The 57,873-nt window shown below is 34.1% G+C and overlaps 1 protein-coding gene across 3 annotated transcripts; it reads left to right on the top strand.

Moving 5' to 3' along the window:
* The first annotated feature begins 4,612 nt into the window (after nt 1-4,612).
* Nucleotides 4,613-57,066, top strand: LOC126969267 (retinaldehyde-binding protein 1). 3 transcript variants are annotated; one of them, XM_050814648.1, is made up of 6 exons: nt 4,613-4,733; nt 5,839-6,080; nt 30,559-30,715; nt 34,129-34,271; nt 51,018-51,179; nt 52,660-57,066. In XM_050814648.1, the coding sequence occupies exons 2-6, from the start codon at nt 5,853-5,855 to the stop codon at nt 52,843-52,845; spliced, it is 876 nt and encodes a 291-aa protein (XP_050670605.1). In that variant the 5' UTR covers nt 4,613-4,733; nt 5,839-5,852; the 3' UTR covers nt 52,846-57,066. The 3 variants fall into 3 exon arrangements, with proteins under 3 accessions (XP_050670605.1, XP_050670604.1, XP_050670606.1); XM_050814647.1 differs by having other exon boundaries at nt 4,643-4,848; XM_050814649.1 differs by having other exon boundaries at nt 4,643-4,838.
* The last annotated feature ends 807 nt before the right edge of the window (nt 57,067-57,873 follow it).

Consider the following 57,873-nt stretch of genomic DNA (forward strand, 5'->3'; position numbering starts at 1 on the left):
ATATATCGAGTGTAAAAAAATCTAAGATCAACAATTTACCTTTATACGCCTTCTAAAAATTCTGGCGACCTCATCAGTCAGATGATTAATTTATAATTTAATTTTAACAGACTATCACAATGATATTAGGTCTACCACTAACTCCTCAGGGGTTCGCGAATCGCGACCCACAGATTGAAAAACACTGGCTTTAGACAAAGAAAAGGTGGAGAGATTCTTACTTCTGTAATCGATTTTGATTTATCATCATCATCAGCCGGAAGACGTCCACTGTTGGACAAAGGTCTCAGCCAAAGATCTCCACGACGACAGTCCTGCGCTGGCCTCATCCGCACTATTATTAACCATTTATTTTTATGAAAATACGGGACTAGACGAGCACGACGTTCAGCTGATGGTAATTGATACGCCCTGCCCATTACAATGCAGTGCCGCTCAGGATTCTTGGAAAACCCAAAAATTCTGAGCGGCACTATAATTGCGCTCGTCACCTTGAGACATAAGATGTTAAGTCTCATTTGCCCAGTAATTTCACTAGCTATGGCGCCCTTTAGACCGAAACACAGTAAAGCTTACACATTACTGCTTCACCGTAGAAATAGGCGCCGGTGTAGTACCCATAATCTAGCCGGCATCCAGTGCAAAGGAGTCTGACCACTGGACTTCCAGTACAATTTTGATTGGCACGTCGTAAACAGCCAGCAGCCACGCTTGGCATTAGCTTCTTAGTATTTTGAATATTAAGCCAATAGCTAACACACACATTGACAAATTGAAATTGGTAACGCATTGTCAGGCTGTCGGGTCGTTTATACGATAGTTATTCGAAGTCTATGGGTCAAAAAGTTCTTAGAACACTCCCCATGATAAATGCGATACAGTGGAGCGACGCTTACGTGGATAACAATGGATCGAGCAGTTCACAGAGTAAGTTGGTACAACACGTGCTAAAATAGGTTCGAGTTGATACAAGTTTGTTCGAGACCAGCTCGATGAAAGCAATAGATGGGCGGACCCTATAGAGACAGTATATGGAGCAGGGTGAAGTGATGTCACGCCTAATTGATAGGTGATGGCGGTAGGGCATCACCCGAGATTCGAGACTAACTATACTGATAAATGCCTGACTCTTCTGCAGGTTAAATTAGAGTAATTTTACTTTTAACAATCGCGCTCCCTTAGTCCAGCCACGGCAGCAATGGAGAGGCTATGGAAATGGTATCCGTAGGACGACTAATGTTACCGACATAGGTAGCCCAAATGATTGCGACACTGAAGTGGCAGTGGGCAGGGCACATAGTTTGACGGACAGATGGCCGTTGGGGTTGTAAAGTCCTCGAATGGAGACCACGTAGCGGAAGACGCAGTGTTGGTAGGCCCCCCACAAGATGGACCGACGATCTGGTCAAGATCGCCGGCATACGTTGGATAAGGGCAGCGCAGGACAGATCACCATGAAGCCTCTGTCCAGCAGTGGACGTCTCCCGGCTGGTATGATAGTCCAGGGAAGGAGATGTTACCCGTGTGTGCGTTATAAACTAGAACTACAGAAGTACCAACACGGGACAATCGTCGATGTTCGTTGTTATAGGAGAATGTTAATATAGGAAATGTTATTTCGATTGAATTTCAACCACAAAAATAATGTTCAAAATGAGATGTTCGAGTTATTTGTATAAAATGTTGAACAAACAAATAGACACAGTAGGTACATGCATTAGTATTAATGTAATGTCTACATATTGACCTCAATGACTGGGTTGTTGTCAGAGCTACATCCGACCCTTATACTGGTCTGAAGCATCTCTTGTTTTGTATCCCTTTAGTTAGTTAAGTACCAGTGCCCATCAATTACAAATGTTATTGGATTGAATACTTGTATAGGCATTGTGGTTTGACCGCTTATCGTTGTCAGATTTGAAGCTATACTAGCAATACTAGGCTTCTATTTCAGGCTAAGCAATAAAGTTACTAGACTAGTGTAGGTATTTGCAGGAACAAAAGTATCAAAAAATGTAATTTCCATAATTTATCAAATAAATGATTTAGAACTTATTGAATGAAACTTAACTACCAAGCTCATCTTAGAGGATTACCTTGTTGTGGGGTAGATACTAGATAATATATTCAGTTTCTGATACGGACGATGAAGGAAATTTAACTCCTCTTGGAATATCTTGAAGTTGTTCCTCACTCAATCCTAAATAATAAAAGACAATAACAGATGTACTAATATTGTGCCTATAACAGAATGTACTCTCTAGTAGGTACAAATCGTATTTAATCATTATGACCGAAACTACTTTGAAAAGATCAAAACTATAGCAATGTTGTATGTGTATTTTTCGACATCAATAATTCAGGTTTGCTTTAAATAGCGCGCTTTTAAATGAAAATTAAAATGATGTCAAAATAATCAACAACAAATAAAAATGGATATTATAGCTGAATTCCACCCACAGAAGAAATTCGGTCAGTTCTGGAACACACATAATCCGGGCAAATCATATGCCGGGCCTCCCCATTAGCGTGACAGGAGTGCACGAGCCTAGCGAGATTGCCACAATTTCTCCCACCAGTTCAGGGTGCACTCTCCTCTGGGACCAGCGCGGCAGGATCCGGATGCTGAGGATGATAGTGAGCGTAGTTTTCATTTTACTGCGGAGGAAGTGTTTGCGGTGATCAGAGGCATAGTGAGGGGTAAATCCCCGGGTCACGACAGCCTTAGCATTGAGCACAAGCAGCACGCGGGTGTACACCTACCCAGAGTGTTTTCTATGTTCTTTACCCTGTGTTTAGGTCACTCCCATCTGCCTGGTAATCTGATGCGCACTATAGTTGTATCAATAATTAAAAATAAAACTGATGATGCATCAGATGTAAACAACTATAGACCGATCTATCTGGCCACAGTGGTCGCTAAAGTGCTGGATAGTCTGCTCGGTAAGCATCTGGATAAATACATCTCGCTAAACGACGCGCAGTTCGGTTTCAGGCCCGGGCTTTCCTGCAGCCTGTGGGTCAACTGCGGACATACAGCGATCTCCGTGTTCAATACAATAACGCGTTCCGGGTGCTGATGGGACTGCCGCGCCACTGCAGCGCCTCCGCTATGTTCGCGGCAGCTCATACAGATGGCTTTGCGGCCATCATGCGCAAGCGGTGCGCTTCTACCATGCACTGCATGCACGACAGTCTCAACACCATACTGCGTACGCTGTCGGACCAGTGGGACTCCCCGATGCTGGCTCGTTGGATACGGCTGCACGCAGTCGTGTAGTAATTTACCGTCATCATCGGGAAGTCGACACGGACCAGCCTGTTATTTTATTTTATTTTTCTTAATATGTAAATTAAATAATAAAGTTATTACTAACACAATTTTGTAAGTTTGTACTAACAAATATGGATGTAATCTCATGTATGGAAATAATTGATTATTATTATTATTATTAAATGCATACATAAAAATCACAGCTATTCATAATATCAAATGTATAAGGTAGGAAAACATAAATTATAATGAAATAATACGAAAGAATAAGTAATTTAGATGTAGTTTGACGACGCTCCAATTTTTGCACCTTGCCAAATATTAAAACTAAATGTTTACATTAACAGCAACCATGAACTAGAATATATAATAATTATAATATTTTTATAATTTATTAAGTTTAAGCACGTGTAAGTAACAAGCTCACAGCGTGAGAAACAACTTCTTTTCTTCATTAGTTATCCAATGGTAAGGAGATTGGCCGTTGTTGAAAAGGGGTGCACTTAGGGGTAGATATCTATATTGGTTTTATGGTAAAAGTATTTATTTACTTAAGATACTAAATTAATCTATGACACTTGCTAAATAACTATAATTATTAGTTCTACTTGTGAGTACGCGGATCTCTACTATTAAATGGTTACTCGGACCAGTCCTGTAATGGTTATAGGCAAATGGTTAATGGTAACTAGGACCGGACCGATCAATGGTTACTCGCGTACTGCCTTACTAAAGGCAACGCATGGTTATAAGTAATTAATATTATCTACTAAGCAATATTTGTAATATAATGCTGTTCGATGGATTTACTTCGAACAGTTGTGGTTTGGCATGGTTTTGGTTTTCACATATACGTCAAAAATTGGCGTAAAACACAAATACAAAAAAAATTGTGTGAAAAGGTTAAAGGTATGATAGGACTTACGAGGATAAAAGTGAAATTATATTCTGAACGGTAGTATAAGAAGTTTAATAATTAATTATAAATATACTAGTCGCTATAAGCAGCCATAATACAATCACCTGCATCTACCGTTATAGGCAATAGTTGGCCTTCTCATATTAATGTTTGTGCAAAATTGGAAATAAAAATATTCAGTTCTTACTATTTACTTTTTTCCGGATACACGTACAGACAAGCAGAGAAAAATTCTAATTGTAATTGGTAATTGTTTGCAGTGTGCTGCAAACAATTACCAATTAACACAGTCTTTTACAAAATATCCAATTTACTTATGTATGTAAGTGTATCATATGTTGAGATGACTGCTTGACCCCCGACTGGTCGTGTTCACCCTCTGCGGCGGTCGGCGGGCGGCACACGTCGTTCGTTATCAGTGTGTATATAACCGCGCCGGTTCTGCGCGCGCGCACACTCGCTTCACTCTATCGCCCGCCGCTCGATCGATTTCCCGCCCTTTGTTTACGCCGGCGCGTGAATTTCCACTACGCGTGTGAGGTTAGTGCGTTTTTTCACAATAATTCGCGTTGGGACTGGAATAAAAAAAAAACTTGACCGAGTAGTGTTGTGTCTTGTTTGTTTATGTGCATTTACTAAAGACAGGTATATACAGGTACCTATTCTATATTTTTTTTTGTAATTTACACAAGTTGTAAGGTTTCTATTCTAAATTATTGTTTACGAATAGGGTCAATCTTTTTTTTTGTGGAGTAAGAAAAAGAAATCATTTTTAGATGATGTAATAAATTAACAAACAATAAAAGTATTATTAATAATTACACTTACATTTAACTTTATTAATATTACAAAATTTTTTTCAACATAATTTATGAAAATTGCGAACAATTTAATAATTCATTTAGTAATATTATGTTTAACCTTTACGAATGCAATAACTAGGTTGAAATTGGAATAGTTTATGTAAAGTGATCAATTGAAGTAATATTGTCGTGTCTTGGCACCGTACACCGTACACGGTGCAACACGAGGAGTGACTCGTGTGAAGTTGATTGAACTGAAATTATTTCGTTGATTGTATGATGTCACAGATGCAACAACGTGCACTTTGCTAATTATAATCAATAACTAGTTTGTGACCGTGGCTTTGTTATTCATAAATCATAAGTTCCAATAATGCTGGTAAACAAATAACTTATAAATAACATTGTTTTATATTACTAAACGAAACAATTATGCCAAAGTCTACCAAAGTTCTATCGTAATACCTTTAGTGAATTAAAGTGTTTCATATATACAGCATTTCTGTTTTCTTTTGAATTGCATTACACCAGGATTACATTTTTATGTATTATATTGTAAATTTTAACATAGTAAGATACAACAGATATAATTTTAAATATATTAGAACCTTCATAAGTTTAGGTTTAAGTACCTCATATATTTTACATACTATATATATTATTATGTTAGTTTTCCTATGTTGATATATATATTTATACATATATTATATTTATTTTAAGGCCCATCTCATTAATCACAAATGATAATCTTAATATTATAGACTTATTACTAATATACACAGATTGTATGTTTTATTATAATAAAAATGTTATTTTTTAGTATTTTAAAATATTTATTTAAGGTACGGAGAAAGATATGACGTCGAATGACTTTAGACTGGAGAGAAATGTGGAGCTATCGGCCGAAACGAGAGAGATAGCTGAGAGAGAACTGAGGGAAACCCCAGAGAGGGTGAGAGAGGCTTTAGAAAGACTGAGGGAACTGCTGAAGGAGAACAAAGACTTGTACTTTGGTGATGATGATGAAATCCTCACAATATTTCTACGCCCCTGCAAATGGTATCCAGAAAGCGCCTTGGCACTTGTGAGTACTCAATCGAATTTATTAATTTTGTTGTGGATAAATTCTACTAAATGCTTTTTCATCTTATAGCTACTTCTTTTGGCGCGTTAGGGAAAAAATATCAGAGAGAATTTTTATGATGCGCGCATCATACTTCAATTACCTACTAGGCTTCTTCTAACCCATATGTCTACTGAACCACAAACTTTATTTTTTGGTTCTGTTCGTCCATCTGGACAGTCAAAGGGGTCAAAAGCCCATACAGCCAAGTCTTATTTTTATTTTTCTATTCTTCAGTCTTCACTTTACACAGCTTGTTCAAAGTCAAGCTAAGTCTTTATATCATCTTCATCTTCAAACATAAATAGTACAATTTCACATAAAAGTAGTATTTCGTGTTCTTCATGTTTCATTTTTTTTATGTGAAATTATACTATTTATGTTTGAAGATGAAGATTATATCTGAAGATTATATCTGAACCATAATCAATGGACAGGGTTAATTTTTTTTTATAATATGTGCCTTGGGATGAACGACTGATAATGAAACTTACATAACACCAAATGTCAAGTAGGATGAATATCGTAACTTCAATCGTAGACAAGATAACTTGTTTGTTGATATTAAATGATTGTTCTTTACATATCGTAAGGATATTACCATTAAGTATTATAAGTACTATGTATTAAAATTGTAAATATTTATGATCAACTTGTTATATATAAAATATGTATCATTTTATTAATGCAGTGTCCTTCCTGGCTGGTTGTTATGTGTGTATAAGAACTGCGTTTTTTATTTTAAAACTTCTAATATAAAAAGGTTATCTTGTCGTAAATACCACGTACTACAAAGCTGTGGTATGAACTTCCTTGTGTGGTGTTTTCGGAACGATACGACATCACATGGGTACCTTCATAAAACCGCGTGGGTACCTCTTCTCCTGTGATTTTTCTGGTGTTGCAGTAGAATGTGGGCGGCGGTGATCATTTAACATTAGGTGTCCCTTACACTCGTTTGCCCTCCTCTTTCATAAAGGAATAATCAAACATTTACTTCAATCTCCAAACTAAACGCTTTTAGTCAAGTAGAGCCAGTGTCTATATTCAGTAATGTTATTCGATATTACTTTTTAATATGTGCTAAGCTTATCTTTATTCTTTTCCGCTCTAGTGCCTTTTGTTTTCCTCCTGCATATAACCTCCAAATGCATGAAGGAGATTCTTAATAAAAAAATATGTGTACAAAATATCTGTATATAATATGACTATTTCACATCGGTAATACTATGACTTAAATTTAAAATAATATATTTTTTCATTTATTCATACCTACTTGCTATTTATAACAGAAATATAAAAAATAACGTAATTAAAATTCATTTTAAATAACATTTAGATCAATTTGTAGATAAATAAAGTTGTCATTGCATTGGCCGAATGAATTGAAACCGTGGCCATACCACGTCCTTTATAAAAAAAAACTTACTCCCGTGAAGTAACTACATTTTCACGTCTCTATCACAAATATAAAATATAACATTAGAGATATTAAACAATAATAAGTTTATATAAATTCTTTTTAATCTTCCATTTTGTATTTTTATTATTATGTTACATTACTTACAATATGGCCAAACATATTTTAAAATTCTGTAGCCGTAGCATTTTTTAAATGATTGTGATTTAAGTGATTGTATAAGTTATCAAAATGCAGATTGACTTATTCGTAAAATACTAAATATGTTATCATCATATTGGTAAGGTTTAATATAACATATCGTTAAACATATTTGCACCAGTGATAATTGGCTGGAGGTTTGTTTATTAGAAAGCTTTAGACTCTGTATATTAAAGGGTACAAGAGAAACTGAACCGGACAGTTTCATCTGGAGTCTGTTATTTGCATGCAATATAAAATAACGCGTAACTTTCATTAAATCGCATTTCGACTCAAGGTTATTGACTACTCTGTTGTGTGACTTCTGACTGTCATTTCTCTATAGTAAGTTGTCAATGCTTAGTAACATGATAATAATTAATATTTGTTTGATAAGAGAACATCGTAAGTCTGATAAATGTATTCACAATATTATGTTGATCACTTTAATTAAAACTCTAAAACGTGTAACTTACTTAATAAAAATACTTTACACAACCACCTGGATTAAATTTATATTATGATTTAATTTTATTTAGTTACAACAACGATTTCGAAAAAATAACAAACAGATTACTTATATTTAAATATGTAAATAACGTAAGTTAGTAAATTGTAAATCTAACTATTGTAGATTCACAATACTTATTGTTATATTTACAATGAAAAAATATTGTAACAACAACTAATTACTTACGATAATTTTATAGTTTTTCTAAAGACTTATTTTAAAGCACACATTAGGGATAAACGATTAAATTCACAAAGATTTCGACTAAATATGTCGATTTAACAATTATTCCTGTTACCATTATTAACTCAAACCTTGTCCACATATAACCAACAACGACAAACAAATGATCTTCCTTCTCTTTCACTCGCCATCCGCCGCGCGACACATACTCTTTTTCTTCCGCATTATAGATTTTTTTCGCCGAGTTTGTTATATGTCATAGAGGACATAATCACCGCCGCACATATGTCAACACCAGAGGAATCACCACAGCGTTGCCAGCCCTATAAAAAAGTGTTCGCGCTGTTTTTGAAGGTGTATGTCATATCGTCTTGGAAACACCGCACAAGGAAGCTCATTCCACAGATTGGTCGAACGTGGAAGTGGTCATACGATGAAGCGGATTATTATGTGCTATATAGTTGATGTATATCTACATAATAATGTTGATAACGACGTTAAATTATATAATAAACATAAAAAAAAGTAAAAATTAAAGTAAATGATTAAAAAATTTCAAACAGCTCAGCTCCAGGGGGGGGGGGGCATGTAGGTGTCAGTGATCACTGGCTATTGTAGCGCACGGCTGTTTTTTGCTGATTTATGTTTTTTTTTAATTAATTTATTAATTCATGATTACGGTTAAGGTTATTTCTGTTAACAGTTAAATAAGCAAACCAAGCTATTGTTGCATTAATTAGTAATATTATGAAATCACACATTCGTTATCGATGACAATATACATATAGAATACATAACCAGTCAAAGGGCAGTACTCAAAAGATAATGTTATCTGCGCCCTTCGTGACACGCTGGATATACTAAATTGTAGACTCTGGACTTTCGGGAGCATTATGTCATCGTGTCCTGTTACTAGTGCTTGTTGATTGTATGTTTATCATTGATTCATTATCATGATTTATAATATAATTTGCTCGATAACAACCAATGGTCCATATAGTACTGATTGTAAATTAATTAATTCAACTCACTGTATTGATTTTGATAAAATAAATGACACTCACGTCAAAAGTTATATAGTATACCGGAAAAAGGTTGAGCTTAATGAGAAGAAGTTGGAATAAAGCGTCATCGTTTTACAAATTATTTAAATTATAAGCTATGTAAAGAAACATAAAAACGTCATCACACTAGTAAGTTAAAAATGAATGTAAATTTATAAAAAAAAACAAGAGATATTGAGTACAGTAGATGCATCAATCCACAAACACTGTAAATAAATAAAGGTATTATGCGAACTTATATCTTGCATATAATATCATGTTATTTAGTGTAACCCAGGCACAGTGTAAACGAGTTTGTTGATCAGTTAATGTTACCGTCATCGTCATCTTCACAGCACCATCGGATCCTATTTCACTCATTTCACCACCTTTAGGAAAATACCTAGACGTGCCAAGGTCCCAATCTGAAAATGTACCGCAACCTTATATATAATATACCTTATTATGTGAGTTATAGGTAATATTGTTTAAAATCTATGCTATGTTAAGAATAAACACAAATTTACTAACGAAAAACTTAAAGTGAAATATTTGTAGTATGATAATATCATGATCCACTAGCTTTTTGGAAATATGCAATGTTGTTTGTAGGAAGGTTAACAATCCGGTTTTGAGATTCAAGTTAATGATCCTGGGAGTGACTGGGACTGCTTCTGGTCATGGACCCATCTTCTTGGAAATTCATTATCATCATTATAATGTAGTGTGTTCGAAGTTTATTAAACTTTCTACTGAAAAAGTATCGCATCGTGGATACAATGTATAGAAGAGCCGACAGCCCGATAATTCAATTTGTGCGTTAGCTATATTAGTTTAATATTTTTATTAAAAAAAAGCCCGCTGAGTTTCTTGCGCCCATTCTTCTCAGGTCTGAGGCAGTCTCTTTTGAATGGGTGGTAGTTTTCGACGTTCAATAAGTGATTTTGAATCCTATTTTGAATAAAAATATTTGAATTTGAATTCAAACAAGTACCAAAGTGTCTGTCAGTTGTCAATCAAAATATATTACAGAAACAATCGATTCGCTTTCCTTTTCTATCTATAATTAAATATTCTGAACTAGATTCTTTCTAAGTCTTTTCTTTATTATTTAATGTTAGCTGCAAACAGAGGCTTATTTCATTTTTGGGCCCCACTGTTTATATTAATTGATGTGTTACTTAATAAATAATTTATTCACAAACGTAACAACGCCGGATTTTCTCATGTCTAAACTGATAATTTTTTTATTCTGTGCTTTAAATACAATGGTAAAGCCGAATCTGTTTAAAAGACGCAATTTGCAATTTAGGACTGTTATAAAATATTTTATTAGCCTTAAATCACAAGTCAGTTATAGTCGACCAATTTTATCGAAGTAAAAAAGGAAATTTCGTAAAAATATCAAATGACGTAAGACGCATTTGAATGTTTTATTTTATAGTTCAAATTCAAATTCAAATATTTTTATTCAAAATAGGATGTGAAATCACTTATTGAAAGTCAAAAAATCTACCACCGATTCCAATATGAATGCCTCAGGCCTGAGAAGAATGGGCGCAACAAACTCAGCGGGCTTTTTTTTCCATCAAAAATATGTTTTACAATTAAAGTAACATTTACAAAGTAACATAATTAAACTTATTATTTAATAGCCTGAGGGCGGTCGCTCCATTCCCAATCTGTGGTATCATTAAGAAAGTCATTTATGTTATAGTAACCTTTACCACACAAACGTTTTTTAACAATTCGTTTGAATAACGTAATACTTTTGTTTTGAACATTTTCTGGGATCTTGTTGTAAAAGCATCGCCCCACAAAAGACTTACTTACTCGACTTAGCCGAGTAGTAGGCATCATCAGTTTATGTCTGTTTCTGGTGTTAACATTATGGTTATGACAGTTTCTGGCAAATTCACTTATGTGCCTATGAACATACATTACATTATCAAGAATTATCAAGTTGTCAAGATATCAGAGTGGCGAGTAGTATTTGTAACAGTAGTATAGTCTGTAGTGGTACCAAGTGATCCACGATACTTGTTCATTATTATATAAACAACATCTTGTTAAGACGACGACATAGTGACATAATGAATATTGCACTCGTTCGTTTTAATATTGTTTACGTAACACTCGTATTACATTCACCTAAAATTATCAAATCTCTGTTCAAAGAGGCTTATGAGAAAGTGGGACTCGTAAAAAAAGGTCACTTTAGATTACGCCGTGACGCCGGTAATTGTAACGTTTTGTGTAACTTTAGAGACGGTCACTGACAGAGGCATGTTTGTGATGAGTGATCATAGACTTACAATATACTAGCGTATATACGACCTGTCAGCCCCCATAATACGTGACAGATTGTGATATGGCAATGTGTGCTTTAAGTTGTGGTTTAATATTCAAAATACTGAGAAGCTAACGCTGAGAGTGGCTGACTGCTTACGACCTGTCAATCAAAATACGGCTACAGCAAGAATACATTCGATTTACTTCTTTTCCTTGCTGTATTTCCGTTAGAGGTTTCACTCGCACGCTTCATTCGTCTATACGCTCGTATATTGTATGTCTATTTATTTACCACAACTATGTAAATTCTTTTGCAGTAAAACTTCTTTGTGTTCGTCTTGTTGGTAACTCATATTTGTACGGAAATAACATTCTATATTCTGTTGATGCAGTTTCCGCTATTTTATAAAAGATACTAACTATAATAATGTTGTGAGCATATAACATACAAATAAGTACCTTGTGAGAAAAACAAAAATAGCTGGTAAATAAAAAAATATAACTTGAGTCGCGTGTACATTAAACACACACAATTATTATTGTACTAGCTAACCCGACAGACGTTATTCTGTATATAATAAATAAATAATGTTTTTATATAAATTTGTCAATAATATATCATAACATCAACAATTACCTACTTCGTAAAATATGCACCCTGCTGTCGTAATGAAATTGTTTCACAGCAGAACTGTCAAACCGTGTGTAAAAAAATACTCTCTCATAGAAATTATGTATGGACACATCAAAGGAAAAACAAATTTGTTGTTTTTATTTAATTTAGCAGCATTTTCCTATTTATTCACCTTTTAAACCTTCCCTGGACTTCCACAAATAATTCAAGACCAAAATTAGCCAAATCGGTCGAGCCGTTCTCGAGTTTTAGCGAGACTAACGAACAGCAATTCATTTATATATATGTAGATAGATTAGATCACTTCTTATCCTGTAATGACAAGAGTTAGCAAGCATTAAATCATTTAAAATGTTTTATTTGCATTTTCGCTTTTCCATTCAAATACCGACTGTGTTAGAAACGTGTTAACAATCGGTGTACCTGCCGACTGTCTGGTGTCGGACCAATGGAAGGTGCTCCATCAGGCTGAGTGAGATGTCGCGCCCTCTCTAGCATCTCTCTCAATGCACGTCGCAATGTGTCACGAAATATTTAATAATGAAATACCTATTCCTTCATTGTTATTTTACTTTATATTTTTGTTAAGTTATTATTGATATCATCTTATGGCATGTATGTTATATTTAGTTTGTGAAATGAAAGGTTAAACAAACTGGTCAAGTGTGATACGCTCGTTGAGAAATGTTGATTATTTCATTTTTTTTAAAAATCATTGTTATGAGTTTGTTTTATTGTGTACTGCCTTTATTACGGTGAGTGTAATTATAATAAATCTATTATAATATTATCCTTAACATCTGGATGTATATCTTCGCATTATTACCCGGCAATCGGTACCGCAAAGGTACCGTCGGTACCGGCAATCCTTGCCGGTTTTTTGCTTGAGTACAGATTAACATTTGCTTTAGTATAGATTAACAATATCTTTATAGTACGTAGCGCACATGACTAAATTAAATGTTGAGTGCAACGAAAACCGTCAAAACGGCTCAAGGTCGGTCTCGAATTATAGAAATCTATTTAGTTCTCCACTTTGTTTTGTTCGATACTGCCTTGTTTAATTAATTGATGATAATTAACTGCATGATAAACATACAAGGTTCCTTCAGTTCCGCATATTGTGTCGAGATAACGTTATACCTACCGCCATCACCGCTACACGGCTACTCGGTAACTATTCATTTGAATTTTTCCGCACGTTACTGCTGAATATTTTTAAACTTCATTCTTAATAGTTTTCTAATCTTTTTAATACAAATATTCGGTATACTAAATGAAATACGCACTTTTGTTAAAGTACCTACGTATGAACTTCCGAATTCATTTAAGGAACATCAGTGCGAGTAGATATTTTCTTTGTGTAAAATTATATTATGAAATATATCTTTTTTACTATGAATATTATTTTTAATAGGTTAAAATATTTACTTATTAGTAAAATACTTGAATATACATACGTATACCTTAGATAATCTATACGTCTAGAATCTAGATAGAGCCTTTTGCTGTATTGCATGACATTGACATTGCATGACAACAGGCCATGCTTATTACTTAAGTGTAACTGTCGCAGCTACGTCGTATACTCGCGATACGTCAGTCACTTTGTTCTAGTGTGCGTGTGTCTAGAGGCTAACAGTTCTTCGCTATTTTCTTCGAAGTCTTCACAACTTTTAAGAAATATCTACTGAATAGGGATGGATCAGAAGTAATACTGTAATACTTGTAGCGCGTTCACTTGAGGTGTTCGTAGTTCGCATCTACCTGTATTTTGTTATATTATAAGCATGTAATTCAATACAGTGTTGACAAATTATCAATTTATTTTCTTTTACTAGATTAAAACAATTGACAAATTTCTACTTTGAGTAAATATGATAATTAAAACATTCGATGTCGAAAACGTGGCAGATTTTCCCTTAAATCTATCTAAATTTAAATCTATCGACGTTTTCTTATAAGCAGCCCATTTTTTTTATGTATTTTAATCGGTAGAGATTATATTTTGTAAAAATATTACGGCCTTACCTGGGAATAAACCAAGAATATGCAAAATTTTGACTATATCGATGACAAATGTCAGTATAATAAATAATAATTCTGAAGTTTCCGAACGCAAATAAACGCGTGAAACGTTATACGTCCGAATAAATTAATCATAAGATCAATGTCTATTTGTAAACATTTTGCCCTAGATAATTTTTACCTTTAGATTGAGTATCTTGCTGCTAAAACACCGATAAAAACAGGCCAGGAATTATAGTTTAGTGTGCGTGACAAGCTACGTCTTACACTCGCGATTTGTATTACACTTTGTTTTAGTGTGTGTGCATTGTTCATATTAGAGGTTAGTTCTAAACTGAATGTTTTTTGACGTTTTCTCAGCTGCCATAGTCTATCTAGACGTATAAATGATCTTAGATATATAGTATATCTCTGTACGTAATATGGTAGGCTCTGTAGGTACATATAATATATAATATTTGTATTCACTCATTAATAAACAATGCACGGTGTATATTAAAATATGTGTGGTTTCAAATGTCGTGGTTTATGAAATATAGTTAGGGTGACGACAGCCTTTGTTTTGATTGCTTGTGTTGTTACAGGGAGGTTATAAACTGAAGTGATTGACATCAGTTGAACTGTAAGGTGATCATTTAATATTCCATAAAACAACTTGCAAAACTATTTTAGTCGTAGTAGTATATTTTAGTGAAGAATAAGAATCTTAAGAATCTTCTTAAGAATAAGAAACCGTCCGGATTGAAATATCAATTGAGATAAATTTATACCACTAAAAATAGATTCATTCTTAAGAATAAGAAACCGTCCGGATTGAAATATCAATTGAGATAAATTTATACCACTAAAAATAGATTCATTCTTAAGAATAAGAAACCGTCCGGATTGAAATATCAATTGAGATAAATTTATACCACTAAAAATAGATTCATTCTTAAGAATAAGAAACCGTCCGGATTGAAATATCAATTGAGATAAATTTATACCACTAAAAATGGATTCATTCTTAAGAATAAGAAACCGTCCGGATTGAAATATCAATTGAGATAAATTTATACCACTAAAAATATACTACTACGACTAAAATAGTTTTGCAAGTTGTTTTATAGAATATTAAATGATCACCTTACAGTTCAACTGATGTCCTTAAGGACGCGTTTACGAATTCGATAAAAATGAGATATTTTTCGGTAGACTTTGTGATGAAATAAAACTAAATCTATCAAAACTAAGAATTTCCGCAAATAGATTACTTCTTTATCTCCAATTAGCGGGTAAATTTTGCATTGAAATTTTGATATTTTATGTCGTAAAAACGATTATCCGTTACCTCTTCACACAAAAGTGACGAACTGGGGCTTCATTCAGGATCATTTTGTCTGCTACTACTTACATAATTTTGTCTCTTAAAAATACGTAAGGAAAGCAAGTCTAAAATTCATATATTTTTCTCATAAGCATGAGCTTTAATGTGTGGTGAGTGAAGAAACCACGCAAGAAACTCTACGAGCATTCTTTTTTTTCGCTCTTTTTAATGAAATATACAATATTGTACTGTCATTGCTTTAAAATAATCATAATCTAGTCCGAGGCTATCGGATAACTTAAATATTCAGCTGTGAGTAGTAGGACTTATGACAGAGACATTTTTGTTAAAACATTTAAACTTATTTATAGATAATGCCTGAACAGTTGCTGGGATTTATTATAAAAGTGTATACATTTACCCTTAAAAATATTATGTATCTTATGAAGCCTACAAGAATTAGTTACATACGGGTATTTCTAGGTAAAAAAATGATAGGTTTCAGATAATTAATAATCAACAAACATATACACCTTCTCCGGAGCACGGTGCGGTGTATCTTATGTACAGCCGAAGGAAAAAAACAGCTCTCGATTTATTAAGGTTGGCTTACACCAATTACCTTTAGCATTAGCAAACATGATAAAAGTACCGGTTAAGTAAGAAATTAGTTGCACCATTTGACAATTTTAGATGACGTCATAACCTTAAATATTAACCGTAACCATCCAATCTCTGCCGGTTAAAGCTATTGTTAATATTCTGTCTGTGTCTTGATTTATATAATACTATGTATTCGCCTAAATAATTTATTGTTTACTTATCTTATCGTTCTGTTGTCATGTCTGTAAAATTGTATTCATTTGTGTTCTCAGTGAAACTATTCTAGGATATATCCAATATTGTAATTTGTATATTTATTTAACTTAATTTTGTGCTATAGTGATGTATCTATTTGTTTCCTTAATAAATAAATTATATAGCTAATTAGCGACCTGTCAAAAGTTTCAAATAAATATTCGATATTGACTTAATATTTCACTATTTAACTTTAACTTTGCCAAGGAAAAAGGAAAACGTTACTTGGGTAATACTTACATTACTTAACTCTACGGTACGCGTTACTGTTAACGTTAAATTTGACTAAAACTTTAACTATAACAGCTAATATGATGCAAACCAGCCTAAGTGTTACGGGAGAAATATAATATTATGTTTTGTAGCTAGTAATAATAATGTAATATACATTAAATTTCTTAATGAGTATTTTATTGTGGTAGTTGGTGCAGTCAACAAGATTAGAGAAGCTAATATTGACAAGTATGAGTTGTTATCTGTTATTGATAACAGTTGACCGAAGCGTCCGATAACCGACGGGATCCGGTATCGGGATCCGGACAAACAATAAAACAAAGGAAATACAATGAATGAAGCCCTCAATACATTTCAAATGACCAGATACTACCCGGTTACATTATCTGTGGATTTGACGTCGGCTTTGTTACGGTGTGCATAACAAGCATCACTAAAATATTATTATTAATAAATAAACAACGATTTATTTTTCAGTATTATAGATTGATGTAAAGGTTGTGTTGTGATGTTGATAAATCTTAAAAAAAACACTAAAAACTAATCTTAAAAAATATTCAGTCGCAATCAAAGTCAAATCTTATTATTTTTGTTTTCTATATTCAAGTTTTACAATGATACAGCTTACTTTTACCGTTAAGTTTTACTTACCTTTGCTGCGATTAACTTTTATTGTAAACTGTACGTGCACGCTTGCACCTAAGCAGATGGCGTTTTTATCTTTAACATCTATATTCTCAGTGAGACGTTCCAAGGAAACAATTATTATCTTTGTTTGTTATAATTTGTATTTAAACTTTATGCCGTATCTGAGAACTGACACATACATACATATCCACGCCAAATTAACTAACAAACAACTAACCTAAAGATAACTTATTAAAAGCCATTCTCCTCAGTCGTCTTAGGACATACACAAATCTATAAATTCTAGAGCATACCATATCAACGTGATCCGAGAAATTAAGATCCTTATCTAAGAAAACACCTAAAAATATCGTACTGTCATTTTTTTAAATATTTATTCCATTATAATTAATATTTATATCAGTTTGTTCGTTTTCAATTAAAAAAAGGAGATCGGCAAACTACAGGCCTATAGCTATTACCTCCCTGCTCTTCAAATCATGGAAATCATAATTAACCGCCGGCTCTATATATGTACTCTATGTATACCTAGAAGAACGACCCAAAGTACGGCTTTATAATGATCGGTCGGAAGGCGATCTTCTGGCATACCTAACACATAGATGGGTGGCGGTTATTGGAAGCAAAGAAGAAGGCCTGGCAGTTAGCCTGGATATAGTGAAGGCCATGGAACGTGTATGGCACAAGATGCTCCTCTCAAAACTTCCATCTATTGGGCATCCTGAGAGTTTATGCAAGTGGACCTCCACCATCCTCACTGGGCGCAGCATACAGATCGTTCTCGACGGTTATTGCTCGAACCCGAAGCCCGTGAATGCTGGAGTGCCCCAGGCTGTGTGATATCTCTTTCACTGTTTCTTTCTGCATATCAATGATATGTTGCTACCTCCAACATACTGGATGCAGATACTGCTATGCAGACAACAGCACGAATGATGCCGTATACACGGGCCATACAGGTCTCTGTCGGAAATCGTCTACGAGTGCCGAGAGAAACTTGTGTCTTCTATCGAGTCCTCTCTTGAGAGTCGCGGAATGGGGTAAATTGAAAATTGTCAAATTTAACCCGCAGAAGACATTTGTCGTATCACCGCTTTTTGACAACACTTCCGTTAAAGCCTCTGCTATTATAGGAATACTGGGTCTCAAAATCTCGAGCGATTGCCAAATCCGCGGTAATCTGGAGGGCTTTAGCTTTCTAAATTGGTTCAAAGAAGCTGGGCGTGATAAATAGAGCACGGCAGTTCTGCAGGTCAGCCCACATTCTAGCGCTCTACAAAGCGTATTGCTGTCATACCTGGTCTGGCGCACCGCAGTATCAGCTCAATCCATTTGACCGCTTGCTACGTAGAGCTGCTTGAATTATCGGGGACCCAGTGCTCTGTGAATGGATCACTTGGCGATGCATATAGACGTCGCTTCATTGTGTGTCTTCTACCGCATTTATCACGGGGAGTGTTCCGAAGAGCTGTTCTGCCGCTGAATTCCACCTTCGCACGACACGTCACATATTAGGATAACATCCCCACCATCTGGATTTGTGGTCTTTTCTCTTTTCCATAAAAATATGTTTTTATAAGTTAGCTCAATCACATTAATCTTGTAAGTAATATATATGTAAGTATATGTATATGTGAGATACATTTTCACACCAAAAAAGGGTAGAACAGGGTCAATATTACTTGGTAAACTATGTATCAAAGTCAATATAATAGGCTATTTATAATAAACGACGTTTAATCATCAAAACCATGACTATTTATTACCTGCTTATTACCTACTTATTAAGAACCTTGTGATGTTAAAATATATCTATTTTTTGAAACTTATTTTTTAATTAGTAACAATTCAATAGAAGATCACTCTTACTCTGACGATGGGAACAATAAATAAATACCATCTTTGTGCTGCAGAAGAGGGCTATTCGCGCGATTTATAACCTAGGTCCTAAAGAATCATTAATAGATTTTTTTTTAAGAAATAAACATTTTGACTGTTGCTTCTCAATACATTTTTGATAATGATCTGTATGTTCATAAGCACATTGAGCAGTTTTCTAGAAACTGTGACATTCATAATGTTAACACGAGGAACAAACATAAACTTGTTATGCCTACTACTCGGTTGGGTCGAGTTAGTAAGTCTTTTGTTGGACGATGTATATGCTTCTACAATATGATCCCAGAAAATGTACCAAAGAAATGTGTTACGAAATTTAAAAGAATTGTTAAAAAACGTTTGCGTAGGAAAGGTTACTATAGCATAAACGATTTTCTTCATGACACCACAGACTGGGAATGAAGCGAACACCCTCAGGCTCTTTAATTATAAATGTTTATTGTAGTAATCCATATTTTTGTATAAAAAAAAGGCCACTGATTTTCTTGCGCCCATTCTTCTCAGGTCTGAGGCAGTCTCTTTTGAATAGGTGGTACTTTATGACGTTCTTTTGAAATAAGTGATTTTGAATCCTACTTTGAATAAAAATATTTGAATTACGAAAAGAAAGTAGAACGAATGCTGGATTAAAGAATATATATCTTTAAGAAAAAACACACACACATATTATGAATGATGGTCATTTAGTATTATTTTATAGTCGCGTGTATCAAAACTGAAGTGCCCGCGAAGCGCGACGACGTTGCCCGCTGTTTGTTTGTGCGCGGGGGCCGATCTTCATACACAACCGCCCCGCGCCCCTCGCCCCTCGCCAGTGAGACCCGATATTTCTTTTTCTACGCGTACGCGGCCAGTACTTTTCACAGTTACATAACAATGATTACTCCGTTGATGTGTCATGGTCTATCTTGTATATATATATAACCTTTTCAATTAGCACTGCGTATTTATACGTTTAATTTGACATGCTTACTGTTTCATAATACTGGCACAAGAGTTATTGTTTAATTTTGATCACGTCGCAATACAAGCAGTTCTTTGAATGTGAAATCAACTTGAATTTACATTAAGTTCTATTATTTCTGTCTTATTCGCAAATTATAAGTTCGTGCGGCGCCACAGATTCAAATTTTTGAAGTGAAACTTCTTTAGAATCGCTGTGATTTGAAGCTCAACGAAACGAAAAAGCGAGACGATAAATGGTAAGAAAAAGCAAAGAAGTAACAATTGGTCGAAACAGGTAAATGTAGGTAAAATGTACCAGGCGCTCATAGTTGAAGAAGATATTGAATTATATAAGAAGCGAGTATACCTTAATATATTCTGTCGTTATAACGATACATAGACACCAGGAGAACACAAATATAGTAGCGGTGATAGTAATATCTTATATAGCGGTTGAAATCATGATTGTGTCATCCTAGTAACATGTACATCATATTATGCAGTTTATAGGCTTAATGTTAATTTTGCGATTTTCGATTGAGTTTGTGGACGCCAAATTAAAGAAAATGTGCAGGAGTCACACTGTATGAACAACAAGATCAAAAACAGTAATTGACGCAGTATTCCATATATAATATATGGACCATATTAAAACCAAAGTATTTATTTCATACTTTAGTTACCATAAGCCTCTTGTATCGTTCATCGAAAATGTAAGCTCTGAGTCTCAATAAGTCTGTGTATTATATAATATTACGTACACATTATCAGGCTATACTACAGTCGACATACCTATGTATACTGTGTACATACTACTGAGTATCGTTGGACAGTCCCGTTCTCGAGCAGAAACGCATTCATTCATTTAATTCAAATTCAAATATTTTTATTCAGAATAGGATTTTAAATCACTTTTTGAACGTCAAAAACAATCACCCATACGAAATAGTATGTGTCTGACCAGAGAAGAGCCGGCGCAAGAAACTCAGCGGGCATTTTTTTTTTCATAAAAATAGGGTTACAATATAATATCGTACAATAATGATATTAATAATAAGCCTGTGTTATGGGTTTCAAGACAATGATATATTTGATACAATATACTTACTTAAACATACATAAATTCATATAAACATACATAAATACATTTAAACATCCATGACTCGGAAACAAACATCCACATTCATCATATAAATGCTTCCTACCGGGATTCGAACCCGGGACATCTAGCTTAGTAGGTAGAATCTAACCACTCGGCTATACAGGTCGTCAATATACATTTATAATTATATAGCCTGCGGGTATTCGCTCCATTCGGAGTCTGTATCGTTGAGAAAATCATAGTTATAATAATCTTTCCCACACAAACGTTTTTTAACAATTCTTTTTCATTTCCTAACACATAATATGTTTTGTATATTATCTGGGATCATGCTGTAAAAGCATAGCAGACTTACTAACACGACTTAACCGAGTAGTAGGCATAACAAGTTAATGTTTATTCCTCGTGTTAACATTATGATTGTCGCAGTTTCTGGTACATTCGATATTGTGCTTATGAACATACATTTACAACATTATCAAGAATATATTGAGATGCAACAATCAAAATGTTATTTTTTTTTATTTTTTCTCTTAATGATTATTTAGGACCTAGGTTATAAATATGAGACAGTTGATTAACCAGCTTTATCAGTAGCGGTAGTTATAATCTATACTAATATATAAAGCTGCAGTGTTTGTTTGTTTGTTTGTTTGAACGCGCTAATCTCTGGTACTACTGGTCCGATTTGAATGATTATTTTAGTGTTGGGTAGTCCATTTATCGAGAAAGGCTATAGGCTATGTTTTTTTTTTCAAAATTAGGGATCCATAATAAAATTGCTATTTTGTAACACAAGGTGTAAAACCGAAAACCTATTTTTGCGTGCGCTGCAAAAACTATTGACAATAGAATAAAATGATGTACAGGTTATAATATAGGCAATATTTTATTACTTATAAAACTATCGCGTGAATTATACTTTATATGGCAAAACAACGTTTGCCGGGTCAGCTAGTTATATATAATAGTAGAGATTGGGCAACTCTCGTAACGGGTAACTAGACGCACGGGGCTCCGAAGCCAGCTATTAACACGAACCAGTTCCAGAAACCAGCACAGCTTGAGCAACACTAACTCATGCAGCCGACGACACAGACGTAACATAGTATCCATCAAGGACGATCTTAATATTGCATTCATCTACATATAAATTATTAGCTCCTTTTATTAATCGTTGCATCTACTGTTAGCAGAAGGCCTTCATTTAATACGTGAGGCATTTTTGAGAATTTTTCGACCTCCTAACTTATATGGTTATACTGGTAAATGAGGACAAAGTCACGGGTAACAGCTAGTAAGTAATAACAATAGCACTCGTAAATACACCTGTTACACGCACCCTGGTATTTATTTAAAACTTAGCAAAATACTTACTTAGTAAGTTTTTATTTGATGTTTGTGACTTTAACTAGGACTTTACTGTGTAAAATAAAGTTATGAAAGGCATTGTTTCCGTTCATTGTTGTTAAAACTAAGGTTACGTACCGTTACACTGTTAAGTCGTAATAATAAAGTTGTATCCAGGAGTTATAAAATCTCATTTTTGTCCACTCAAACATAATCTTTAGTATGCAGCTGATATTAAAAGGCATAAAAGGCATTTATTTTCTCAAAATTGATTCCTTTAGAATTCTTTTTGATGTCATTTCTTATACTACTAGACACTACTACCGCTTCGGAAACAAATGGCGCTCTGAGAGAGAAGAAGCGGCGCAAGAAACTCTCGCAGCATTCTTTTTTTTTGCGCTCTTTTCAATAAAAATATACAATATTGTACAGTCATTTCTACCGCTATAAAATAATCACAATCTAGTCCCAGGCTGTCCGATCATTTAGATATTTATCAGTGGAGTAATAGGATTTACGACAGAGCCATTTTTTTATAAAACATTTAAATTTATTTATGATAGATAATGCCTGAACAGTGGCTGGGACTTTATTGTAGAAGTGTATACATTTACCCTTAAAGCTATTATGTATCTTATGATATTAGTGGATTTGTCTGATATTTAAAATATTTAGTATCAAGAACAACTCGCAGAATTGTAAAATGATGAATTAGTAGGAACATTATTTAATATAAAAGGAGCGCTGGTGTGGCTTTGTAAAGAAACTGAAACCAAATACCCAAAACGGAACCAAATGTGCAAGATAACTTAATTACCGCTTCCATCTTCATATTTAGCTGAATGTGGATTTAGTGTTGTAAATGATTTACTTATAAAAAAAAAAAGAAATCAACTTGATGTAACACAACACGGAGAATTGAGATTAAAGCTATAAAATCTTCGTGCAGCATGCATCAAGTGCAAGAATCGCACTAAATGAATATAGAAAAGAAAATATATTAAAATTATTTTGAATTTCAGTTTTTCATTTATATCTTATATATAAAATTCTCGTGTCACAATGTTCGTTCCCGTACTCCTCCCAAACGGCTAGACCGATTCTCATGAAATTTTGTGAGCATATTGAGTAGGTCTGAGAATCGGCCAACATCTATTTTTCATACCCCTAAATGTTAAGGGTGGTACACACGAAATTTTTATTTTTTTATTTTTTTTGACATTTTTTTTTTAATTTGTTTGATTATGAGTCAACATTAAAAAATACATACAACTTCAAATTTTCACCCATCTACGATCAACAGTTACTTTTGTATCGCGATTTAATATCGGCAATACAACGTTTGCTGGGTCAGCTAGTAATATATAAATGTATTGAAGTTTTACTTACGATGTTTTGATAGCAAATTCATAGTGATTTCTTCCTAAAACTTATCACTTATATTTCTTAAGGGAGTAAAACAATTTTTAAAGGTTAAAAATTATATATGGGGGCCATAAAAATATTAGGAATTTTAAAGTATAGAATAAAAAAGGATGGGAAATACTGATATAAAGTTAAGATTTGAGTCGCTTTTTGTTTGAATGTTTTTATTTTTTTAAGTAAATAAGGGACGAGACGAGCAGGACGTTCAGCTGATGGCATTTGATACGCCCTGCTCATTACAATGCAGTGCCGCTCAGAATTATTGAAAATACCCAAAAATTTTGAGCGGCACTACAACTACGCTCGTCACCTAGAGACATAAGATGTTAAGTCTCATTTGCCCAGTAATTTCTCTAGCTACGGCGCCCTTCAGACCGAAACACAGTAATGTTTACATATTACTGCTTCACGGCAGAAATAGGCCTCCTTGTGGTACCCATAATCTATCCGGCTTCCTGTGCAGAGGACCCTCCCACTGGCATTAAACTGGCCCTATAACTACTGAACCGATTTAAACAATTCTTTCACTACGAAGCTACGCTATCGCGTAGGTGACAGGCTATATTGTATTTTTTTTAAAATGAACCCAATGTGCACAAAACTACCTAAAATATTATTTACATCGCGTGCGCTGCAAAATCGATTGATGATAGAATAAAATGTATTATGATTTTGCAGAACACATCGTTATTTACGAAAATAGTCGCGACAACATAATAATATGAAATAAGTGTTCTTTATTATAATGTTAATTAAAATGCGGCAGCTAAGTGCTCAGAGGTGTGTGTACATGGACGAAGTCGCGGGGTATCAGCTATCTTAAGTTACTCAACGGTAGTTTTGTTATTGTGTCGAAAGTAACAAGGCATCATTATGTTATACCATTGAAGTCTAAACCGTCTTGGTATTATGAAAACATGTTGCGTGCAGTTGATATACCACTCATCTGGATGTATTATAACATTATCAATGCTTACATTAACTCTACCTGAGCTAATGAGGTTGTATCAGAATCTGGTATGGCCTTAGATGCAAGGTGTACCTAATGTCAAGATCATTATGTTTTCTACTTACTTGCAGAATACGTAATAATAGTTCATAATAAATGGATTTCAAAAGTATTAATGCTCGTGTAATAACTGAATGTTTATTATTACCTAGGTAACACTGAAAATGTTTAGAAAATGAAAAACGACTTAATGTAGAAAATTGCCAATACTTTTATTGTTTTTCGAAGTAATCTCCGTTCCTCTCTACACATCGTCGCATTCCATGGAACCAATGAGAAAAGCAGTGGGCCCATTCCACCTTAGGGGTCTATTCTATGGAATTTTCGTACGCTTTCACCGCATCTTCAGGGCTCGTAAAGCGAATGCCTCCAATTTTATCTTTAGAAATAAATAAAAGTCGCAGGGCGCCAGGTCAGGACTGTATGGCGGATGACTCATTATCTCGACACCTGCCATAGTCAAATATTCAACAGTCCGTTTTGCGGAGTGCGCTGAAGCACTGTCGTGGTGAAGGCGGATCCTGCTTCGAGGGCGCTGCTGTCGAATTTTTTCCAAGACAACAGGAAAACAGCGAATGACATTTCAGCCTGCAGTAATTGTCAAAAGTAAAGTAAAGAATGGGGCAATCATCTTTTTTCCTTGACTTCTTCCTTTCTTTACCTTAGTTGGCCGATCGTCGGTTCGTAGCAATATGTCCAGCTTTCATCACCTGTGACGATGTCAAATACAGCATTTGAGACACCGCCGTTAATCTTATCTAACATCTGGCGCTACCAGTCCATGCGAAGGTGTTTCTGGTCGTCGGTGTAAGTATGAGGAATCCATCTGGTACAAATCTTCCTGACGCATAAATGTACGTGTAATATTTTTTGCACTTGACTCATACCAACTCCTAGGCTTGCCCGTATCCGCTGATAGGTTACTCTCTTCTCTTCCTCTATCATGCGTCGCACAGCACTGATGTCAGTAGTCTCTCTTAATGGACGTCCCTCAAGCGGATCATCATTGAGATTGCTACGTCCACGCTTAAACTCGTTAAACCAATTATAAATAGTGACACGAGATGGGGCTTCACTGAGAAATGCTAATCGCAGCCTAACATAGCTTTGTGGTTGAGTTAGCTCCCAACGAAACTCATAATAAATCATTGACCGAAAATTTTCTCGCGTTAGTTTCATTTTCACGTGTAACAAGAGTTTTAGATTTGCCGCCAATACACAAAAAAAAACAAATGACAAGTGAATGCAATATCCTACATTAGGTTACCAAAGAGTTCTAAGTTTGAAATTCAAAAAAGTTCTTATTAGCAATGTTTCTAACTGGGTAGTTCTAAACAGTTTCAGTGTTACCCACGTATTATGTCCTATGGTATAATGTTATGGGGCAGCTGCCGGTATTAATACCATATTTGTGCTGCAGAAGAGGACTATTCGCGCTATTTATAACCTAGGTCTTAAAGAACCATTGAGAGAAAAATTTATTGTAATAATAATAACGTTATACCTGAGAATAAACTAAGAATTTTCAAAATGTGGACTATGATATCACTGGCAGCACTGTCAATACAATGGTAATTCTGAATGACAAGTTAGCCTTGCAAATAAAACGTTATACGTTCGAATAAACCAATCATAATAAAAATGTCTATTTGTAAACATTTTGCATCATCAGCATCATCATCAGCTGAAAGACGGCCACTGCTGAATAAAAAGAATTTTGCATATTCTTGGTTTATTCTCAGGTGTAAGTTTATACAAAGTTTATTTGTTATATCCGTTTATGTCTACTGCGGGAAGTAATTAAAATAATCTAAAAGTATTGTTGCTCAATCGCTTGGACGTGGCATCGCGTTCTAATAAGTTACTACATAATGCAATGTTGCAAGCTTGGATGTTGCTTAAACTAACATTAATAATTATTATTATCTGTGTTCATAACATCTTACACCGAACATTACATACCAATAATACTCTACCTTTTCGTCTTTGTAATTTTAAAAGTACGTTTTGCATACGGTTCAATGTATCAATTTTTTATGACAATAAGGAACCAGGCGAGCAGGACGTTCATCTGATGGTAATTGATACGCCCTGCCCATTATAATGCAAAGCCGCTCAGGATTCTTGAAAAAACCAATAATCTAATCGGCATGCTGTGCAATGAAGCCCATTGGTAAATTATTTTAATGTGTTGTATTGGATATCAAAACATGACAAGAATATATTTGATGGATCTATCTACTAAAATTTTTGATTTTTGTTTGTAATCGGTCGACAACAAGAGTGCGCACCTTCGTTTGTCATCTTAAAGAAAGTAATCACCGCCGCCCATGATCTCTTGCTAAAGGAAGAAGTATTGCTGGGATTTGGAAGCTCCCTATGTAATATCGATCAAACGGGACGACAGATTCGACTAAGGGACCTTCAAAACTTGTAAATAGTTATTTGAAAACTGCAATGTGGAGGAATACCACACATCATGATAAATTGCATACAGCAAGATAGAGAAAGAAAGCGAATCTGTTTTATAGCGGTTAAGTACTGTAACCGAGTTTGGTTGACAAGTGGTAAACAGTCAGCAACGCTTGTTATTAGCTCCTTAGTATTGTGAATATTAAACTATCAAACCCACACATTTTATATTGTGGAGTGTATATTGTAATACATCGGTACGTACCAAGTCCTTCGTTCTCGAACTCAGTTTTCGAAGGTTCCTCTTCTACCAGTTGGGTCATGGGTGGACTGCCATAATTCAACATACTTTTTATCGGATTAATTATCAGCATGCAATGAATGTGATTATAAGAAATTTTTGAAGATATACTTCTTTAGACGCGTTATGAAAAGATGATGAGAGTGAAATATTAAGATGCGCGCGCATCCCTGTAACACTAAAATTTTTTGACGTTTGCGTCATTCGTTTCTTTTTTGGTTTCTTCGTCCATTATTAGGACAGCCAAAGGGTTCAAGCCCATACAGCCGTATTCATTATATAATAATTAATTGTCAAAGCCATCTTTGCAAGATTTTTACAAAATTGTCCATTCTAAAAACGTAGAATTGTACGGGGACTAATTCATTTTAATGATTTTTGCTTCATTAGGCCAAAGAAGTATAACTTCTTGCGTGCATACCACCACCATCACCACGTTGTTTTAACCAGATTATGCCATGAGACCAGATGCGATATGTCCTATGTTGGCTCTTAAGCATTTGTCTTATTCATCCACCAAGGAATTAGGATTTAATAGCTTATTTGATTATTGTAAAAAACCTCTGAATTCCAAAACCATAGCCCAACGGTCCAATCTGTAATCGAAAACCATGCACACGGTTAACATTACTCATCGCGTCGTTATACGTATGTATATTAAAAAATAACTTTATTTTAATATCGTTCGCAATAGGCACTGCACTTGGGTTTGAGTCGCGAAAATTGATACACTTACAGCTTGAAATAATTTTAAAAAGAATGTTTATACAAATAAGCAGGTTTGATAAGTGTGTGTTAATCCAACACGACCGAAAACGAAACAATTACAAAATGTGTTTTGTAACTTGGAACATTGATCTTCACAATTCTGATTATTGTACTGATGAAATTTTTATTTATTTATAAATTTTAATTTATAAAGAAATAAAAAAAATTCACTCTCCTCGTCCTTCTTGCTTCTATTCTATTGTTTGTAAATAAAATAAGCACTCTTTAGATAAAGCAACAATACTTGTAGTGTTAATATTGAGGGTATTTGTAAGTTATTTAGTTTGTAATGTTGTTCATAAAATTTCTTAGCACCTAAATGTTCATGCCTTGGTTTTGTTTTGTTTTTCTTCTGTATAATTAATATTTGTATGTAGTTTTAAGTCGTTTAATTTTTCTTTAAAAATAAGTAATTTAATTTAAGTAGTTAATTAAGTATTAAACTTTAAATTTAAATAATATTATATGTCTTCCGACGACCTTATTGTACACGGTAAAACTCAAATGAGTTTATGTATGTACAATAATTGTGTTACCTATAATATGTAATTTGTTAATAAGAAAGAAATAAATAAAAATAAAAAATAACGACCTACCTCAATTAAAATATTGTTCAGATTGTTATGATGTTAAATGGTGCTAAGATATTTTATTTAAATTATTAGAACCAGAAACATCTGGAGTATATGTAGACATTAATAATATCAATCGGATAGTTAAGGTCGACAAAGAAGTCGTGGCAATTACTGATAATTTTTTAATGGATATCACATTAGATCAGTTGGAATCTTTTTGTCATATGTGCTATATCTAGATATTTTATCACATATTTATCCACAGTTGTAGTGTATCGAGCAGACTTAGTTCTGCTTCATAAACAGTAAGAAAGTTTCGTTCCCTAACAGATATTAAAATGCAACATTAGTTACTTTGACATAATTATGTCTTAATATGTCTTAATGCTGTTGATATTGATTTTATTTCATTAAACAAACATAGCAATGCGATCATGCGCTGGGACGTGACCCGAGAGGCGCGGGTTCTTATCCCGCATCATAGATACATTATGGTACAAATTAAATTTGTCTCTCATCATCAAATATCTCAAGTGTAATCACATCCTCACATGTAATTATTATTAGGGTTGATGAGATTGTCAACTGTTAAGATTCTTTAGATGTAGCCACAACCTGAGAGTTGAACAAGTCCCAAAATTTACCGAGTGATAATTTCCCAGAAGTGTGTATAAATATTTGATTGAAACACTGAATCTGAACCCATTCAATGATTCTTGTTTATTTATATGTTATTAATATCATATTCAACGACAGGGAGGTAAATAGGAAGGAAACTTGCATCAAACGAGCTGACATCGCATCAAGTGTCAAATTAGTTTAAGAGCCGTCGTAAAGTTTGATCTGATTGGTTGATTGGTAACGCTGATATGAGAATGTAATGTGTTACGTAAGAGCTCGTAGAACCAGTGCACGAGGCGTGTCTATGTATATTGATGTATGTCACTGATCTAAAACTATGTGTGAACTTTTGTATGTTCAACAACAAATATATGTATAGAATTAATAATGAAAAAACGGTAATTTAAAAACTAAACAACCTAACTGCGTCTCTGTGTAATTTGAAAATGAAAAAACCCAAAAACAAGAAAGTCGTTATACCCGATTACACTTAACTGGATCGCCAAAATTGCTGAGGCGATACTTATAACTTATTAAGCGTAAAATTCATTAAAAATAATGTCTATTTCGACTTTTAGACTGAAGAAAAGTGTTCTCAAATTGTCTTTAACCACACTTTTGCCGTTCCATTATCAGACTACGAATGTTATAATAGGTGTATAGAACTTAATTATTGATAACTGAATAATTTTCAGATGCGACGAGTGGCCGAGTTCAAGAAAGAAAACGCATGCTTACTGGACGGACTTCTTCCTGAACACGAAATAAACTCTTTCTTGGAGCACAAGGTCGTGAACGTCTTGAAGGGCAGGGACCACAAGGGCCGTAGAGTGTTGATCGTTAATGTTGGAGGTGAGGCCAATACTGTTGAACATATACTTCTCTTAGCGCCTCAGGGAAATATTATATCAGAGTGAATATTAACGATGCGCGCGCACAACGTCACGCACCTTCAACACCCTGACGTAAGATGGTCAACAAGCCCATTTGTATCATACTCCAGCTACCAAGCCTCTTGTAACTCATATGTCTACTGAACCACAACCAATGGACGAGAATTAAATAAAATTCAATTTATACACAAGTTTTAAAGTAATGACGCATTATAATATTTTCATTGGTTGTATTTACGTGTACCTTAGCACAAGGTACACGTAAATACAACTTACCTATATGATATGTTGCTGATTAATTATCCGGAACCTATATGTTTGAAGTGAAAACTTCTTTAGCGGTGTTGAGCAATTTTCTTGGGATGGTCATAAAATGTTAAACTCGCGTCAGGACATGTGACCTGATCGAAAATTCGTAAGACAGTCGTGAAATTATGGATGAAAGTTGATTTTTCTCAGAGAAAAACTTTTAAATGTAAGATAATTGTTAGAGTACTGAAGTGTAAAATTTTTACGTTCCCGCTTGACATTTTTAAAAAATTGGGAAGTAATTGCGGTTTAAACATTTATAAAATAGGGCTTTGTTTTACTTTCATCAGACTCGTCATAAGTACAATTAGAATCGTTTAAGTATGGAATTAGCAGGAAGTTGCAGTAGCAGATAGCCTTTATAATAATAATATTGACACACTTTTTACTTAACTTGGGGCAAGATTTTACACAGGCTATATATGCTTAAGCATATGTATAGTTATGGGTTACAAGACAATGATATATTTAATACAATATACTTACTTCAACATACATAAATTCATATAAACATACATAAATACATTTAAGCATCCATGACTCGAAAACATACATCCATATTCATCATATAAACCTACCGGAATTCGAACCCGGGACCTCTAGCTTAGTAGGTAGGATCGCTAACCACTCGGCTATACAGGTCGTCTTTAGGATCAACAATTTTTCTAATTTTTATGAAATAAAATGCACAACATTAATGATCAAGTTTTCACTTCTGCCGGCACTCCAGGAGTGCAACCTGTATTTTTTTATTGACTTAGAAATACCCGTATATTCGTAATACAAATAGTTCAGTCAATGACATTTCTTTTCATATACATTTATTAGGATCCATTGAATGCGCGGGATACTTCATTTATATATGACAAAACAATGTTAACCGGGTCAGGGCTTGTGCAAGATATATAAATTGGGCTGTGTGTAGTGCGTCGTGCGTGTAACACTATTTTAGATTGTATCGTATGTTAACTTACTACCTATTAGTTGATTACGTTTCAGGTGATACTGTTAATAATATCGGCAGACGATTAAGTTAAAGATTATTTGTTTGTTACGTCGTATTATCATGAAAAAAAATATTGTCATTTTTAAATTTACTTTCAAATGCACATAATATAAATAAGTAATCAGTTATACAAATTGTCAGGTTAGAAGAGTGTTAGTTTATATTGATAGAAATAATACCCGTTTGAGATTGTTTTATGTACGTACATAACTTAAGAATAAGTATGTATTGTGTTATAAATGACAGCAGGTAACAAAAGTATTTCTTTATTTACAACTTCTTTATTAATAGTCACTGAACTCAGACAATTCCGCGTTATTTTATTACTAATTGTGTAGATAGTCGAGCTCTTATGTCCCGTGTCATTCAATAACCCCAATGATTGAACGTACACGATTACAAATTAACATTAATGCTTCAATGTTGCATTTGACAATATTGTTCTCAGTTACGACACAGTACAAGTGACAGAACAGTAGCATAACTCAGCGATCTCCTTCAAATCTATACCTACTTCTGGGCTAAACGCTAATAGAAAAATATTGAGGACGCGGACGTCGCGGCGCACTTAATTTAACTCGGACAGTGACCAATCTCGGCGGTTTACGACGTGGCACTCAATAGGTTTGTCTTCCCAAGATTACTAAGCGGCCGTATAAATCGTGTGTTTGTGTGCGTGTGTCGACTCGTATGAATTATGAAGTTAAAGTAGTGTTCTATCACTTTACTGTGGTTACAATTTATTCAGACATTATAGATATATAATAATAATAATATAAGCCTTTATTCAGATAGTATTATTTACATATATACTTACAAACTATCCTTAACTAAGTATCTATCACTATCTGGTTGTCCGTTGGCAAAGGCCTTTTCCAACTTCTTCCACTCTTTTCTATCTTTAGCTAACCTATACCATGTCTTGCCTGCTATCGTCCTAAGTTCGTCTGACCATCTCCTGTATTGTCCCCCCGATTTCCTTTTTAAATTTCTGGGATACCACTCTGTGATACATTTGCTCCATTTGTCTATACCCCGAAGGGTGTGTCCCGTCCAGCGCCATTTAAATTTTCTTATAGCATTAGTGACATTAGTGATTTTTGTTTTCTGTCTTAAGTCTGTGTTTCGAACTTTATGTGTTTTATTAATATTCAGCATACTCCTCTCCATGGCTCTTTGGCAAGTCTCTAGTTTTTTAATCTGTCTCTGCGTAGGCGACCAAGTCTGACAACCGTAGGTCAATACAGGAAGTACACAAGTATTATAGAGTTTTCTTTTTATGTTTATTTTGATATCTTTGCTTTTCATTACTTCTTTGAGAAGTATAGATATATAAACACATCTCAATCCTGTCTCTCAAAGAGTCGAGAGCGTGTAAAGCGGATACAATATCTATAAGTAGAACTTAGTGAGGAGAGGCAGTATGGCGGGCGTAGCGGACGATTGCCGGCGAAAACTACGTGGGTGCCGGCGAAGCAGTCAGGGTTAGCACTTCTGAGCTATTAAATATAAAAAAATAAAATATTTTGATTCAATCTGCCTATTAATTTATTAATTAATCATAAATAACTTTCAAAGAGGTAGGCCAAGTGTCAAATTTGTCTTTTAATGTCTGCTGTGTAGGTTGATATTTATTTAATATTAATAGGTCATTGATTTTTTAATAAAATGGTATTAAAAAGTCATATAATTTTACGTGTATCTTATGGATATTATGTTACCGAAGCTTCGAACAAAGAAGATTGGTCGAAGTTGAGTTGGTCGACATCCCTGCCCGTCTCGTGGTAAAGCTCCGTATGTTCTATGTCGCATACGGCGTTACGCAGCGCGGCTCAAAGCGTCCAAATATTACAGTCGAATTAACCAAAGGAAAAAAAATAGTTCAGATCAGATCAGTGATGTTCCTACTTTTATCAAATATCGAAAATACTTTTGTCCACTCAATTTCACTCCACTCCATCTTCTCTATATGACCCAACACCCCCCTTTTTTACATTCCGTATCCCTGCCACTTTCCAGTATATGTAAAAATAATATACTTTTATTATTGTGTACAGGTAGTTGGGACCCAAAGAAGGTTACAGCTGACCAGCTGTTCCGGTTGTTCTACCTCATCCATGAGGCCGCCATGCTGGAGCCCGAGTCCCAGGTGCGAGGGACCATCGTGGTGATGGACTTCCATAATATGGGATGGAGTCAGGTATGTCCATTTTTGTAAGGAGGTATAAATATCATTTGATATTTATATGTTACTAGCTGACCCAGCAAACGTTGTATTGCCGATATTAAAATCGCGATACAAAAGTAACTGTTGGTCGTAGATGGGTGAAAATTTGAAGTTGTATGTATTTTTTAATGCTGACTCTTAATCAAACAAATTAAAAAAAAATGTTTAAAAAATTAAAAAAAAAATCGTGTGGACCACCCTTAACATTTAGGGGTATGAAAAATAGATGTTGGCCGATTCTCAAACCTACTTAATATGCTCACAAAATTTCATGAGAATCGGTCAAGCCGTTTCGGAGGAGTACGGGAACGAACATTGTGACACGAGAATTTTATATACTCTCACTTCTGGGATATATATTTATATACTATTTCAATAACAACTAAATGAAAATAGAGACCAACAGTTTGCCTCAATTTATCGACGTACGTATAAAATTATCTAAGACTGAAACTAACGTTATAACTTAACGTTAACTGCTTATTCATTAGGTTATGTCAAATGTTTATTAATTAAAATTATTTTTTTCCTCATATAATAATGGTATTCAATTTTCACGGAAAGTGCAGATAGCTTAAACTATATATTAAATATTGTATGACTTATCAGTGATATTGTTTTTTTTTTGTATTAAGGGACGAGACGAGTAGGACGTTCATTTGATGGTAATTGATACGCCCTGCCCATAACAATGCAGTGTCGCTCAGGATTCTTGAGAAACCTAAAAATTCTGAGCGGCACTACGATTGCGCTCGTCACCTTGAGACATAAGATGTTGAGTCTCATTTGCCCAGTAATTTCACTAGCTACGGCGCCCTTCATATCGAAACACAGTAAAGCTTACACATTACTGCTTCACGGTAGAAATAAGCGCCGTTGTGGTACCCATAATCAAGCCGGCAGCCTGTGTAAAGGAGCCTCCCACTGAAAAAAAAAAAAAAAAATTTTTACTCACTATGAATTCGAATACCGAGTGAGTGAACTAAAATGTCAGGATTGTCTACAGATGTTGGCACGCATTCAAATGAAAATTATTGATTTATCAGTGAAGTAATCATCCACGTATGGGATAAATGTAGTGATGGTTGTCTTTTGATGGGGACGGGGTAGGTCTGTAATGTAATCTAAAGGAATATTAACGTTACCAACACAACCTAGCCTAAATTACTGACTCTTCTAGTACTACTTACTTCAAATACATCGGTGACACAGTGACGTTTGCGTGTCAAAGTGTTTATAACTTTTTTTAAAGTTTACAAAAAATGTTTTTTTTTTTTCATTTTCAATTCTTTTTATACTAAATAATAATTAGTATTAAATAACTTAAATCGCGTGATCTTGTTAGACGATATGTTTAAGATGGGTTGCACGAAACAAACAATTTATAGAAATATTATTTAAACGTTTTTTGTAGATATTTAAGCTTTGATAATTTTTACATGTAGATAGAGCCTCTTGCTGTTAGGCAATGCATGACAACAGGCCAGGTTAATTACTTTAGTGTGCATTATAGGTATGTCTTACACTCCCGATAGTGTAAATAACACGTTTATTAAAGTAACCTGCTAACACGCAGGATTTATGAACACCTTTAATATAATAATTATCTTTTTCAATAATAACAAAATATACATGATAAATAATATATGTATTTTATTGTTTTTTTTTTGCAGAACAAAATATACTTTAATTGCCTCGCAATTATTATAATTGTAATGATGTTATAAATACTGTAACCTAACCTATAATAACCATCTTGGTTTACGTAAGTAATCTCATTTAGCAATTAAGTACATGACATGTTAGATAATATTAATATGAATCGTAATTCATATTTACATACTCTATGTTACCCTAGTTACATAGAGTGTTTAACCAAAGGGAGACCTTCACTGTGTACATAACGCAATTAATTTTTTGCCAGAGCGAGACATCTGCGGAATTAAAAAATAGAAAAAAGATTTTAATGTTTTACATTTATTTATATGTAAGATAGAATAATACAAAATAATCAAAGCACTAAACACAAAATAGGCACGGCTTACAAATCCCCAGTAGTGGCGTGACTTCTAAGTCGTATTATTGTATTTTTGGGCTGAAAAAATTCGTTTCAAAATATCGGATCTTCTTCCCGTGCGAATCTGAATTGTCGGGCGGACGCCCGCGTCGTTCCACGCATTTAGAGCGGAAAAAAAAACATTTGAAATTATCGTTTGGTCTGTTTGCAAAAGGCTTCGCTGGGGACACCGGGACAGACTGCATGAAAGCTGGAGTGTCCCGCCAAAAGCGGGAAGTATGGTCACGTTATATATAGACCATATACAGGATGTCCTGTAGTTAATGGATAACTCAGTAGTGGAAGGCAGAGGAACCGCTTAGAAAAAAGTAGAAAAAAAAATTGTTTTTCAAATTTTATTTATGTATTAATCCTAGAAGTGACGGTTATCACTTTAAAAACATAACAAATTGTTAAGATTTACAAGAGCGACATATCAAGTCAATTTCCTAATATGCAAATATTGGGGTTGAGTAGATCCTGTAGATGAAGCCACAGCCTGAGAGTTGCATACAAGGTTTTATGACGATACGTAACTCTAACGGTTACCTCAGTTGGTTAGAGCACTGGCAGGGAACGCCGGAGGTTGTTGTGGGTTCGGGTCCCGCATCGTTCATAAAATTTATTAAAAATGGCTAACTATATGATATATTTTTTTTTATTATTTACTTATCGCGTACGCCAGTCATGAGCATGTCGGTGACGCGAACTCATAAGATTTTCCCCTACCAAATAGTGCCCAACGCGGTTAAAGAACTTTTGACTTCAATTAAGTCGAGCGATCCAGGTCGTTCTTTAGAAAATATACATAAAAATATTCACGATGTTTGTGACTTTTACGAATAGCAATAAAGTTGCCATCTCCCTTTTCGTTAAATACTGTACGGCTTAGTTTGTGGGTGAGAGTCGCGTTTGTGACTTGTCACAATTTAGGTACAATTCATCGATGCCTTTTACGTATTAACATTAAAATTGATCACGTAGTGTGCACGTGTTACGTAATCAGTGTTCAACATTATTTACATATATAGAAAGACTCAGATTATCATTTTATTTATATTGTACATTTTGTGTTGCTAGGAGTCAAAGAGAATTTAAACACTACGCTAGGAATCTCCATCTTTTGTTGGAGAAATATTGTAATAATTTTGGACTTTATGTCTGGTAATTTAAGGTAAATGTATTAGCAAAAAACATAAGGCGTTCAATAATTATTGAGAATGCGTACATATGGTGCCGGTAACATTTATTTAATTTAATTTTATATTAATGATTTTGTTCTAAAAATTCCTTCCTTTTATTTCTGAACATCACGAAAATCTTGTACTACAGCAACTAAGGCTTCATCATCTTCGAATCCTTTCAAATAACCTGAACTTTAGAAATAGATATAAATCTCTGATGACTAGGTCGGGTAAATTTCCTCCATACACATGTGTACCTGTGTTGTCTAGTTTGCCTTGCCATTTCTCTCTCTCTCTCTTTGATACGCAGTATTTTATTTGTTCTGTATATAAAGAGATATTCAATCATGACCTCCCCTTTCCCACCACAAAAGAGAGCCTATCGGCCGAACAACTCGCCTTTCTTAGGGGTTGGAGTTTGAGATGAAACCAGTAGTTTATGCCAAGTCAAAGTAATTTTGTTTCTGGATTATGAGCGTGCCGAAGAAGCAGCGCTCCAGTTGAATACGTTTTATCCATTGTTATAATCAAATCAAATCAAATCAAAACCTAACCTCTCTTTTGACCATTGCACGCACACTAACACAAAGTGACATACAAATCGCGAGTGTAAGACGTAGCTTGTCATACACACTAAAGTAATTAGCCTGGCCTGTTTTCATCAGTTGTCTGGCAGCAAGAGGTTCTATCTAGACGTTTCGGTTATTTAAGACATCGAGCTAAGTAATGTTCAGTTTTATTTGTTTCTGAACCCAGCTTGCAACAACATGGTTCATTCGTAAGCGTTCGTCTAAGATGCTTTACACAATTCCAGCCGAAATCTTTGCCTTTTTGGGTTTTAAAACGTATTAAGGACACCACAATTTGCGAAAAAAAAATTTTCAACATTTTTTACCGTTTGTTCGGTCAGCATCGTTGTGGGACAATCCGAGCGAGGGTCACCCATGGTGGATGTTCTATTTATTGAATAGTCTTCGTGGATATGTAGGTATGTTTATATATTTTTATAACATTAAATAGTTTAATTTTAAGCCTTTCTTTCTTGTTATTTCGTCAGTAGGTACCAGTAGTAGTCAGTACTTGTACTATTATATATTCTTTGTTATTACTCATGAGACGAGCGGGATGTTCAGCTGATGGAAATTGTTACGCCCTGGCCATTACGGACAAGATTCATGAAAAACCGAAAAATTTACATAAGATGTTAAGTCTCATTTGTCCAGTAATTTTACTAGCTAAGGCGCCCTTCAGACCGAAACACATTAATACTTACACATTACTGCTTCACGGCAGAATAAGGTGCCGTTGTGGTACCCATAATCTAACCGGCATCCTGTGTAAAAAAGCCTCCCACTTGTGGTGGTTTATTAATATAACATTACATGGTTTGGGATATTAACCCAAAAGTGAAATTATATTCACAATATTATTTTCTAGATTATTATTTGACACCGGAAGTCAATACACCGTTAATTACTATGTCAAAGTTTGCCAATTCGTTTCTTTTATGATTTTGAACTTAATATTCATAGGGATAAAGTTTGTTCTTCTATGTTGTAGTCGTTTGGCACAATTTCCGTGTAAAATGCATTACACTTACTATTGTTAAGCGCTCGGATTTGCATGAATTCGTTTCAATCAATACTACTTGGTATTCAATTATTTTAAACGTTATGTCGCCTCTGTGACTTTCGCTGACCTTGGATTTGTTTTTTAAAAATAAACTTAAAAATACCACTCGATCAATAAACACGTGTATCATCAACAATAAATTCAATATAATGTGAGTTTAGATTGTGAGACCGGTGTAAAAACACAAAAAAAATCAAAGAAGCTGTTTCCGAAAAACACCAAAATTGTTAACAAAATCTATCATTAAATCGAGTCGCATTCTTAGAAAAACCGTATTATGATTGCAATGATTATAAAAATTGGTCTTACTTTCCTCTTGATGTGTGTAATATGTTCTGGCAAGCAAGGGAAATTGTAAACTCTTGCATCAAAGCGAATGTATAAATAAATACACACGTGTTGTCTTTGTGGTGTGTTCGAGACTGTACGATAATATATTATGTATGCGATACCAATTACAAATGACTATGACATCGACTGTTACATTGTAATATGGAGCTATAAGTTAATAAATGTAGATATAAGTCGTAAAGCCATCTGCGCAACACATCGTGCCATACCATGACCGTACTATGAACGTATCAGGCACGGATATAAAGCGGCACGCAATACGGACTATACCGTGCTATTCTAACGACAATAATTGACAAGTGGCAGAGACGTTCTATAATATTATGGACAAATACTAGCAGTCTGATAGCGGAACGTCAAAATTGTGCTTAAACACAATGTAAGCACACTTTCTTCCTTAGTCGTGTGTCCGTCAATCAACAAGCCTAAGTATGGCTATAAAAAAGTACAAAAATAATACACCGCACAGCTGTAAAAGATAATATTTTTCAGTTTTTCCGTACACAAGATAGTGAAAGAGAATTGGCACCAGTTGGTAGCAAGAGAGATGTGACGAATTTTACAAACCAAATAAGTCGAATGTCATTTATCGAATCATTTCCTCAAGGCTGATTTATATTTCACCTCTAAAGGATTTAAGCGTTTAAAAATTCATGCTCAAAAAGAATGATAAAACTTTTTAACATTAAAAGCATTAAAATAAATCTCTTTTGAATGTCCTATAAATTTAGTCAAATTTTACTCAAAAGTCCAATTTAGCCACATTTACAATTTGACAAAAGCTGTCATATCCTTGACATGTTGATGTCCGCTAACACCAATGTAATGTAAAATGTGTAAAACAAATACCCTGGAAAATATGTCTAAGTCTCAAAAAGAAATTTTAACAAATTTAATTGAATTCAGGAAACTCAACATTTTAATAACCAGTCTACCCAATTATTTTATGTAAATCAAAATATTATTTTGGGTGTTTGTTTCGCTCATTTCAGGTAACCTTACCTTATTAGATCCAAATCCATAACACACAATCCAATAAATAAACATACAAACTCTCCCTTTTATAATATGACTGTGATTTTTTATTAAAAACTTAAAAATCCTCTGACTGAACAGATCTTGATCAGAAAATAGGGACATACTGACTAACGTAAGACTTATAGCAATCCTCCTTTTCGTTGGGGTTTAAAAATATCTAAGTGCTCCACCACTTATGTCACTGTCCAAATTGGGTTCTAAATTCAAAATTTCATATTATGTACGTCTGTCGGGTCAGCTAGTTTTTCAGTCAGACAATTTTGTTTGTTTGAAATCTTAGATAATTTACATGTCTATATAGACAGTGGCAGCTATAACCACGTCGATAAAAATAGCGGCTGAGTGCTAGGCTCTATTCACAGTAAACGCACGTACACTAAAACAAAGTGACTGACGTATGGCAAGTGTAAGACTTACCTACCATGCACAATAAAGTAATAAAACGGGCCTGCTATCATGCGTAGCCTCATAGCATAAGGCTCTACCTAGTCGTATAATTTTTTTAAGCTTAAAGCGGTACTACACGGTCCTCTATACACTATAACGATGAGTTATAGTGTATAGAGGACTTAAATAGTAAACCCAAAATTGTATATCGATACCAAAATAAAGATGTGTGAAAAATTTAAGAAAAACGGCAATGGAACTGTTGTAACTCTAAACAAACTAACAAACACTGCAAGGTAAAAGATTATTATCAATAACTCTAAACAAACACTTAATAACCCAATAGAAAACCTCTAGAGCTTTTGGAAGCTAAGTTGATATTTCCACACATCACAAAAAACTTAGTGATATAATTTCATTCATTTCATGGGTAATAATTTCATAAACAGTTATCTATTAAAACATAATTCTGTATACATAAAGTTAAAAATTTTTGATTGATATCAAATCAGGCATCAGATATTCATCATATATGTAAATGTTTTGTCTTACTTAACACCACTGGGCTATGAGCTCGTCAAATTGATAAATCAGTCGGATCTCTAATTAATAACATTAATATTGACAATGATTGACTAATGATGACTAATTTTTCTATTATTAGGATAAGATATACATATTATTATCAAGAACGGGCTAGTAATCTAAAAAGTAATGAACAATTCTAAGTCACAATTAGATCTTTTGAATTGTAAAGTAGAATATAATATATAAAAATAGTTTATACCCAGGTTGTAAAGTAATAAGTTGTGATTTGTTTGTAGGCTGGCCTGTATCAAATAAAGACACGATTTTAATATATAACTTATCTAATAGGTTATGTAGCAATAATCTAGAAGTAAACGTCAGTCTTAGGGACCCTCATGAAAAAGCATACCTTAAAGGCCGGCAACGCATTTCTTGACACACCTGTTGCTGCGGATGTCCATGGGCGGTTGCCTCACCTCTACCCATCCCGTGAGCCTCTTGCCCTTTGCTACCTCTCATATAAAAAAGTCAGAATATTATAGAAGCAATGATGACCTCATTCTGAGCTAAGATTTCTCAATACACCCTTGATGTTTAGATGATATTAAGGGATGATACGAGTAGGACGTTCAGCTGGTGATAATTGATACGTCACTAGATCTGACGCCCTTCAGATCGCAACAGAATAATATGGATTTAAGGCAAAGGGTAAGCAGAAAATACGCAAACAAAGTGTTTTAAGACAAGTTTTGTGGTGAAAATATAGCACTTAAACAAGTTTTTTCTCGGCATGCCGCATTTGTTTAGTACGACTCTCCGAAAAGTTATTCTTAGAGCTTGTACTTTTTTTGTGTAGGTACATTTATTTAGATAAGTAATCAATAGTGATAATTGAAAGCATATAAACTGTTTGCGCCTGTTAAAATATTACGTTTTCCACGCAAGAATTTCGAAAATATAGGCTTTGATAGAAATATGACGGGCCGACAGCCGTGAGCTCATATCGCTCAAGGTCGCTGGCGTTTAGTGCCGCCTTAATGATGGACTGATGGCGGTCCCTACTCCCTACTCAACTAGAGTAGAATTTACGTGAAAGTTGTCTCAGCGTGGAGCACGGTGGCGAAGTACTGTGTACACGAAACCAGGTATTATTATATCATTTGTATCTACTCGTAGTGATAGCCGTATAAAAACATTTTTTCATAGTATTTTCTTTAATTAACGGGAGTATCATTTAAATAGTGTCCCCCTGAAAAGGTTTCGAAACTTTAACTTTTATCTTTAATAATAATAAAAATTTAACTTTTACGCAAAATGTAATGTAAACACACAGTTAACTATTAGACGCGTTTTAATCTATTAAAAGTTGTTTAACTTAATTTTTAAATATTTTTCAAGTATCGAGAAAGGTTCATAATAGCGTGTTTCGGAAATAAATGTGTAAGTTTAATAACAGAATCACAATTAAATGTACCTAATCATAATTTGTATTTCTTCAAAAACATAAATTAATCAAAATAGGTTGATTCGACTAATGTCAATGACGTAGATTGTCACATGTATGTTATATTGTTGACTGTTATTCTTTGACTTTACCGAGATTAATCTTATGCCAAAACATAACAACGTCATAAAACATAATATTTGGCAGTAATCAGTGGTTTTTCGAGCTAAAAGACATATTCTTGGGGTCCAGGGTCTTTCTTAAAGGGACAATTCTTCGAATATGTATTTCACTAATTTGAAGAATACAAACAGTTAAAAAATACATAATATGTTGACGTGTTTTATGTGTGTGTATACGGCACTTTGATAGTTGTGTCATCATAAATAAATTCAAAACATATCACAGATTAAGTTGCAGCGTATCAAAATAATTTAGTAGTTACAATACAATGAGCTAATCTCATGTAAGTAGGAGGTTCATTTAAGTACATTCTAATTTGGAAAATATGTTTTTTGTTAATATTAAGCCTATAATATAGGCTGTATATTACTTACTAGCTGACCCGGCAAACGTTGTTTTGCCATATAAAGTATAATTCACGCGATAGTTTTATAAGTAAAAAAATATTGCCTATATTATAGCCTGTACATCATTTTGTTCTATTGTCAATAGTTTTTGCAGCGCACCCAAAAATAGGTTTTCGATTTTACACCTTGTGTTACAAAATAGCAATTTTATTACGGATCCCTAATTTTGAAAAAAAGCCTTCCTCGATAAATGGACTACCCAACACTGAAAGAATCATTAAAATCGGACCAGTAGTACCAGAGATTAGCGCGTTCAAACAAACAAACACTGCAGCTTTATATATTATTATTAGTAATTAGTATTAGTATAGATATAGGCATATAAATATGTATAAAACGATGCACCACTCTATATATACATAAATGCTAGCTTCACTCTATTAAACAATGCTGTAAAAATATTTTTTCTTTTACTATTGTTCAACGCTCACGTTAGTCACATATGTAAATATATAATAAACTCCCTTGTTTATGTACACGTGACTCACAAAGAATTGGGTTTGATGACAACAACCAGTGGCATATAGTAACAAAGATAGGTTCAAAGTCTCTTTGAATATCTCCTTTGTATGTTATCAGTTGGTGACGGAATAAACAGTTGGGCTCATAATATTAAACAGAAATGTTATTACTGATTATGTTCACTAATAAATTATGGGTTTTATATACCTACTAGCTGACCCGGCAAACGTTGTTTTGCCATTTAAATTGTATTGATCTTTTCCTTGCTAGTTGATAAGAGATGGCGCTAGTTGTATTCATTAGTAACAATCACACTTCTTTTATATTTTGTATAATTCACACTATAGTTTTATAAATTATAACCTATTTGTTATTCTGGTGTGTAAGCTATATTTTTTATTAAAATCTATTCAGTAGATTTTGCGTTAAAGAAGCTCAAACATACATCCAGACATACAAACTTTCACGTTAATAATATTAGTAGGACTAGCTGACCCAGCAAACGTTGTATTGCCATATAATATAATTAAAAAAATTGATTAATTTAAACTTTTGGGGTAAAAAAAATAGAGGACAACCGATGTTAAGACCTACCAAATATACATAAAATTTGCCGTTATTCAAATATTGTATTCGATTGCCATCTTGCAACCCTATTGCATCATGGACCTGTGGATGGAACAGAATAATATAAAACTGGTGATTAAAAAACAGGGGTTGATCGTAGAAGTGTGAAAACTTGCAGTTGTGTGTATTTTTGAATGCTGAATCATAATGAAAATAAAATAATTTGTCAAAAAATAAATACTTGGGTGTGTGTAGCCCTTGTCATTTAGGACTTTAAAAAATAGATGTTGGCCGATTATCAGGCCTACCCGCTATGCACATAACATTTTGGAGGAGTTTGGTAACAAACACCGGGACACGAGAATTTTATATATTACATAAAGGTTAATATGATCCATTGATAATGCCAATATTACCTCCGAAAAATGTTCAAATGCCAGTTTAATTCTCGACTGAAAGACAATTGATAAAGCGATTTAACCAATACATTTTAAGCGCGTTCACAAAACTGTGTTTACATTTAATTAACAATAGAATGCTTCATATAGCTGTTGCAACTGCGATGACTATGAACAAAATCAAAATTCTTGTAAGTATATGAATAATTGTCAAAGATTCTGATATTGTGTGCTATAATAATCAAAGGATGTCTTTTGCCTGTATGAAAATAAAAAAGTATGCTATTATAAATATTTTAATTTGCATTATACAGTGTTATAGAATGATATAATATTATCAAAACTAAATGAAATGTATACTTTAAGCTCTTTTGTTATAAGGTATATTTTCTATCTAAAAAATATGTATCGACATGAACTTAATACATGTCTGTATATTTCAGAAGCCTCAATAATTTGTGTTTTATTCCCGACGTCTGACTGAAGCTACTAACTGAAATTAATGAATGAATATGCAAGTACAGTAGGGCGCGAGTTGAATGCAGTCGGGGCCTGAAGTACACAGCGGGAGGGAGCCTGCAGTGTAGTGATGTGTCATCGACAGTGACAGTTATCGAACGTTTGTCGTGTTAAAACTGCAGTTACAATCCCGTTTTTTATTTTTATTTTAAAAATTACTGATCCAAGTCCATTAAGTTTAGTTCCAAAAATACGAATTTTTATTTATCGCCAAGCCCGAGAAATGGTGCAAAGCGTTTTAGATATGTGTGTTGAAGAAATGCAGATCAACAATTTGAGATTTAATTATTAGGTTAAAATTATGAAAACATTATTTTTAGTGTGAAATGGTACACTTAGAGCATTGTTTAAATTTATCTATAAAAATGATTTAAGTTTTCTTTAGTGTTAATTCCGCCAATATTTGTTTTTAAAACAATTCGACACGTGTTTCGCCTCTACACGAGGCATCCGCAGGACGTGTTGTCTCGCCAAAGCACGAGAAATAAATAAAATAAAAAAAAAATCTTAAATTTATCGACACACTCATGATTATAGTCATCAATTATAATTAAGTCACATCACTATCGCATTCCTGAACTCTGCATTTAACTCGTGTGTTATCTGTACTATAAAGGGTACGAAGTATAATGTGTCTTATTAGTCATTAAACCGGCAAACGAAATTTCTAAACAGGATATTCGATAACGTAGCCTTCAAACATAAATTAATGGATAATTTTGGACTGAAAAGATTATCTGATATAAACGATTGTACCGTGAAGATATGAAGTTATTGTAATTTTAATAATTGTTACCAACTTGACAATCGAATAATTAATATACATAAGTTTACTGTATTGTTACATTGCATATAGTATTTAACTATATTGTGAGCTTAGATATACACATATGAAATGTCATAAAACTTTTCCTGACTAGGTACTGAGCTATAAAGCACCAAAAATACTATGCCTGCACTTAGCGTGTCTATATAATACAAGCTGACCCAGCAAACGTTGTATTGCCGATATTAAAATCGCGATACAGAAGTAACTGTTGATCGTAGATGGGTGAAAATGAAGTTGTATGTATTTTTAAATGCTGACTCATAAGAAAACAAATTAAAAAAAAATGCCATAAAAATAAAAAATAAATTTCGTGTGGACCACCCTTAACATTTAGGATGAAAAATAGATGTTGTCCGATTCTCAGACCTATCCAATATCCACTCAAAATTTCATGAGAATCGATCAAGCCGTTTCGGAGGAGTTCGGTCCTGCACACCGTGACACGAGAATTTTATATATTAGATATGTAGCCTGTAATATACCGTCACGCTAATTCGACACCCTGGCGCTATTTTATTGAAATAACGATCAGATACTTCATTTATTTACACAATAATTTAATACTTATTATGTAATATCTAAGATTTCGTTTAACTTTAATAGTATTATAAATTTAATTTTATAATTAATAAAGACATTTGCGTTCATAGCAACATCGGGTTCATATCAAGAACATTTTTACATTGTATTTTACTTAGACACAATGAAATAAATTTAAGTTTATTACAAAATATAATTTAAACGTTGTGTGCAACTCAATTAGTTGTGAGGTTCTAAATTATTTCTTTTATTTTTATATATTGATGAAGCAGTAAAGTTTTATTTGTGCAGGAAAACTGGCAGAGCCATTTTAAATAATTGTTTTATTCAGTCCGTTATTGATACTGTCACTTTATAATAATTTACACTCGGTATTATCAAAAGTAATTGATAAATAGAATTGAAGGTTATCTCAACTCATGTCAATATAAGCTTGTAAATAAGACAAGATTGGAAAAATGGATTTTATCTTCGTTACGTCGTAGTTTTGATAGAAATTATGACAATTAATTTATTTTCGTTTAAGGCTGGGTTGCACCAACGAACTTTAGCTATAACAAACATGTTAAATTACCGGTTAAGCAATAAATTAGTTGCACCATTTGTCAATTTTTAGATGACGTCATAACTTTAACTATTAACCGTAAACGTCCAATCTCTGCGGGTTAAAGCTATTGTTAATGTTAAATAGCTAATTAGCGTCCTGTCAAAAGTTTCAAATAAATATTCGATATTGACATAATATTTCACTTTATAACTTTAACTATGCCAAGTAATACGATGGTGCAACACATTCCATCGTCTATGTTAAAGACAGCGTTACTGTTAACGTTAAATTTGACTTAATAAACAAAGTTAATATGATGCAAACCAGTCTAAGTATAAGTACCGCACGTCTCAAATACCAATGTCAGCTCAATAAAATCACAGTTTGTGTCTTCAAGGAATGTCTCCACAATTTGATCATTGAGGAAGCTTCAACCGACTCTGAAGACAGTCGTGACTTGAATATTGAAAGGATACCATTCTGAGGGTTCATCTCAAGGCTTTAATTGTTATGCTGTATATCACCGCTGTTGGTCAAGATGCCTGAAATTATTTGATGAACAGTAGAAGTCTATACTTAGCCTCTTGCTGCTAGACAACCGATGAAAACAGCCCAGGTATATTACTTTAGTGTGCGTGACAAGCTACGTCTTACACACGCGATTTGTAAGTCACTTTTCGTTAGTGTGCGTGCATTACTCAAAATAGACGTTGACTGTCAACCGTCAAAAATTTTTTTCGACGTGTTGACAGCTGTCTCAGTCTATCCAGACGTATAAATGATCTACGAGTATAAGCTATCTCTATATTATTAATATTCGCTATAAATAGCAATGTTGAGCTCAACAGTCAACCGATTTCATACTTAACATATTTATCTCATCATCATTATCATTATCAGCCGGAAGTTGCCAGCCATTGCTGGACAAAGGTCTCGCCCAAAGGTCGCCACGACGATCGGTCCTACACAGCCCTCGTAGAACAGATTGCGATCTTGACCGGATCAATGGTCCATCTTATGGGGGCCCTACCACCACTACGTCTTCCGGTACGTAGTCGCCATTCGAGGACTTTTCTGCTCCACCAACCATCTGTCCGTCGAGCTATATGCCCTGCCCACTGCTACTTCAGTTTCGCAATCATTTGGGTTATGTCCGTGTCTTTGGTTCTCCTATGGATCTCCTCATTTCTGATTCGATCTCGCAGGGAAACTCCGAACACAGCCCTCTCCATTCACTCTCTATTCTCCTTTCATTAGGCCCATAGTTAAGAGAGCACGTCTGTATACTGTAAGTCATTACTGGCAATACACACAAATAAAATAAATCATAAGATTTAAATCAGGTCTATTACTATCGTTCTTGGCTTATTAATGAACCCTTGGGATATATTTGTACATAGTTAAATTATTTCTCAGATGATTTGGTTAAGATATGAGTTAATGGTTGAGATAGTGAATCATGTGTAAAAATCTCATAAGACTTGCTAAATATTGTGTTACCTAGGTACAACTAAAAACAGGATATAGGATGTACTTATCTCAAGGTAATATTAAGTGAACGACGTAGTTAAACAATGTATTTTGTTAAGTATCGTGTGATCTATAATAGATCAATATTTAATTTAAATATCCTTTGATTGTAATACGAAGGAAGTGTATTTTCCTCACGGTAAGGACGCCGATAACCACGTTCGTTGTATGTGTTCTAATGTGACTGAACACAATATGGTTCCGGCACGTAGTATGAACACATTTAGTTCTTGTCATGTTGATAAGAACTCATTGCTGTAGGTTAGGACTTACGGCTGTTGATTACATACATGTACAAAATAGAAATAAAGCTAAAAGAAATGATAAAATAAGAGAAATGATCGTCAATTATTATTATCAAGAGTTATTGAAATCGGTTGGCGCGATATTGAGTAATTCTTAAATTTGTTGTATGTGCATACTTATAGCAAGACTTTTTATGGTTTTCTCATGGTTGCCATTGTCAGATATGATCTGACCAAATTGCAATGGGAGGCACCAGCTTTCAAATAAGAAAAGAATTATCAAGATCGGTTCACCCAGTCGATAGTTCTGAGGTAACAAACATAAAAAAAACATACCGACGAATTGCGAACCTCCTCCTTTTTTTAAGTCGATTAAGAAAAGAGTGATTATTGTTTTCATTTCTGATTGTGTCCTTTCATCTGTCCCATTTCCACAAGCAAGTCTTGCCTGGGGACGTGCCGTGGCCGCTCCATTTGTTTATCTAATTTATCTACACCCATCCTTTAAATCCTGTATTAAAGTATCTAAAACAGTTAGCTTATTGCCAACATTAAAACAACCAATGTTCTAATAACCATTACATCATCCAAACGACTGTTGTAATGAAATTCAGTATATATCATCCGTTTTCATAATAACACTCCTTTGGATGATGTAATGGTTATTAGGACTGGCTTTTTTAATGTTAGCAGTAAGCTAACTGTTTCAGAATCTTTTATAGAGGATTCATATTATGAGTGTAGATAAAGTTTTGTTCCTACTTGATACAATCTACTAACGCACATTCTTGTTTTAATACCCTTTATTACACAACAGTTGCATAAATAACTATTATTTGACTTTCATTTATAATCAATGCTTATTACAAATGTATTATATCCGGTTTTTATCAGAAATCATATTATAATATTATTACTTTTATCAGTCACAGCTATACTGGCTTATCAGAGTGATATTAAATTGTATACGTGAATAATTTGAAAGCAGAAAATATTTTTGTTATTATTAATTATTTTTATACATTTTGCTCTGAGCGGACGAACATAAATGAAACTACGATATAATTTAATATACATATTTATAACTAGCTGGTGACCGGTGTACAGTATACAGCGTGGAGCCGGGAGCACCACGACAAATGGCTACATTACATGAACACGGTTAGAACTATCTAACGTTAATCGTAAAAAAATAATTATAAATTTAAAAGTTATTAATTGAAATTTTCAAACAAACAAATTATATATTTAGGAAACAATATTTTAATCACGAAGATAGCACCAAGAAAGTTTGTATTCAGGCACTTGATAAGAAATAAATTAATATTTGTTCTAGCGTTTTCAAAATTTTGACCTGTGCGGGACTTATAAGAATGGAAAGGTTCTGATTTTTTTTCTTACTCTATAATTATTGTGAAGACTACCTTTGGATATATTTTCTTCAAGCTGTCCAGCAGTTCCTCGTTTTCTCCTTTTTTGGGAACAAAAAAAACGAATAATGTATAATAATAGTAGTTTAGTTATAAAAGACTTACTAATGAAATGTAATATTCTGATTTGTAAAGTTTCATGTTGTGGAAGATCTTCTCAGTTAGTTATAATGAAATACGCAGCTACTACTACAATATTACGCGTTGTTTCAGGCGACAAATTTGAGGCAGTATGATAGTATACAAAAGACCGAACCAGTTTATTCTGAAGTGTACTATCTTATTCATGTTAGGTTCAACTAGATCAGCCAACGCTAAAAACGGATTTGTCCTAACGAGAAGAAATTAGTTATATTTTGTCCTAAATCGGGTAATACACAATATCTAATGATTTTGTAAGCAGCAGTGCCATCGTATTAATAATGAAATATAACTTTCACAGACGATGGGTTTGACACCGAGCTTCTCGAAACGTCTGCTGACTTTCATTCAAGACGCGATGCCGCTGCGGTTGAAGGAGGTGCACTTCGTGAAGGAGCCCATGATCTTCAACGTCGTGTGGAAGATGTTCAAGCCGCTTATCAGAGAAAAACTAAAGAACAGAGTAAGTAGCCGTCGTGTTTGAAATGGTCCTTTGATTAATAATGGCTGATGTTACTCTGCAAGGAGGTTAGTTAGTTAATTACTTGTTAGTTTTACTGGGCTGTTCGTGCACTTAGCCTCTTGATTGAGCGATTGTGTTTTTCCATTCGTCTTCTTATTCCAATCAGCCCAGACCTTCCCAGAAGTCTAGCAGCCTGATCATATTGCTACAGGCATCAGCGAGTGATGCTGGAGATTGGAGGATTTGTGCCCGTATTCTATGAGCACGTGTTATAGCGGTTCTTCTGCCTCCTTGCATTCTGTGTCTGTCACACCTACAGTAAATAGATGCTTATTTATTAATACGGCTTTACTCACGATTTATCGGTGTGGGTACCGACTAGGTTCGGACCATTCGGAGGTCCTTAATCAAGGTGAGTGTAGTGGGTTCGCGATAATGTCCCGTCTCTTACTGCGGACTTGGGCTCGTAGTGCCTGTACCTGTATCCACACCGATAAATCGTGAGGAAAGCCGTATTAATAAATAAATTAACAATGTCTCATGAAAGTTTTAATAATTTAAGTAGATGCTTGTTTGAGGGACATTGGCCGGTATCACCTGCAATCTTATGTATTCTGTGTAGTTTCATCATATTGGGGATAAACCTATTTCGCTAATCTCTCCATTCTGTTAGATGGGCTTCGTCCATTTTTTTCTTAGCCACTTTTTCATTTGTGTTAGAAGGTAGCAGTGGTTCTGGTCCATATACTAGAGCCTCTGTAAGGTGCAAGTCCTCTCTTTGCACGCAGAATAATTACCGCCCGCTGGGACAATGCTCCTGTTAGCTCACACATACACACAAAAACGTCCATAGTCTCGTCAAACTGGAAAGCTTGGAGAAGTACAAATCGAACTCCCCCGTACAATTTTGTATTATTTAATTATAAATGTTTTAATTGTTATAGAGTTTTAGATTTTTTTCCTTTAATTGTAGTATAAGACGGTATTACTAGCCAATATTTATAATTCTGGACCTGGAAGGATCTGGACAATAAATCAAACAGAGTGACCATGCCGTGGCGAGATACCCATTGTTTCGACAAAAACACCAGTGTGTGCAATTCACACCATTCAAGTGAAACCTTCAAAAATTTTCGCTACAAGATAATGAGTACTAAAGTAAAAGTAAAAAGAGTTCTACGAAAGTAAAATTTCGGGAAAAGGATAATTGTAGGTTTTAGTGATGATCACAGTAATGCAAAGTAAACCTATAAACAGAATATGAAGTCCTGGTATTCGCGTCATATATATAAGACAATCTCTTCTTCAACTATGAACGCCTGGTACTAAAACCAAATTTATAATTAATCCTATCTTATTCTATACATTTACCTGTTTGTGTCTCTTTCGTCTTGGCTTTTTCGTTTCATCGAGTTTCAAATCACAACTATTCTAAAGAAGTTCCCCTTCAAAAAATAATTCCATTATTTAATCATTACAGATTTTCTTCCATGGCTCAAAGATGTCATCTCTCCACAAACACCTTGAACCAAGTCACCTGCCGGCTGACTACGGTGGTGAACTGCCCACCATAGACTACTCCGGCGCCGAGTGGTACCCCGTTATCAATGAAGTTCTGCCGCACATACATAAGTGGAACACTTACGGCTTTGCCAAAAATACTTAATATTCAGACACATTCTTTAAGCTAAGACCAGGACGGTATATTTTAATGGCATAACTACAATAAGTATTTTTTTAAACTTTTATCATCGTGGAATTTTTCGGCTCACATTCATTAAATGAAGACCAGTAAAGTATATTTTATTTATTAACGTCGTTATTAGTAGTGCGTGTCATGAATTAGGAAATCAAAGACCCAATCGAATTAGACGCCACGTGAACATATTGATGTACTATTACGGCCTTACAAATAAACTTTGTATAAACTTATACCTGACTAACGCAAGAATATAAAAGTTAATTACCAATAAACATTTTGATTGTGATTGGTTTATTCGGACGTTTAACGTTTCCCGCGTTTATTGGCAATGCTGCTTGTCATTCAGAATACTTCCGAATTATCATTGAATTAAGAATGTTGTCAGCGATATAGTCAGGTATAGTTTATTTATAGGGCCTTTAGTGTCAAGTGTCAGATCTGCCGTGACTACGATTAATGCAATTGGATCGAAATAGCGGCTACAAATAAATAAAATATATATTGTGGGCACCTATAATAATAATAACTATATAAAGTTAACGATGCTTTCGGTGAAAACCCGCATTTGAAGATATTACTATGTAAACTCAAATCTGAGTTTCGGGCTTCTATTAAAGGGAAGAAAAACTGAATATTAAAGCAACTCTAAGTAAAGGATAGGATCTCGTTTATTGAACGATACAAATGATCAGGTTTATATAATATTATACTTATTGTAGTGTTCACTGTACCTGCCATGAGAATGACAATAACATAAATTAATAGGGTCATGGTTTGCCATAATATTGTCTAGGGGACTTGCAGTATAGAAGTTTAAATATATATGATATTGATAAGTAGTTTTATAAAAAATATTCCTATCCATGTGGCAGTTCTCATTATGTTAATGTGTAATTGTAGTTTGGAGGCATTTGTAGTGGCTTATTTAAGAATACAGAACCGTAGATATATTTGATACTTCTAGATAGACTGTGACAAAAAAATAAGAATACAGAACCGTAAATAATTACGTAACAGCAAGAGGCTTTGTCAGAGTATTCCAAATTTCAAATATAAACCCCCATTAAAAAGAAAGATTTTTTAAATACAGTTGTATTATTATATGTGAAATAGTTTCAATAAACTAAAAAATACACAAAAGTATCAATCTGTGGTTATTCTTAAAGCCAGGTTCGTATTTTGTTTGTTTTTTAATAAATAACATTTTTTTTTCATTGTTCTGTATTCTTAGTTAAGATATATCATAAAAATGGACCAATTATATTAAGTAAAGACTTATAATTTTAAGTAAAAGGGCAGACATTGTTAAGTAAAAGTTATTCGTGCGTACAAAAAATTTTTAGTATATATAAGAATAGTATAAAATATAGAGGTTTTTATATGAATTGACTTGAATATGGACCAATGTTGAACGTGGAACACTGTGTTATTAATTAACGCGATCTAAAGTTATAACGAATGAGCTTTTTGTGTTTATCTTACCTCTGTCACTACATAATTAATTAATACATGACATGACAAATTCAAATTCAAATATTTTTATTCAAAATAGGATTTAAAATCACTTATTGAACGTCAAAATCTACCACCCATTCAAAAGAGACTGCCTCAGACCTGAGAAGAATGGGCGCAAGAAACTCAGCGGGCTGTTTTTTTTAAAATATAAAATATGGATTACAATGTAATATCGTACAATAAACATTTATAATTAAAGAGCCTGAGGGTGTTCGCTTTATTCCCAGTCCGTGGTGTCATTAAGAATTTGCTTATGCTGACAAGTAATATAACACCTGGAGTAGATAACTTAACATTTCGTTTATAATTAAGGCAGTAATAGAACGGCGCACGCACACATACACATGATTTACACGGCTTCTAAGCAATCTTAGGAAGACAAAACTGCTGAGTGCCACGCCGGATGCTAGACGCTGTCCGAGTCATATTAGCTGCGCCGTCCGCGTCATCAATCTTTTTGTATGTACCAACCCTAGCGCTCCGCCCAGACATAAGTATATATTTCAAGGAGACCGCTGAGATACACTACTGTTCTATTACTGTACTTTTTTTTATGATAATAAGGGACGAGACGAGCAGGACGTTCAGCTGATGGTAATTGATACGCCCTGCCCATTACAATGCAGTGCCGCTCAGGATTCTTGAAAAACTCAAAAATTCTGAGCGGCACCACAATTGCGCTCGTCACCTTGAGACTAAGATGTCAAGTCTCATTTGCCCAGTAATTTCACTAGCTACGGCGCCCTTCAGACCGAAACACAGTAATGCTCACACATTACTGCTTCACGGCAGAAATAGGCGCCGTTGTGGTACCCATAATCTAGCCGGCATCCGGTGCAAAGGAGTTTTTAAACGTGAAGGTGTAGGTGGCGTAGCATATTGAACACGGGGCGATTAACATGACATGTTTGATATCATACACTTATAATATAGTAGCTTATAGACGACCTGGCAGCTCGAGAATACGTTGCCAATTTTGATTTGTCTATTCAATTAATTCAAAATACTAGCTAGGGAGCTAAGTCCAAGTGTGGCTGACTGTTTACGACTTGACAATAAAAATCGGTTACAGTAACAATATATTCGCTTACCTTTCCTATCTTGCTGTATCTGCGTTAGTAATGTCCTTCCCTCTCGCACCTTTTGTTCGTCTAGACGCTATTATATTGTAAGTCTGCTTGTGACTATAGGTAGGTACTATTTGTTTTTATGATTTTTGAGTTCCGAATGTTCGTTAGATTTTTGTAATTGTATTACAAATTTGTTCATTTATGGTGAATGTTATTATTGAATACATTTTGATAAATTGAAAAATATATGATATGACCCAAACTAAAAAATATTTTTATAAACATTTTATTAATATTAATATGTGTTTATTAAGAATTTCATTTGTAATATAAATATATAAGGCTGTGAGTGAGGTAAAGCTGTGACTAACAGTATGTTACTGCATACGAAAATGTTAACATATTTATGCCTTATATGAGATGTGTTTTACGTTAGATCATTTATTCGTGTAGATAGACTGTGACAGGTGTGGAAACGTCGAAAAAAATGTACATGTTAACAGTTAGAACACAAAGTGACATACAAATCGTGAATGTAAAACGTAGCTTGTCACACACTACACTAATAAACCTGGCCTATGTTCATCGGTTGTCTAGCAGCAAGAGGCACTATCCAGACGTATAAATTAGTAAATAAGTATTAGAAGTAGTATGAATACCGAAATTAAAAAAAAGTTTTATGAAACACACTTGAATGGAGTTGGTAGGTGTTGTAAATTACAAAAGTTAACACTTATTATAAATAGGTTATGTTAGATTAAGATATTGTATTAACAAAATAAAGGTTAATTCTTAAATAATTTAAACGTCTAGATAGAATGTGGCAGCTGTGAACAGGTCGAAAAAATAGCGGCGATCTGCTAACCTCTATTGTCAGCAACGCTCGCACACTAACACAAAGTGTCTAACAAATCGCGAGTGTAAGACGTAGCTGTCAAGCACACATAAGTAAATCTGGCCTGTTGTTATGCGTTGCCTATCTAGATGTATTAATTATTTTAGGTGTTATTATAGTACCAAAGTTTATATTATGCGAAATTAGATAACATAAAATTATTAAGTAATGTTTTGGGATTCTTTATTATACATATACAGCGTCGCGCTGTGATGGCGATATTAAATAAACATACTGGTATAACTCTTTAACCGTATTTATAAAAAAATATTTAAAAATAAACTACATATTTCACTTAAATAAATCAATTGTCCATAATATCATTTCGGAACACCCTGTAAGTAATATAGTGTAGTAGCCGTGCGCTAGCGTAGGCATTGACACGTGCTCTCTTATGCGACCACGTAAGTGTGATTTAAATTTTGTTTCTTAAATATATGATTTGTTGTTTTGAAAATTTCAATTAATAAATTTTAATTTTAAAATTATTTTTTACGATTATGATTCAGTTAGATAGCTCTACCGCGTTCATTTAATGTCGCCATTTAACAAAGAATTCATTTAATAAATGAAATAATCAACTACGTTAAAATGTTTTTGTTTGTGAAAACAATTTCGCCGGTAACCTGTTTGCTCAATGATGTAGATATGTTTCGCGTAAACGAATGAATGTGACATAAATAAATTGCAAGTAATTATTAAGAATTTTTTTGTGTAATGACTTCATCACCTTACCCTTCGGAATAAACAGAGCATATTCCAAACTCTTAACTCTATCAGCCTTTCACAGTCAATGGTCGTGTAGTTTAGAACCTTCCTGAGATTATCTTGAATTTTCGAGGGTTTTCGCTGGTAAGCTGGCCACACTTATGTTATCCTGGAATATATAATAGGACATTCAGGCTTGCGTGAGTTACTGTTTCATCTTCGACTCTGTTCTTAGAGCTGATCCGTACCTAACGCTGATTGTGAAAAGATGCTTAGTAAAATATTATTAGGAATAACTTTTTGTCTTTAAAAAGTGGTGAAACGTATTATGAGTTATTCTGAGAGTAAATGCAGCGAATAGTGATTCTCTTATAACGACACCATTGGTGAAGAGTTTTCGTGAATTTAACAGGTTTGGGAGCCATGATACTCTTCATACAACTCAAGACACATATGTAAAAATCAAGGTGTAGAAAGCTTTCAACAGCAAGTGAAGTAATTTATTATAAGAGATTTAGTGGTGTGTGGACTGCGATGGTCTGGGCTGTTTAGATAAGAAGACCAACGAACACGCACATTGGCCCTATCAAACTAACAAACTAACGAGTGCTGTGTGATCCTTCATGGTGCCCACCATACGGATATCGGGTCAAATTCAAATTCAAATTCAAATATTTTTATTCAAAATAGGATTTAAAATCACTTATTGAACGTCAAAATCTATCACCCATTCAAAAGAAACTGCCTCAGACCTGAGAAGAATGGGCGCAAGAAACTCAGCGGGCTTTTTTTTAATAAAAAATA

The sequence above is a fragment of the Leptidea sinapis genome, chromosome 17 (assembly GCF_905404315.1).
Source record: "Leptidea sinapis chromosome 17, ilLepSina1.1, whole genome shotgun sequence".
Taxonomy (NCBI): Eukaryota; Metazoa; Arthropoda; class Insecta; order Lepidoptera; family Pieridae; genus Leptidea; species Leptidea sinapis.

Bases quoted from the DNA above. Each gene is read 5' to 3' on its own strand.
- LOC126969267 (XM_050814648.1), top strand. From the start codon at position 5,853: ATGACGTCGAATGACTTTAGACTGGAGAGAAATGTGGAGCTATCGGCC. The intron at 30,716-34,128 runs GTGAGGCCAATA...TATTGTGTACAG, and splicing joins GTTGATCGTTAATGTTGGAG to GTAGTTGGGACCCAAAGAAG. The intron at 34,272-51,017 runs GTATGTCCATTT...TAACTTTCACAG, and splicing joins ATAATATGGGATGGAGTCAG to ACGATGGGTTTGACACCGAG.